Here is a 72,089-nt window from a genome sequence, read left to right as displayed (position 1 = left end):
CTCCAAAATCCTGACACATTCTCCGATTCCACAACCAGGAGAATCTTCTCCGGTTTTTCCTAGAATCAAAGGCCCCCACCAGTCAGAATCACCTCTGATTCCCCATCTGCACACCTTCTCCCTTCTCCTCTCTGCACAAACTGACTTCTCCTTCAGCACTCTGCCATCTTGGCTTCCTTCTTCCTTCTCCTCTAGCCAACATTAGCATAACAACTGCCCCTCCCAAGCAGGAAAGGAATCTGCAATTTGCAATCAACTGCCCTGCTCTGAGGGCAAGTACACACGTGGCTGTCCAGTGCCAGTTTTAACAATAAAAGTGAGTAAACTCAAAAAATACAAATTTTACAAACTCACTTGCCCAACATAGAGTTATTAAGAACTAATAAATAGATGTATTAAAAAGATTTTAAATAAAATGTTAGTAATAGTAATTATTTTATATGTTATATATATGCCTAAACCTAGTTTTCTTTAAAATATTTATTTTTGATTTTAGGAAGAGGATATGTATAGAGAAGGGAAAGGGGAGGAGCGGGAAGCAGCAATTCATAGTAGTTGTTTCTTGTATGTGCCTTGACCAGGCAAGTCCAGGGCCTCAAACCAGAGAACTTGGCATTCCAGGTCTATGTTTTTATCCACTGTGCCACCATACGTCAGGCCTGAATATACTTTTTTAAAGTCTGTTGGTATACTGAAACTTTAGAATTTTACTAAGTTAAATGATATAGACATTTTGAATATCTAGATATTTGGAAATTACACAAAAAAACTAAAACATTAATTAATCTAAGTTTACCTACTTTTGGCTTTTTATTAAAGAAAAGCTAAAAAATAAATTTGAATCTGGTAATAAATATGTATTTTACTTTATTTGAAGTGTGTCTCTTGAAAGTGTGAGTGTATTTACCAGTGAAAGACCTCTTTCTAGAGGTTACAAAATGTACTTATAAATTTTCAAATATAAAGAATGCTAATTGCTTGCTTTTTGGTCATCAGTAGAAATTAAAATTTCTAAGAGTTAGGAATTCTAATTGAGTTGGAAAAGAACTGTGTTTTTGTTCCTAGAAGTTGTGAAGTATAAAGTCATGTTTTTGAAGGAAATAGAAAATGGGTTATTCTAAAGTTGATTACTTCTGAATGAGTCAAGAGGTGGCCAACTAAAATAGACTAGGATAGTTGTAGAAGGTTTGTAAAGAGAAATCTTGAAGAAATATTACATAGGGTTAGGTTGAATAATACTGAAATAAATTTCATTAAGTCAATTAACTTAAATATTAAAAGTAAGCTAATACAGAATTGGTTTTGTTCTTTTTCATTCTCTTAAGGGGGAAGTGTTTTTTTTTGTTGTTGTTGTTGTTGTTATCATTGTTTTTGGTATTTGTGTAGAAAGCAAAGATTCTGTGGCTTATTAAAAATAGTTATGTGTCATTACTGAACACAGATTCATGATATGAAATGCCAGTAATTGTGACAGAGGTGCTTGTAGAAAGGAAAGAGGTTTATTCAAGTACTGGCTACCTTAGAATATGGAGGTCTCCTGTCCTCAAACCCATCTCAACAGCTCAGATGCCTTGGCCAAATTACATAAGAGATTGGAAGAATATGGAAGGAGGGAGGGAAAACATACAGTTTCTCTTGATTAAGGGCCTTTCTTATTTTCATGGCTGACTGGACTTCCGTGATTCTCTTGGCCTTGTAACTGGATCTAAAGTTAGCAAGTAATGCATAAACTGGAGTTATTGTTTTTCGGTGTCTACACATTCCTGTGGTCAGGCTGTCCATAGGGGAGAGGGTGTTGAGGGTTCATTCTTCTTGTTCTGAAGTTAACTGTTGATATGTGTCAGCTGAATGTCTGTGATTTATTGCCAGCATTAACATTCCTTATTCCGGGAGGGAAACAGGCTGTTGAACTGTAATGAGAACTCAAAAAGAGGTGAAAGAATAGAGTTGATTTTATACTTTTGATTTGTTACACAGAATACATAACTTTGATTACTAGATTGGTAATAATAAATCATAGTTATAATTAGAGTAACAAGCTGGGTTTAATAATTACTGATATTAACATAAGTAGTGTAAAGCCAGTATCCACAACCACCATCACAGGCGCCTGGCCCATGCAGGTTCGCAGTGGATTCGGACAGACGGTAATGAAACAACAGAGCCACGAACTGGTGGGTCATTATCGTTAATCCTAGCTTGCACCCGATGGGCAAGTAAAAATATACACTGGGCACCAAAACCCACTCATTCAGTGCTCACAAAGCTATGACTTATCCGAGTTTCCTAGAATCAAAGGTTTCTAGCTCACTAGCCTCATTCTCCTTTGTTCCCCATCTCCTTCCTTCTCCCTGCACAAACTCTGCATTAACTGGCTTCTCTTTCAGCACTCTGCCATCTTGGCTGCCTCTCCTCTCCTCCACGTGGCCTTACTCTGCTCTCCAACCTGCTCTCTCCTCTAATGCTAATCTCAGGAACTGAGAGAGAGCAAGCTCTTGGTCTGCCCCACTTTATAGTATAGAAATCCAAACCTTTAATCCAATATACAAAATAGGGAAGTCTCTAATACCACCCCACATCAAAAAGGGTGGGAAAGGCTTAGTCCTAAAACCAAGCCCCAGGCTACAAGGATCCTGCCTGCCCATAGCCCACCCCCAACACACATTAATATCACCTGGGTGATGGGTTTCCACTTGTGCAGCGCCACTTTTAACAAAGTGAGCATAATATATTTTATCTGTCCAACAAGTAGCTTTAGAGAAAATTTTTTATAAACTTCATTAGTATATTCATATTTTAATTCTAATTAATTTCTTGAATTCTGTGGCAAGTCAGACTATTATCAGTAATATAGCATATTCATTCCCCATTACAGCACGACTGAAGAGACCAAAACTCTACTACCCTAAAACTGCTTCTTGGATGATTGATTTTTTAGCTGTTTATTAAAAAACAAAGGACTCAGAACCTTTGACCCTTCCCCCTTTCCTGCCTAAGAGATTCAGACAGAAACCTGCTTCAACAAAGGGATGTTAAGATGTTCCCTTTAGCCTCATTTGAATTAGATATGGTAAACAGGAAGGCTTTAGTCAAGTGTCTGTTAGCCAGATACATGCTATGTTCAATTTTCCTGCTATGTGTGTCCCCTTCTTTTTCAACTACCTATAAATTGCCCATTTTCACTTCTGAATCTTCATACTTCATTACTTACTCCCCTTTTCTCCTTTGTTTAAAATGTCTTATATAATCAATGTTGCCTCATTGTTTTCAGAATTTTTATGGATTTATAACATCTATGTGAATTCCCTAATGTGCTTTATTTATAGATTATATTATGTTCTTTAGAATGTAATTTAGCATAGATAATTTAAATAAATGAATATTTGCAATAGTAGTTATGTTGCTACTTCTATTTCACATAAAATAAATGAGGCCCAGTGAGTTATATTACTTTTCAAAAGTAAGGCAAAATGTAGGTGTTAGGTATTGGAATCAGATGTTTTTAATTCAATTACTCATAGCTTTTTAAATCTGTGTTTCCCAGTCCTTTTGGACTCAAGAATCATTTTAAAAGTAGTACAAAATCATGAGAATCTCTTAGGAATTAAGTGATTACTCAATTTTTAAAAGTAAAAAAAAAAAGTAAATATCTCTTTAAAAAGTTTTGCTTAGTGTAGGGTGTTGGTCAAATGGGTTTGTGGATGTGATATATATGTTTGCTCGCTTGTGACTTATATTGGGTGTGGGGGACAGGCTGTGGGCAGGCCAGGTCGTTGTAGCCTGGGGTTTGGTTTTGGGACTAGGCTTTTCCCCACACCCTTGAATGATTGTATTATCTGGGTGGTGCACTCTCATGAGGAATCCAATTATGCCTTGGATGGGTGACTTTGTATCGGAGACTTCCTTGTTTGTATATTGGATTAGGGGATTTTGGTTTTCTACACTATAAAGTGGGACAGACCAGGAGCTTGGACACACAGTTCCTGCTATCACAATTGCAGGGGCTTCCCTGATCCCTTGCCCTTCATGGGAAGAGCTGGTTTTCTGCTTTTCCCTTGTCTTCTTTTGTGGTTTGCCTGTCTTGGTGAGACACCAATAAATAGGATGGCCCCCCGTCCTCTGACTCCGCCATTTCTTTATCGTCTGCCCGAATCCAATGGGAACCTGCATGTGAATGGCCACGATGGCGGCTCCTGGCCTTACATAGGGCCAGTAGGCATGGCCACCATCACAGCAGCCTGGCCCATGCAGGTTTGCATTAGATTCGGACAGATGGTAATGAGACAACGGAGCCAATAACTGGTGGGCCATCATCTTTAATCCTAGCTTGCACCTGCCGGGCAAGTAAAAACACACACTGGGCTCCAAAACCGACTCAATCAGTGTTCACAAAGCTACTGACTTATCCGAGTTTCCTAGAATCAAAGGTTTCTAACCTCACCAGTCTCATTCACCTCTATTCCCCATCTCCTCTCTCTGCACAAACTGCACAAACTGGCTTCTTCAGCATTCCTCCATCTTGGCTGCCTCTCCTCTCCTCCACGTGGCCTTACTCTGCTCTCCTTTCTCCACTCTCTCCTCTCATGCTAATCTCAGGAACCGAGAGAGAGCAACCTCTTGGTCTGCCCCACTTTATAGTGTAGAAACCAAAACTTTTAATCCAATATACAAACAAGGAAGTCTCTGATAGAAAGTCCCTTACCTGAGGCATAATGGGATTTCTCATGAGAGTACACTACCCCACATCAAAAAGGGTGGGAAAGGCTTAGTCCTAAAACCAAGCCCCAGGCTACAAGGATTCTGCCTGCCCACAGCCCGCCCCCAACACACATTAATACAATCACACCCATCCCAAGCAATCACCTGGGTGACGGGCTTCCACATGGGCAGCACCATCTTTAACAAAGTGAGCATAATATATTTTATCTGCCCAACACTTAGTATATGATAAAGAAATATGCTAAAGGTTAATTTAGATCAAACCTTTTATTATAAAGTTTATTTAAGCAAACTTTCTAAATATGATGCATTTAAAAACAAGTTTCACCTATTCCCATTTATCAGTGACTTATAACAACAATAATGTTGGTCAAATAAGTTTGTAAATATGATATATATGTTTGCTCACTTGTGACTTATATTGGGTGTGGGGGACAGGCTGTAAGCAGGCCAGGTCGTTGTAGCCTAAGGTTTGGTTTTGGGACTAAGCTTTTCCCCACACCCTTGACTGATTGTATGATCTGGGTGGTGCACTCTCATGAGGAATCCAATTATGCCTTGGATAAGTGGCTTTGTATCAGAGACTTCCTTGTTTGTATATTGGATTAAGGGATTTTGGTTTTCTACACTATAAAGTGGGACAGACCAGGAGCTTGGACACACAGTTCCTGCTATCACAATTGCAGGGGCTTCCCTGATCCCTGGCCCTCCATGGGAAGAGCTGGTTTTCTGCTTTTCCCTTGTCTTCTTTTGTGGTTTGCCTGTCTTGGTGAGACACCAATAAATAGGATGGCCCCCCATCCTCTGACTCCCCCATTTCTTTATCGTCTGCCCGAATCCAATGGGAACCTGCATGTGAATGGCCACGATGGCGGCTCCTGGCCTTACAAATAGGAAATTGTCTTCTAATGGCGATTCTTCTCTCATTTGAAATAGAAACTAGTTTTTAGCTGGTCATACAGCTTCTCAGATGGAACACCACAATTCTCAGCCTTTCTTGTGTCTATGTGTAGTCCTGTAACTAAGACAGTGTTTTTCAAAGGAAAGAACCATGTGTTTTCTTTGCCTTTGACTCATTCCTCTTAGTTGAATGAATATGTGATGGATAAACCTTTTGGATCATGAGGTGGAAGAATGGGGGAGCAGTGAGCTAGAAGAAAACTATGTCTCTGGTGACATTATAAAGCCACATCATCTTTGAACTGCCTACATTCTGTCTTCTTTTTCATGAAAGAAACATAACCTTCTATCTCATTTAGGCCACCATTGCTGCTTAATAAGAAAGTTGATGACCAATGGCCTATGCTGCCTAGTCTACAACTTTCATTAATCAAATAAATGCTTTATAATTGCACTTTTAGTCCACTAAATTTCCTTTTAAATTAAACCTCATGTGAGTGCATATTATTGGAAGAATAAACTCTCATCTATGCTGTAAGGAATATAGAGAACATAATGTTTAGCTTTCCGTTATCTGCAGTACAGCAAGGCACATTAGAAAGAGGTTGGGAAGAATGATGATTAAGCCAATTCACAATAGCTATCTGTTGAACAAATGAGTTTGTAAAATTTGTATCTTTTGAGTTTGCTTACTTTTATTGTTAGAAAATGGCGCTGGGGCCCTGGCCATTTGGCTCAGTGGTAGAGCGTCGGCCTGGCGTGCAGAAGTCTCGGGTTTGATTCCCGGCCAGGGCACACAGGAGAGGCGCCCATCTGCTTCTCCACCCCTCCCCCTCTCCTTCCTCTCTGTCTCTCTCTTCCCCTCCCGCAGCCAAGGCTCCATTGGAGCAAAGATGGCCCGGGCACTGGGGATGGCTCCTTGGCCTCTGCCCCAGGCGCTAGAGTGGCTCTGGTCGCGGCAAAGCTGCGCCCCGGAGGGGCAGAGCATCACCCCCCTGGTGGGCAGAGCGTCGCCCCCTGGTGGGCGTGCCGGGTGGATCCCAGTCGGGCGCATGCGGGAGTCTGTCTGACTGTCTCTCCCCATTTCCAGCTTCAGAAAAATACAAAAAAGAAAAAAGAAAATGGCGCTGGGCAGCCACTTGTGTGTTTACCCTTAGAGCAGGGCAGTTGATAGCAAATTGTGGATTGTATTCCTGCTTGGGAGGGGCCATTGTTTTGCTAATGTTTGCCTGAGGAGAGGTTTTTGTGCCAGAAAGTTTTGAAAAGAGAGAGAGGTGAAGAAAAGTGATGAGAAGGAAGTCATGTTTGCAGAGTGAGAGGAGGGAATGCAGATTGCTGAGAAAGAAGCCATTTTGGCAGGGAAAGAGAAGGTTTGCAGATGGGGAACCAGAGCTGAGGGGCTTTGCAAGCTTTGTTAAGACTAGTGGGGCCTTTGATTCTAGGAGAAACCGGAGAAGATTCTCCTGGTTGTGGAACCAGGTAATGTGTCAGTGGCTTTGGGAGCCCTGAGTGAAAGGGAAGTGTTTTCCCTGTGTGTTTGCTTGCCAGCCAGTGCAAGACTTTAATAAAGGAATGGCCCACCATTTTTTGGCTGCACTGTTTTTTTACCATCTGCCCGAATCTGATGTAAACCTGCATGTGCATAGCCATGATGGCCGTAACTGCTGGCCCTACACTATCATGAACAGTTTTCATTTGTATTAATTATGTAAATATAAATATTATTTCTTAAAAAAACTCATATTTGTGTTTAGGACTAAATATATATTAACAAAGAGAAAGAAAGTCAACTCTATTAATATACCAAAAATTGATGAAATTGTTTTATAATTTGATATTATTTATTCATTTGGCATTTTAAAAAAGTAATTTATCTTTATAGAATCATGTTTTATTTTCTAATTATAAAATTATAAGATTACAATAGGTTTTAAGCTATGTGACTATCATGTTAAAGAGGTAGTAGTCATTTATATTTTAATTTAATAAAATAGTGGGAAAGAATGTAATTTTCTTTTTCAATACATTTTCACTTTCTTTGTATTGATTCGGAATTGCTGGATACCTTTATGTTTCACATATAATTTTGACCAGATTACTGAATTTTTGTGTCTGATGAAAGTCATCTTGAATTACATGGATTATCATTTTTGGTTCTGATTAATTTGTATTTTAATATCAATGTTCTTTATGCATACAAATTAAATTTTATATGAATAAAAATCAAAATAATTTAAAATTATGTAGTGGTCAAAATTATCATGAATTTAGCAAGGTCCAGCCTGGTAGCACAGTGGACAGAATGATAGAGTTGACCTGGAACACTGAGGTTGCCATTTGGAAATGCTGGGCTTGCCCGGTCAAGGCACATACAGTAAGCAATCAATAAACAAAGAAAGAGAAGCAACTATGAATTGCCACTTCTCGCTCCACCACCCCTCCTCCCTCTGTAAAATTAATTTTAAAAATCTTTAAATAAGGAAAAATAAAATAAATTTGTATGGTCAATATGAGTGATTAAAAATTGAGTAACTCATGAGAATGTTTACCAATCTTCTATAACTACTGTACAAATTTACTCATTAATAGATTAAAAGGCCTTTTAAAATTTAAAGAAGCAGAAGGTATAGATGATCATTTTATATATACACCATTTAAAATTAAAATAAACACCTTTATTCTCTTTAGAAATGAAAATAGACACCTTTATCTCCTTTTATTATATGAATCTCTAGTATTCATTTTAGAATTGTGGAACTAAAAGAAAGTAGATTACAGCTCAAAGTTTATTTTCATTTCTGATTCAATTTTTAGTTACAGAAATATTTTTTGTTTTTTTTAAAATCAAAACAACAAATATATATTGCAAATAATATTGCTCATAAATAATAATCTTGTTTACTTTTCATTGTGCCTTGCTTTACTTAGGTATAATAATTTTAAAACCAGAAATGGGTAATTCATTCAAATCCCTTTTGAGAATATGAAAGATATGCATATATATAAATTATATAAGGTTTTTTTAATATAAATATATTACGAATACCTAAAATTGGTAACTAATTTATTGAAACAATGAGTTCAGCATAGTACTTGGCAACATTATATCTAAGCCAACTTCAAAGCTTTCTGACAGTATTGCTTTTGATATTTTAATCAATTTCGTGAATGAGGCCCACCTGGTTTCTTTATAAAGTCATCAAAATATTTGAGAGAGAGAGAGGAAACAGGAAATGGAGAGAGAGAGAGAGAGAGAGGAGAGAAACATCAGCTACCTGCTTCACTTAGTTGTTATGTGTAATTGCATACTATAGATTACTTCTTATATGTGCCCTTACTGGGGGTTGAACAGGAGACCTCTGGTGCATCAAATCCCGGCTTTATACACTGAGCCACTCAGCTGGGGCCTCAAAATATTTCTTATGGGTCAAATATTTATGAAGTGTCACTAAAGAACAAATATGTAGAGAATATGTTGTTTCAGAAAAGTTTCCCAGAGTCTTTAAACTATGTATATATTTTTGAAGATTGTACTCTCTAGAACAGGGGTCCCCAAACTGCGGCCCCCCGAGGCCATTTATCCAGCCCCCGCTGCACTTCTGGAAGGGGCACCTCTTTCATTGGTGGTCAGTGAGAGGAGCACAGTTCCCATTGAACTACTGGTCAGTTTGTTGATTTAAATTTACTTGTTCTTTATTTTAAATATTGTATTTGTTCCCGTTTTGTTTTTTTACTTTAAAATAAGATATGTGCAGTGTACGTAGGGATTTGTTCATAGTTTTTTTTTATAGTCCGGCCCTCCAATGGTCTGAGGGACAGTGAACTGGCCCCCTGTGTAAAAAGTTTGGGGACCCCGATCTAGAATATGGTCCAGATATAGTGGCAAAATACAATATTATTTTCTAAAAAGTATTATTTGCCAAGTAAGGAGATTTTTGTGTGTGTGTGTGTGTGTGTGTGTGTGTGTGTGTGGTTTTTTTTGTTTTTTTTTGTATTTTTCTGAAGCTGGAAACGGGGAGAGACAGTCAGACAGACTCCCACATGCGCCTGACCGGGATCCACCCGGCACGCCCACCAGGGACGAAGCTCTGCCCACCAGGGGGCGATGCTCTGCCCCTCCAGGGCGTCGCTCTGCCGTGACCAGAGCCACTCTAGCGCCTGGGGCAGAGGCCAAGGAGCCATCCCCAGAGCTCGGGCCATCTTTGCTCCAATGGAGCCTTGGCTGAAGGAGGGGCAGAGAGAGACAGAGAGGAAGGAGGGGGGGGGGTGGAGAAGCAAATGGGTGCTTCTCCTATGTGCCCTGGCCGGGAATCGAACCCGGGTCCCCCACACACCAGGCCGATGCTCTACCGCTGAGCCAACCGGCCAGGGCCAAGATTTTTTTTTTTTAATTAAGCATTTTGAGGAAAAGGCTACAGCTTTCTTTGTATAAGATACTGTAACTCACAACTGACATGTATTTTTTTCTCCTTTTAATTCCTAATGTATATTTTAGTTCACTGTGACATTTCATTTGTAACCCAAATTGTTTCTTGGAAGCATTTCTCCCAGAACAGCTCACCAACATCCTAAACTATAATTATCTTTAAAACAATGAAAAATACTTTATATTTTGGTAAGTGAATATAGTAACTACACCATTTTATGCATTTTTAGGATAAAGTGACTAAATTCCAAATTCTTAAATCAAATCATTAATATAATTTCACAAGGAATCTAAAATTGTTATCAGATAGAAAAAAGAAAATAGAATGTTGGAATATAAAGACTCCTAGTGAGTAGATATTAAAATTTAGAAAAAAATATAATCAAAGTTAGATAATAAACAAAAGCAATTATATTTAAGAAAAAATAGTTGATGGATTCTGAAAAACATGATAAAAACAGCATTTACTTATGTTTACAAACTATTGATATTATTGATATTGATTCCAGTGCTTTAAAATAAAACCTTTTATTTTTAACCAATATTAATGTAGATTATATAGAAAAATGTTTTAATGAGTTTAACAAGATATACAAAAGCTATTTAATTAAATTTATCACCATGAAGAAAATGAAGATGGTGAGAACATAAAACAATTATCTGCGTGCACCTTGTTAACACATTTCTAGAATTCTTTGAGAGCTTACTTGTTAATATTCTGTTTATAAAGCGTCTACCACTCATCTCTAAGAGTTTACCTTTCCTGAGTTAGGACTGCACTTTTTGCTGTTTTTCTGCTTAAAAACGTACTTATAAATTTATTTTACAACCTGATTATGAAATATTAAAGTCTCAAAGATATCATCATTAGAACATCATTTAATAACACTTACTAAAAGTAAGTTAAAATAGCACCAATTTGTAACTGAAAATTCACCCATGGCTTAGTTGAAACACTCAGTTGACATAAAAATAAATAACTTTGATTCCTAAATACTGCCTAATGATTTTGGAAAATGTTTATTTATTTGAGGAATCAAAGTAAGTACAACAAATTATGTGTAATATTGAGTAAAGAGGTCTGTACTTTTTTTGTCTGTATTTACTGTCACAACCTTTTTCTGGAAGGGCATGAGGGTGCTGAAGCATTCAACAGAGTTGTTACAAATATTTACAAAGACATTAGAAATAAAATGTAATATGTTCCCAATTAATTTGTAGCTTCAACTCCATCAGATAGAAACATTTCCTTAAACACAGTAGCTTATCATATCAAGAACTTCAATTATACCTCCTTCCTCAAAAGCAATAATAGTTCTCAGAGATTTCTCTTTTTTTTTTTTTTTTTTGTATTTTTCTGAAGCTGGAAATGGGGAGAGACAGTCAGACAGACTCCCGCATGCGCCCGACCGGGATCCACCCGGCACGCCCACCAGGGGCGATGTTCTGCCCACTAGGGGGCGATGCTCTGCCCCTCCGGGGCATCACTATGTCGCGACCAGAGCCACTCTAGCGCCTGGGGCAGAGGCCAAGGAGCCATCCCCAGCGCCCGGGCCATCTTTGCTCCAATGGAGCCTCGCTGCGGGAGGGGAAGAGAGGGACAGAGAGGAAGGAGAGGGGGAGGGGTGAAGAAGCAGATGGGCGCTTCTCCTGTGTGCCCTGGCCGGGAATCGAACCCGGGACTTCTGCACGCCAGGCCGACGCTCTACCATTGAGCCAACCACCCAGGGCGAGATTTCTCTTTCTTTGAGGCCTGAAAGGTTTGGGCCTGCAGCTAAAATAGTTTCCTCTGGGTAAGAAATAGTCATACAAACATTAACTTAGAGTCTGTAAATGTGGTTCTCTTCATAATTTAAGTATTACTTGATTCTATGTATAGAGCATAGCTCTTTGGTGCGAATTCATCTTTCAGTACTGTTTTTGAGTCTTTCTTATTTTGTGTGCACTTTAATCACTATCATTAGTTAGTTGTCATGTGCGAGCCATACACACGTATATATGTCCTTTATGTTCTGTACTGTTAATATCTGTGCTGGTATTTTAAATAGATGTAGTGGCATAAAATTAAGGAACAAAACTACATAGTTATTTCTAAGTAATTTTCAAAAGTTGAGCATATAAAGTTTTCCAGGTTAGAATCATATTAGCCCATACATCAATGTTCTACTTTGATTCTATTTTAATTTGAAGACTTTCTTTATATCTTTACTTTTCATGTCTCAACATGGCTCAGAGATTGTGATTGAAAAAATAAATTTGAACACCTATAATAATGTACTAAAAATCATTTAAAAAGAGCCAGAATCCAGGTAAGTTGCAGCCTGCTGTGAAGTAAATAAAAGCAGAAGACCAAATCCTGAGTGCTACTTTGCTCTTGATTTGCCAATGTGCATCTCAATATTTCAAACATTTCATTCATGACTAAACACAAGATATTTCGGGGAAAAGAGTTTCACATTGTTATCTCAATTATAGTGACATTTTCATCTTCAGAGTGCTAATACAGTCTCCTGGGTTTATATCAGTAATAATCGCTAAAGGTAATGCTAAGAAAAGCTGGATGGCTTAATTAATATTCTTTTAATGACTATTGCAAATTTAATTTAATCAACATCACTAGTACATAGATGGTGACTAAAAATTGCAAAAGGGAAAAATAAATTTAATTTAATTTTACTTACTATTAGTCTCTAGCCTTGGGCCCTGATGTCAATGTAAGGATTTCTTTTAAAAAATTATGTTATACCAAATCTTTCAATAATTGTGTGCAAGGTACATGCATGTGCCCAGGAAACCCAGAAGTATGATTTGTTCTTCTTAACAAATAATATGATTTGTGGAAAAAAGTTGACTGCATTTCAAATTCTTAAGTTTGATCAACATGAACTTCAACTGTGCACAGTTACATGGTCTAAAATATGTCATACAAAGATACAAATCTATGTTGCTCATAATACCTTTGCTCCTTAACTTTAATTTAAAATGCTTTAAGCCTTTCCAGGTGGCAGTGCAGTGGATAGAACATGGGCCTCGTATGCTGAGGATACAAGTTCGAAACTCTGTGGTTGCTGGCTTGAGTGCAGGTTCACCAGCTTGAGTGTAGGGTCACTGGCTTGAGTCTGGGATTATAGACATGATCCCATGGTCGTTGGCTTGAGCCCAAGATCACTGGCTTGAGCAAGGTGTCACTGGCTCAGCTGGAGACTCACAGTCAAGGCACATACGAGAAAGCAATGAACAACTAAAGTGCTGCAAAAAGTTGATACTTCTCATCTCTTTCCCTTCCTGTCTGTCTGTTCCTGTATGTCTCTCTCTTTCTCAAATAAATAAATAAATAAATAAATAAATAAATAAATAAATAAATAAATAAAATGCTTTAAATTGACTACTTGTTTCTAGTACATCATCTGAGTAGCTTAAATGTCACCATTCCATCCTAAAATCAAGTGAAAAAATTGAATGGAATGGAAAATAAACAAGTTTTCTTAGATGCATAAGGGCGGTATGGACACAGTGCAGATTACTCTCACTATGACTGGAGAGACTAACAGAAGAATACAGGAAGTCACAGTTTACAGAAACTCATAAGTGGAAACCACAAAGGGAACAAAAGCCAGAGAAACCTGAACTGTAACTGAAGACTCTCTGGGGGCTCAGTGTGATGAATTGGGGAGAACAAGTTACAGGGGGTTTCTATACTTTTGAGAGTTGTACCTCTAGGCGCTTTATAAGGTCCTCACAATGAATATCATGGAACGATCTTCCCTCCTGCCTCTGCCAAGGGAAGAGGAAAAGGAACCATTTTTAAATATACCAAAGTATTCTTTCTGTCCTTAATAAGGCCCACTCTCAAAAGAAACTTTTTTTTCCCCCCAGAGCTTATCTTACCTGAAAGGGAGGAAAATATTCAATGCCAACTGGCTCTAGCCTTCCTCATGTGGAAAGGGAAATACCCACCTTCAGCTCCCTCAGCCATCTTTCCCCCACTGTAAAGCCAGAAGGCAGGGTCAGGGCCACCATCACAGCCGCCCGGCCCATGCAGGTTCGCATTGGATTCGGACAGTCGGTAAAGAAACCATGGAGCCAAAAACTGGTGGGCCATAACCTTTAATCCTACCTTGCACCCGGCGGGCAAGTAAAAATACACACTGGGCTCCAAAACCCAGTCACACTCAGTGCTCACAAAGCCACTGACTTATCCGAGTTTCCTAGAATCAAAGGTTTCTAGCTCACCAACCTTATTCTCCTCAGTTCCCCATCTCCTTCCTTATCCCAGATACAAACTCTACACAGACTGGCATCTCACTCAGCACTCCGCCATCTTGGCTGCTTCTCCTGGCCTCCTCCACGTGGCCTCCTTTAGCTGCTGGCTCTACTCTCTCCGCTCTCTCATGCTAACCTCAGGAACCAAGAGCCAAGTCCCGTTCTGCCCTCATTTTATAGTGTAGCTTCACAACCTTTAATCCAATATACAAAATAGGGTAGTCTCTAATACAAAGTCACTTCTCTGAGGCATGATAGGATTGTACCGCCCTACAGCAAAAAGGGTGGGAAAGGCTTAATCCCAAAACCAAGCCCCAGGTTACAACGATCTCCAACACACATTAATATCACCTGGGCAACGGCCTCTTTAACAAAGTGAGCATAATACATTTTATCTGCCCAACACCCACCTAAGGGGGAAAATGTAGAATCACTGATGAAACTTACAGTCCAGGGCACAGGCTGACCAAAAGACTTTTAGCTAATTATAGAACTAGTTAATACTTGCTTTCCTCCTATACTTTACCACTACGTCACTAAAGGCCTATTTATTATAGTTCTTTTTACTTAGTACATCATGTCAGTCTTTCAACAAAAACTTATGAAGTATACAAAAAACATAAGGCAGTTTCAGGCATCTGAACAAGTATTAGAACTCAGCAAAATTTTAAACACTGTACAATACACACTTCCCAGTTATTTCAAAAACTAAATTTTAAATATTAGTATCTATCTATATATTAAAATATTATAAGACACATCAATTAATGACAATGCAGGGGTCTTATTTGGATATGAATGTGCACCAAGTATAATAAAAATGAAATAACCAGAAAATTTAGACATGAACTATTTGGTGATATCATAAAATTAATATTTGAATATGGGCTACATTTGAGTATATTTAATAAAGAATGATTATTAGGTGTAATAATGAAATTTTTGTTACATTTAAAAAAATAAAATAATACAGTCACTCTGAATTATGTGTGAAAATATACTGTAGTGGGAGAGGAGATACTAGCTGGAGGACTCTTGCAGAAGTTAAGACAAGCAGTGGCTTGAAATAGAATGATAGCAAGGAGTGTGATAAGTATTCAAGATATATTCTGAAAATAGAGTAATTATGTGGTGATGAGATAAATGTGGGAGATTAGTATCAAACATGACACTGTTTACAGCTTGAGCAACTGTAGATAAAAGGTATCATTTCCTGAGGCAGGAGAAAATGGTAGAAGAACAGATTTGGATTTCAAGAAGGATATATGGGTTGATACATAAATTGATATTTGGGTTTCTCACAGAATGGAAGTATTTTAACAACTTGTGCTCTGATTCCCCAAATCTGTTCTTCTACCATTTCTCCTGCCAAAATTACCAAAAATTTATTGTTACACAGTTGTTGAGGGTTAAGAATCCGAGAGTAGTTTACCTGAGACATTTAGGTTGACATTTTATAACTATTAGAGTCAATCTTCTGGCAAAAAAAAAAAAAAAAAAAATGTGGCTCTCTTGCCTGTAAAATATACTTATCCCTTCCGAAGACACTAAAAAGTCTCCTCTTATGACAGAATCAGGGGCTCTGGCTGGTTGGCTCAGTGGATAGAGTGTTGGCCCAGTGTATGGACTTCCCGGTTCGATTCCCGGTCAGGGCACACAAGAGAAGCAACCATCTGTTTCTCTCTTCCTCCTTCTCCCTTTTCTTCTCCTGCTCCCTCTCCCCCATCTCTCCATCTTCCTCTTCCCCAACCATGGCCCAGATGCTGAGGATAGCTCCTTGGTCCCAGCTTCGTTCCCAGGCACTTAAAATAGCTTGGTTGATTTGAGTATTGCCCCCTAGGGGTTGCCAGGTGAATCCTGCTCGGGGCACATGCAGGAGTCTGTCTTACTATCTCCCCTCTTCTCAGTATATATAAAAAAAGAAAGAATCCGTTTAAAGTCCACAAAATAGGTTTGTAGCTGAGTGGTTTTCTCATTCTGCTTCCCACCAGGAGAATTTGAATCAAAGGTCCTTTTACATTTTCTACAGTCTCTGACCATTTCAATTCAAATTGGCAATGTTTTTGTGAATACACTTATATTTGATACTTAGTGAGTCTCCCATAAATTTTGCTAGGGTTCATTTCATTAGACTAATGCCCTGTCCAAAAATATCTTCAAGATAAGTATTCTCTACTTTGGGCTTCTATTGAAATGAGTGAGAAACAATCCTGAAAATTACTGGGCACCCTACTGTTTCAGCAGATGTAAGAAGTAAACCCTTAATTTCATTAGAAGGCTTTTTATATGATTGAAGTATATACTGAAGCATTACGTTAGATGATTTTTTTAAGTCTTAACAAAGGATTTTATAGCCATATATGTGGCTTCATTTTTAGACCATATTTTCCTTGTATAAGAGCTTGAAAGTATCCTTTAGATTTGCTAAAACAAAGGTCATTGATGACCCTATAAAATAAATTTTGGTGGAATAATTAGAGAAAGGCAAATCAAAGTGAATTGAGAAGTGCATACTGTAAATGAGGAAGCTTGGAAAAGTATATATATATATATACTTTTTATATATATGTCAACCTAAATGCCTCAGGTAAGCTACTCTCGGATTCTTAACCCTCAACAACTGTGTAACAATAAATTTTTGGTAATTTTGGCAGGAGAAATGGTAGAAGAACAGATTTGGGGAAGCAGAGCACAAGTTGTTAAAATACTTCCATTCTGAGAGAAACCCAAATATATATAAAATCTTAGCTGTAATGTAAACAGGGAAATAAATTAGTAAATGAAGGGGAATATGCAATTAAGAAAGTTAAACAAAAATGTAAAGACATAAATAAGAATAGTATTTTCAAGGTGTAACTGCTCAGAAACTTTGTTTGATATGACCTTTCCTCCTTGCTTTCCTTTGATTCGAGCTGGCTTCACCCAGCACCTTGACTCATTTGTCTCTTTCTCCCTTGAATGTCCACTCCCTTAATCATTAAGCCCTCAGGATAATGAGGCCATTCTCAGCATTAAACAATCTTAGAAACTAAGCCTCAGGGTTACTGACCACAGAGATAGAGTTTCAATTAAGCTAAAGATACTATCTAATCCTCAATTGTGTTTCAGTTCTATCAATAGATCCAGAAAAGTTGCAAAACCAGATGAAGTAATGCCATGGCTGACATCTGAACCAGTTGCACTGATCAACTAACCCTGTAGCACTAACCAATCAGTAGAGACCACAACCCTGATGTTGGGCAGATAAAATGTATTATGCTCACTTTGTTAAAGAGGCCGTTGCCCAGGTGATATTTATGTGTGTTGAGGATCTTTGTAGCCTGGGGCTTGGTTTGGGGATTAAGCCTTGCCCACCCTTTTTGATGTGGGGCGGTGCAATCCAATCATGCCTCAGAAAAGTGATTTTGTATTAGAGACTACCCTATTTTGTATATTGGATTAAAGGTTGTGAAGCTACACTATAAAATGGGGGCGGAACGGGACTTGGCTCTTGGTTCCTGAGATTATCATTAGAAGAGAGAGCAGAGGAGAGCAGAGAAAGGCCACGTGGAGGAGGCCAGGAGAAGCAGCCAAGATGGCGGAGTGCTGAGTGAGATGCCAGTTTGTGTAGAGTTTGTATCTGGGATAAGGAAGGAGATGGGGAACTGAGGAGAATAAGTCTGGTGAGCTAGAAACCTTTGATTCTAGGAAACTCGGATAAGTCAGTGGCTTTGTGAGCACTGAATGAGTGGGTTTTGGAGCCCAGTGTGTATTTTTACTTGCCTGCCGGGTGCAAGCTAGGATTAAAGACTATGGCCCATCAGGTTTTGGCTCCGCTGTTTCTTTACCGACTGTCTGAATCCAATGCGAACCTGCATGGGCTGGGCTGCTCAGATGGTGGCCCTGGCCTTGGCTCCTGGCTTTACACCTGACCAGTGCCCTAACTCTCTTACCGTAATTAATGATATTTCTGCTATATAACCCATCCCTGGTGTAAAGCCAGTAGCCGTGGCCAGGGCCACTATCAAAGCAGCCTTCTGGCCTATGCAGGTTCGCATTGGATTCGAACAGTCGGTAAAGAAACAGCGGAGCCAAAAGCTGGTGGGCTATAGCCTTTAATCCTACCTTGCACCCGGCGGGCAAGTAAAAATACACACTGGGCTCCAAAACCCAGTCACACTCAGTGCTCACAAAGCCACTGACTTATCCGAGTTTCCTAGAATCAAAGGTTTCTAGCTCACCAGACTTATTCTCCTCAGTTCCCCATCTCCTTCCTTATCCTAAATACAAACTCTACACAAACTGGCATCTCACTCAGCACTCCACCATCTTGGCTGCTTCTCCTGGCCTCCTCCACGTGGCCTCCTCCCGCTGCTGGCTCTACTCCCTCCTCTGCTGAAAATCCCAGGAACCAAGAGCCAAACTCCCGCTCCGTTCCCATTTTATAGTGTAGAAATCCAAACCCTTAATCCAATATACATAATAGGGAAGTCTCTAATACAAAGTCACTTCTCTGAGGCATGATAGGATTGTACCACCTTACACCAAAAAGGCTTAATCCCAAAACCAAGCCCCAGGCTACAAGGATTCTGCCTGCCTTTAGCCCACCCCAACACACATTAATACCACCTGGGCAACGGCCTCTTTAACAAAGTGAGCATAATACATTTTATCTGCCCAACACCTGGAAAGCCACGGGGAGCCAGGTCTTTGAGCACAAGTTAACCTGTGACTCTAGGCTTAGCACAATTTTCTCAACTGATATATTATTATTTTCCAGACTGCAAACACTTGCTTGCACTTGATTGGATTTTGATGTGCACAGAAAAACAAACTCCTTTAGTTCAGTGACAATGTTGTTGTCTAGCATGAGGTGTTAGGCAGATAAAATATATTATACTCACTTTGTTAAAGATGGTGCTGCCCATGTGGAAGCCTGTCGCCCAGGTGATATTAGTTGCCCTTCTTGCTTGGGATGGACATGATTATATTAATGTGTGTTGGGGGCGGGCTATGGGCCAGGCTGCTGTGATGGTGGCCGTGTATACTGGCTTTACATTTGGTGTAGTCTGTAGCAGGATTCGGATTCGGTATAGAGCCACCACCACCTTTGAGTGGTAGAGTAGAGGACTGGCTGCTGTTATGGTTCCCCATGGCTGTCCTTTTGGGGACTGTTGGGCAGATAAAATATATTATGCTCACTTTGTTAAAGACGGCACTGCCCACGTGGAGGCCGTTGCCCAGGTGATATTAATGTGTGTTGAGAATCCTTGTAGCCTGGGGCTTGGTTTTGGGATTAAGCCTTTCCCACCCTTTTTGATGTGGGGTGGTACAATCCAATCATGCCTCAGATAAGTGACTTTGTATTAGAGACCTCCCTATTTTGTATATTGGATTAAGGCTTTGGATTTCTACACTATAAAATGGGGACGGAGCGGGAGCTTGCACTCTTGGTTCCTGGGATGACAAGCATGAGAGAGCAGAGGGAGCAGAGCAGAGAGCAGAAAGAGGTCATGTGGCCAGGAGAAGCAGCCAAGATGGCAGAGTGCTGAGTGAGATGCCAGTTTGTGCAGTTTGACGCTGGATAAGGAAGGAGATGGGGAACTGAGGAGAATAAGTCTGGTGAGCTAGAAACCTTTGATTCTAGGAAACTCGGATAAGTCAGTGGCTTTATGAGCACTGAATGTGAGTGGGTTTTGGAGCCCAGTGTATATTTTTACTTGCCTGCCGGGTGCAAGCTAGAATTAAAGATGACAGTCCATCAGTTTTTGGCTCCATTGTTTCTTTACCGACTGTCCGAATCCAATGCGAACCTGCATGGGCCAGGCTGCTGTGATGGTGGCCCTGGCCCTGGATACTGGCTTTACAGGGACCGTAGGCTGGCTGACTTTTACAGCCATGCGTGAGGAAACCAAGAGCTCTGTGGTAGAGGCTGTCCGGGACCTGCAAACTGAGCAGTGGAAGGAGCTGGAGCAAACGTGGGAGAAACAGATGCTGACCCTGGAGCTGGAGGAAGCGCTGGAGGAAGCGCTGGAGGAGGAGGCCGACCAGATTTAAGAGATTCACCTGGAAATGGAACAGCCACTAGAGGAGGAATCACAGGTTTGTGAGTTGCTGCTTGCCCTGGATGTTATGGAGAGCCAGCAGCAGCAGGAGGCCAGGGCCTGAGCTGCAAAGTCTGCGGAGCATAAGGCAGCGGCAGCCCGGGGCTCGAGCCCGGCAGCAGGAGCTGGTGTTTTCAGTTCCTCTCTGGAGGATGAGGAGAATCGGGCTGGAGTTGCAATCACAGTCTCCAGGCTGTGCTCTCTGGAGCAGAGATGGAAATGCTGACTGCCAGTGCCACGTGCTCCTCCTTGGGACAGTGTAAGATCTGCCAGGACAGCAGGGATGAGGGGGGTGGCTGATGCCCCGTGTGTGTGGACTGATTTCCTGAACTACAACCGGAGTGGGCACTGGCTCCTTTGTTGGATGGACTTACGGATTTTGGACAATGTGAAATACCCTGAGGGTGGTGGGGGTGACTTTACTGGAGGCCCTCCCCCTGCCCTGGGAAGCTTTTCCCATGGCTAGAAAGAAGGCCGAGGACATTTTGTGCTTTTGGCAAAATGCTCAGAGACTGGTGAAGTGTACCTTTGAAATTGTATGATTTGTCTTCTTCTTGTAATTTGTGTAATGTGCCTAATTTCCTTGCCCAGGGATGCCGGTGATATAGATTGTGGGTAGTAAAGTGAGCATAGGGGTGGATTGTTGGGCAGATAAAATATATTATGCTCACTTTGTTAAAGATGGCGCTGCCCACAGTGGAAGCCTGTCGCCCAGGTGATATTAATGTCTGTTGGGGGCGGGTTGTGGGCAGGCAGGATCCTTGTAGCCTGGGGCTTGGTTTTAGGACTAAGCCTTTCCCACCCTTTTTGATGTGGGGTGGTGCAATCCCATCATGCCTCAGATAAGTGACTTTGTATTAGAGACTACCCTATTTTGTATATTGGATTAAAGGTTTGGATTTCTGCACTATAAAGTAGGGCAGACCGGGAGCTTGCTCCCTCAGTTCCTGAGATTAGCATTAGAGGAGAGAGCAGAGAAAGGCCACGTGGAGGAGGCCAGGAGAAGCAGCCAAGATGGTGTAGTGCCTAGTGGCCTAGTGAGAAGCCACTTTGTGCAGAGTTTGTATAGAGAGAAGGAGATGGGAAACAGGTGAATGGAACTGGTGAGGTAGAAATCTTTGATTCTAGGAAACTCGGATAAGTCAGTAGCTTTCTGAGCACTGAATAAGTGGGTTTTGGAGCCCAGTGTGTGTTTTTACTTGCCCACTGGGTGCAAGCTAGGATTAAAGATGAAGGCCCACCAGTTTTTGGCTCCGTTGTTTCTTTACCGACTGTCCGAATCCAATGCGAACCTGCATGTAAATGGCCACAATGGTGGCTCCTGGCCTTACATGAGGCATCTTTTGCTTGTAAATTCAGGGACCCCTGACCCAGGGTTTTCCACTGTGCCCCCACAGAGCAGCTGCCTGACCTGGTGTGTCGAGGCAAAGGCTGAATGGCATTCCATGAACAGACACTCGCAAACTGTGGTGTTTTTGTTTGCAGTATGAGAAATTATCACTTGAAAAAAAGACAAGATTTGAAATTTATTTTGGTTTTGAAAATTAAAGACATCGTATGGTAAGGTTTCATGGGTAATAAATAACCTCAGGAAAATTTACCCTCTCCTAAGGTTGGGGAAGCCCACATGGGTACAGGGAGGGAAACGTTTCCTAATAATTCATAGCTACATTGTTTTGTTAGTTTTCCTCTTCCAGACTCAGTAAATCTTACTGGGAACAAAGAGGGAGAATGTATGTTTGTTAGTCTGCTTAGGGCTGTATTTATTACCTGTTGATTCTGTGTCTCATCTTGTGGGAAGGGGGCCAATGCTGACCTCATTTCAGCTGGCCTTGAAGGAGTGGGACACAGAAGATTGACCTGCTGTGACTGAAGGCAGTTGCTCATCTCATCTTAACCACACTGCTTGGCTTCCTCTTAAGGGATGAAACCCAAGGTCTGAGGCATAGAGGGAAGTCTGTACCACCCAACCCCTCCGACTGTCTTGTCTTCAGTGTCTAACTTGTTGCTGACTAAATTTTAGAAAAACATAAGGGTTGTTGTATTGTTAGATCTTGTAACTGTTTGTCCTATTTTTTTTTAAAGACAACTCTCTAATCCTAAGACTCATTTAAAATGGCTCAAACAGAAAATAAGCACTTATTTTTATTACTAAAGACCTTAGTAACATGGGTAATTTCATCTCTGTACTATAATGCAGCTTTCTGAGCTGTATCTTAAAGAACTAGAGTACATTTAGCTACATACTTATGAAAGAAAAAATTGTAAGATCTTACTAAAAGACAACTTAAATTTTTATGTTTTAAAAGCTCAGCTTGGTAACTCAGGTTGGAAGTTCTAAATTATGGCCAAAGAGAAATGTGAGCTAAACACCATTTATGGCTAGAATCCTAGCAAACTACTGTTATCCCTCAAGGAAATGATAATCTAAAATAACAATGGCTGTTATAAGAAATATGCCAATTAGAAAAAATAATATTGGGCTAGATAAAACAAACATTAACAAGGTTAAGCCAAAGGTTTTAGTACATCACTACTAAAAGCTGAATGAGACTAAATTGACATCCTGTTCCCCAACCCTAGATTAAAGGGCCCCAAATAATTCTGCTCTGTTTATTCCAGTGTGAAAAAATTTAGACAACTGAAAGAAAAGTTGACAATGAGAAACCTGACCAACAATCATTTGGGCAACAATCACATTAGTTAAACTAAATTAAAGATTAAGAACAGAGCCGGAGTCACTTGGCTTGACCTCTCACTCACAGCCCAGACTTTTATACTCAAGTGGGTAAAATGGGTAGGCACAGAAAAGAGAAGTTTTCAGGATTCCTTGATATAGGAATTCCTGGACTGTGGTACCAAAAAACCATTAGTGAAGCCCTGACTCAGACTACAATTAGATTAAAGAATATAAAAATGTTAAGTATTAGTAAGATTATGAAAATTGAAATGTTAAAATAATCTTCATGTTAAAGTGAATTAAATTAAATTGATTGCATCTCTTTTACCTGATTGTATTATGGAAACAGACATTGTGTCCCATAGGGAAACTTGGACATGAAAGCTGTCAGTTCTTTCTTTTGACTATCAGAGGGAAAAACTTGAGAAGGTCATTGTTTCCTGTGGGTCAATGGAATTGTTTAATAATGTCAGAAGTATTTACTCTTTGTGCCAGCTGATACCTGAGAAGATATTTAAAAATATTTAATAAATTTTTGATTACAAACTTGTCAAAATTGGAAACTAAAACCAGGGTTTAATTTAAAAAAATGTATACCCAGAGGGAAAGAAGAAAATGAAAGATTATGTAGTTATATTATAGTAGGCAGTTTATTATATATTAACAAAAGAGAAGGGAGCCAGATATCTGATTAAGTTAGCTTAACTATGAAGGAGAAATTTGAGTCACTCCAAGGAATAATTTGCACTGTTCCACTAAGAAGATTAACATTTGAGCGTGCAGGAAAGTCCAGCTTTTCAATTACCCCAGAGAATAACCAGCACTGCTTCACAGGATTCACAGGGGAAAGTCATGTATGAGCAGTAGAAGCCAAATAACAAAATAGAATTATGAAGCATGTGCACTAGGGACTAAGATGGTGACCATAAAGGGGAGGAGACTACTCTGCTAAAATCTTGGGGAAAAAAAGAAAACTTGATTAGATAAGGGCACAAAACCTTGGAAGATCAAGGGAAAGAATTGGACAGGGGATAGACACCAGCATATCTCCAAGAAAAGCCAGGAAAGAAGTTGGATAGTTTGAAAGACAGACTGTTCTTTGCCAAACCCAAGAAAATATGTGGAGGTTTAACAAAGACCCCAAGCCACTACTATAGCCTGCCCACTCTGCCTCTTTGAGGGCTATCTCTTTTTGCTCTAATAAATCTTGCCACTATCACTTAAAATTCTCCACATGTGTGTCCCAGAAATTCATTTCCCACAACACTGCAAAAGAATATCTAGTAACGGACAAGGAAGTCAAACTATGATGTCAATTAGGTTTCAAACCAAATTTTTAGGCCAGTTTATATCTTACAAATTTTTGTGAAACTAGATAATGTAGCTAGAAGCAATTCAGGCATACCAATCATTTTTTTATTTCAGTGAGAGAGACAGAGATAAATAGACAGAGATAAATAGACAGGGACAGACAGACAGGAAGGGAAAGAGATGAGAAGCACTAGGTAGTAATTATAGCACTTCAGTTGTTCATTGATTGCTTTCTTATATGTGCCTTGACCAGGGGGGCTCTAGCTGAGCCAGTGACCCCTTGCTCAAACCAGCGACCTTGAGCTTTGAGCCAGTGACCATGAGATTATGTTTATGATCCCGTGTTCAAGCCAGTTACCCTGCGCTCAATCCAACGAACTCAGAGTTTCAAACCTGGGTCCTCAGCATCCCAGGTCTACACTCTGTCCACTGCGCCACCACCTGGTCAGATGAGCACACCAATCTTTATTACTCCCAATTCTTAAGACTAAAGAAAAAAATGGGAGAAACTTTTGTTGTTGTTGTTTTATGAGCAAAAACTGTTTCAATGGCTCCAAGAATCCTTTACCAAGGACAAATATATATCTTAAGTGTTTTCTCTACAAACAGTTAAAAATATACTTGGCCATCTGAGCAGATCAATTTCGCTTATTCCAACTGTTCTTTTCTTAAGTAGTGAGTTTTACATTATGGTGCCTCTCTCATGGTGAACAGATCTCTGTATGTGTCTGTTTGTCTGTTCATATGTATTATGATGCTTCTTACGTCAGAATGGTTTTGTTAATGAAAAAAAGAAAAAGCAGCTCTATTAGATTAGCTTAAACAAACAAGCACTTATACAAGAATTCTCGAAAATCTAATGGAAAGTAACCCAAATGCTATTCAGAATTATATGGTTTGGGAAAATATTTAATATCAAAGCTGGTGTGAGTTACATAGACATATTTCTAAACTTACAAGCATTAAATAATACTTTTATTCTAACAGGTTTATTAGTTAAATAAGTTCATGTTATCTCTGTTACAAAACTTCTCAATAAGAAAAATATTTCATCCTGATCAGGCGGTGTTGCAATGGATAGAATGTCGGACTGCAACGCGGAGGACCCAGGTTCAAAACCCCGTTACCAGCTTGAGGGCGAGCTCATCTGGTTTGATCAAGGCTCACCAGCTTGAGCCCAAGGTCACAGGCTTGAGCAAGGGGTCACTGGCTCAGCTGGAGCCCCCCAGTCAAGGCACATATGAGAAAGCAACCAATGAACAAATAAGGTGCCACAACAAAGAACTGATGTTTCTCATCTCTCTCCCTTCCTGTCTGTCCTTACCTGTTCCTCTCTCTCTCTCTCTCACTCTCTCTCTCTCACTGTGTCTCTGTCCCTGTCACAACAAAAGAAAAATATTTTAGTATATTAAAATTTTTATAAGTAATTTAAACTTAATTATTAGAAGCGAGAAAATTCAATAAATATAAGTGGAATAAAAAGCTTCTTTTAGGCTAACTCGTTAGCAACTATTATACTTAGTTAACTGATTTTATAAAATTTTTTGGTAACTTCAAACTTTAAAGTTTTTCTAGCTAAATTAAAAAATTGATATCCATTGACTGTTTAGACCAGGGGTCTCAAACTCGCGGCCCACGGGCCACATGCGGCCCGCCGAACAATTTTGTGCGGCCCGTGGGCCGCGAGTTTGAGACCCCTGGTTTAGACCATTGCTAAATAAAATTTTGAAAAATTAATTACTGAACATAGGTTTATCTACATTCTACATAATATAGACAAACTAAAGATATTTGGGTTCATTAGTAAAAATGTCCATGCCATATAAAAAAAATTGTGCTGTCTGATGAGGCAGTGACTCGGTGGATGGAGTGTTGGCCTGGAACACGGAGGACTCAGATGTGAAACCCCAGAGTGACTGGCCTGAGCACAGGCTCATCTGGCTTGAATTTGGGCTATCTGACTTGAGCACGGGATCCCTGGCTTGAGCATTGGATCATAGACATGACCCTACGGTCACTGGCTTCAGTCCAAAGGTTGCTGGCTTGAAGCCCAAGGTCACTGGATTGAGTCCAAAGTCACTAGCTTGAGCAAGAGGTCACTGTGTCTACTAGAGCCCCCAGTCAAGGAACATGTAGAAAACTAAGGTGCCACAATGAAGAATTGATGGTTCTCATCTCTATCTCTTCCTACATGTCCGTCCCTGTCTGTCCCTCTTCGTCTCTCTCTATGTCTCCATCTTGATAAAAAAAAAATTGTGCCATGAAGAAATGTATTTTTAGAAATTATTAAATCGTTCATAACTGTGCCAATCTAAAGAATACTAATTGCTTTCTCTTTAGTTGTCATTAGAAATTAAGAATTCTAAGAGTTAAAATTTCTTTTTAAGATGGAAACAAATGGTATGTTTTTAGTAATAAATAGAAGGTTTAAGGTACAGAAATATATTAAAAAAATAAAAGAACGTTTGTTCTAAAATAAGGTTGTTTATTTCCAAATGAATAAGAAGAAATGATATAAGAGAGATTAAGAAAACTGTACAAGATCTGTGAAGAAAAATCTTGAGGAAATTTTGTAAGCTTAAGTGATTAAGCTGAATAAGATTAAAACTAAATTATGTAAGTAAATTTAAATATCAAAAGTAAGCTAATCCATAATAAAAGTTTGGTTCTTATTCACCCTATCATACAAGAAAAAAAAATTCTCGGTATTTATTTTATTCCGGATAATATGTTGTAGAAGGTTTTCTGCCTAGAAACCAAAGATTTTATATTTTATTAAAATCGTTTTCTAAAATCAAGGCCTTTATCAGGTCCTTGATTCCTTACGAATACAATCTTCTAAATCTTAGAGAAAGTTTTGCTAATCTGCATTACATTTGATATTTTTGTATTCTCACTTTAGGTAAATGCATAATTTAATATTATTTCATAGTGCTATATGGCTTTTGGTGTTAAGCATTTTTGACAAACTTCCTAGGGGTCTTATTTTAACAGGAAACCTATTCCTTAACGTAAAAATGGCTTTGGGTTGTTCTATCAGGCCCCAGGAACACCCAAACGATTTTTTTTACTCCTTGCATTGGGAAGGTTTTGAACTAATTAAGCCTATTTGACATGCTAAAATTGCTTAAGAAGCTTTCTCAACTAAGAAAATAGTTGTGTTGCATTTCAGTGTATATAATCTCATTATTAATAGATATTATATAAACATCTCCAGAAATCTTCAAAGTCCTGATACAATAGTCATTTATAATTCTTATTATCTTGAAACGTTATATGTTGGATACTTAAAGAAAATTTAATACTGTCCCTATCTGTCTCAAACTCTTTCCAGACATGGAAGAAGAAGCATATTTTCTGACACCTATTACGAGGCCAACATTAACACTAATACCAAAACATGACAAAGATAGCACATACACAAAATAATAGACCAATATTTCTGATGAAAACTGATGCAAAAAAATTCAAAACATAATACTAGCAAATCAAATACAACAATACATTACAAAAAAAATACATTATGACCAAGTTAGATTCATTCCAGGAGCATAAGAATGGTGTAATATATACAACTCTATCAATGTAATACACCACATTCACAAAATGAAGGATAAAAATCATATGATCATATCAATAGATGCAGAAAAAACATTTGACAGATGCAATATTCAGTTATTATTAAAACACCGATAACATGAGTATAGAAGGTAAGCACATCAACATAGTAGAGGCCATATATGACAAACTCTCAGCTAATATGCTCTACAGTGAAAAACTGAAAGATTTTCTTCTAAGATTAAGAACAAGACAAGAATGGCCACTGTCACCAATGTTATTAAAGATAGTACTGTCTTTTTTTTTTTTTTTTTTTTTTTTTGTATTTTTCTAAAGCTAGAAATGGGGAGAGACAGTCAGACAGACTCCCACATGCACCCGACCGGGATCCACCCGGCACGCCTACCAGGGGCGATGCTCTGCCCACCAGGGGGCGATGCTCTGCCCCTCCGGGGCATCACTCTGTTGTGACCAGAGCCACTCTAGCGCCTGGGGCAGAGGCTAAGGAGCCATCCCCAGCGCCCGGGCCATCTTTGCTCCAAGGGAGCCTCGGCTGCGGGAGGGGAAGAGAGAGACAGAGAGGAAGGAGAGGGGGAGGAGTGGAGAAGCAGATGGACGCTTCTCCTGTGTGCCCTGGCCGGGAATCGAACCCAGGACTTCTGCACACCAGGCCGATGCTCTACTACTGAGCCAACCGGCCAGGGCCAGTACTGTAAGTCTTAACAGAGTAATCGGATAAAAGAAAAAGAAGTCATCCGAATTAGAAATGAAGTATAATTTTCATTTTTTGCAGATGCTGTAATTCTTGATATAGAAAACCCTAGGAATGAGGACCTGGTCAGCATTAAACAATCTTAGAAACAAAGCTATGGATCTGTTGACCTCAGAGACAATGTTTCAATCAAACTAGAGATAACATCTAGGCCTCAGTTGCATTTTAGCTTCAGAACCAGAAGAGCAGTAAAACCAGATGAAGCAATATCATGGCTAACTTTAGAACCAGATGTAAAGATTAGCTAGACCCTTCGAAACAACAGATCAGTGAAAATCAAAGCCCTAAATCCCTTAGTCACCATGAATCATGATTTTTTTTTTTTTTTTTTTTTTTTTTTTTTTTTTTTTTGCTATTTAAACCATCTCCTGATGCCAACAGGATGCCTGATACTTGATCACTTACTTACTTGTGACTTTAGGCTTGGTGCCATTTCTTGAACTAAGCCCTTCCCTTCTAGGCTGCAGACTGCTGTTGGTGTTTGGTTGGGTTTTGATGCATGCGGGGAAATGAATCCTTTAAATCCAGTAACAAAAGGACTTCAAGGAAATTTTTCTGTTTAGGTTGCCAAGATAAATAAGGAGTTTCTAGAGTCAGGAACCTTCCTGCCAAGTTGGACAATGACAGTGCCCCAATAAAGAAGCTGCCAATGATCAGGAAACCACTAGAACAGGAAAGACTGTATAGTCATGAATTCACTGCAAATGTGGTGGGCTCTGAATCTGCTATGTGCTTACTATAACACACACCAAGATAATGAAAACCCTAAATCTCACTTACCTGTGGCGAACCAGAAAGCTAGTCCTGATACTGGAACCTCTGCTAACACTGCAGGAGAGAAACAAGATGCTCTTTCTTTCTAATTTCATGCATATGCTTTTGATAAGCCAAACATAATTATTGCCTAAACTCTAGCAACAAGGTATTTTGAAAGATACACTTTTCAGTTTCCCAACCTTTGTCATTATAAAAAGTGGAGGAATCAGTGTTTCATGCCAATTTATCATATTCACCACAATAACTATAGCATCTTGATTCTGGAACAAAAACATACAATACGAATGAAAGAATAAAATGACAGAAAGACATCCAAGAAGAAGCAATGTTTTTCTGGAGCTTGTTAAATGTTCTGGATTTTTGCAAAACAGTTAACATAATGTTAGCTTGAAATGATCATGGTGACATTTCAGTAAAAACAACAACAACAAAAAAAACACTAAAATATTACAAATCAAGTCTTTTGCACCTCCCCCCCCCCAATTAATAGTTAATTTATCAGCACTCTGGCTGCTAACGGCTTGCAATTTCATATCAGTTATAGTCTTTTTAATACTGCTGTAATATTTTAGGCTTTATCTAGTTAAATGTCTTTCCATATAAAATTTGAAAGGACAATAATTTATCCTGTACCTATCTTATGGTCCATATACTCTACTAGCTATAGTAAATACAAAGGAGCAATTTTTGCCTAGAGAAGTAAATTTATTTTTTAATAGACTTAATGAACCTAGGAGAAATATGTTATACATGTCATGGCACTCTGGTTCAATTCTGTAGGAGCCTTTTGAATTTTTATAGTTTCAAGTACAGTTAATGTAAGATGCTGTTAGCTCATAAGAATTTTGCAACTGTGTAGACCCAGGATTCAAACTTGTAAGTGTCTGCCTCTAATTTGCCCATACTTATGCCACTATATATTGCTAAAATTTAACTAGAAAAACGTTACCGAAGGAGAAGTACTAAATAATAAGATATTAGTTATAACTATGTTGTTTGGTTGCATGCTACAATGAATTTCATTTGCTGTTGATCCAATGTATTATAAATGTAATTAACTAAAGCAAATAAAGCCAATTTCATTTTCCCATGTAAAATTGAGTAAGTGCAACAATTACATAAACAGTGGTTAACTACAAATATAAACAAGTGCAGCATCATTTTTGTAGCCTACAGTAAGCATCAGCTGTGTCTATAATAAAGTCAAATATATGCTCCAAAATAATTGCCTACAATACTTATATTTTACATATAGGATATTAGGCCTTGATGATTCAATTATTGTTTAGAGAAATATACAAAAGTAATTTTATATTTAATGCAGCAAAAAATTAACATTTCTTCATTAAAGAGACTCCCTAGCCATATTTTTTATAAAAAAAAATGATATTGACTAAAATTGAATTCAAGAGAAATAAACAGCTAGAGTAAAAAATTGTCACCTTACAAAAGTTATTTTCTTCAAAATAAAGCCAGTTATATATTTTAATATATTTTGGACTCAGAATTCTTTCTTTACTTTAAATCTTCAAGATAAAATATATACTATAAACTTTTAAAGACTTTTTTGTGTAAAATCTTGTGTATTAAACCCTGTAATACCCTAGAAGATATTATATGCTCAAGCTTTATATGTTCACTAGATGGCAGCATTTGATAAACAGTAAAGTAATCACAAAGCTTCTGATCACACTGTATAAAGTGAAATAGCAATATTAATTCACATTCCTTCCCAGGCACAACTCAAAATTATTTCCTGTAACATAGACATGAGATTGTTTGACTTTTTTTTTACTTCATGCAATTGATCTCATTTCTTTTGCCAAATAGTGTGTTCATGTTAAATGTTTTCTTATGTAAGAGGGATGAAGTAATGCTACATTTTGTCTAAGGATTCTTTTGAAACTTATATAACGAAGTCAGCTATAGCTTCTGCTGATGGTTCAAGTGTGGCTTAAACAAGGAGTCACTGGATTGGTTGGAGTCCCTGGGTCAAGGCACATATGAGAAAACAATCAATGAACAACTATGGAGCTGCAACAAAGAATTGATGCTTCTCATTTCTCTCCCTTCCTGTCTTCCTGTCCCTCTCTCTGTCTCTCTGTCTCTGTCTCTCACTAAAGAAAAAAAATATTACTGCTGAATTTTAAAAATCAATGCTCTCACCAATTATATTCAAACAAAACCACACAAAGACTATTTGTACGATGTGTGTCTGCAGTATTTCCTTGCAACTGGTTCTCCTCACCATCATGCAAATGGCGAAGTTGTCACTGGGGCAGATTGTCAGTTTGTTGTGCTGGATTGGGGAGGCTCATTCAGCTTCACATTATCTGAAGGCACTGGATGGAAGAATCTAATGTCTTGAAATCTCAAGTTGTCATGGCTCCACTGGTGTCAGTGATGCAGAATTTGTAACAATCTTGCTTGTTCACTTCATAGAGACTTGAGTAATATTATTCTGGTGCAGTATCTCCAGGGCTGTATTGAAGTCCTTGGTTATGGCCCTCAAGTCCATGTTGTGGAAGCTTCTATGGCAGACATTTTGCTTTGGATTCTCTATTTTGGAATGTCTAACTTGGAGATAAAAGTCAAGTAGCTGTGGTCATCATAGTTAAAGATCATTGGGCAGCAGTCACAGCCAGCAGCTACAATGCTATTCTCTGAGACAAATGATACCCTTAGGAGGGAAAGAAACATTGTTTTCAGAGTTGAGACCTGTATGCCTTTTGTGGCATCGGCAGCAGCAGTGGTACTGTATTGGCTGACCCAGTCCAGGCAACTCCCACTGGCAGAGGAGTTGATGCTATGTCCTCACCCACCAGTGCCACTACTACCAACTCTGACATGAGCTAACTAAAAGGCATCTTGGTGTCCCAGGGCATACTGGTTGGTTTGTTCAAATACTATAATGTAGGCATAAAACACTGCATTTGAAATCATATGATCCTGCTTCCAACAAAACATTATTAAGATAACAGTCCAACCTGGAGACCTTGGAGCAAATTGTTTTTTTTAATGTGTTTGGTTACCTACCAATCATTTTCAGACTCTTAAGAAACAAACAAAAATGAGTCTTGCTTCACTTTGCACAGCAAATTTGTTCTCTAGTGGGCACCTCTTGACATAAGTGGTTGCATGATTAATTAATTCTCAGGATCATCAGGGTTGGCTTCCAGACACCATCTTTATGACCCAACATATAGGCTGGGTCTGCCTCACAAGTGACTGATGTCAGTCTTAGGAGATCAGTTGATACCTGTGATGTGTTCATTGTGTTCCTTGAGTTCATGATCTTTTATCAACTGGTTTCTATTATTCTTAGAGATATGGAATTTATGATTATTGTCACTAAGGACAACCTGTGTTAGGCATTATCCCTGTTCTAGGCATGACAGTTGATTGGCTCTAGTAAAAAATAATGTAGGGACATTATTCTTATTTTTTTAATTTTTATTGAATTTATTAGGATGACTTTGGTTAATAAAATTATATAGTTTTTAAGCATACAATTCTGTAACACATCATCTGTATACTCCATTGTGTGTTCACCACCCCAAGTCAAGTTTTCTACTGTCACTATTTATCCCCTCGTTACCCTCTCCTACTTCTCCCATTCCTTTTCTCTCTGGTAATCAACATATCGTTGCCTGTGTCAATGCTATTTATTTATTTATTTATTTATTTGTCGTGTGTGTGTGTGTGTGTGTGTGTGTGTGTGTGTGTGTGTGTGTAATCCTTTTATCTTTTTCACCCAGGCCCCCAAACCCCTTCACTCTGACAGCTGTCAATCTGTTCTCTGTATCTATGAGTCTGTTTCTATTTTGGTTGTAGTTTATCTTGTTCTTTAGATTCCATGTATCAAACAAATATTCTAAGAATTTATATGGAATCACAATAGACCCTGAATTACCACAGCAATCTTGATAAAGAAGAACAAAGATGGAGGAATCATGCTACCTGACATCAAACTATACTACAACGCCATAGTAATCAAATCAGCATGGTACTGGCATAAAAACAGATATATAATCAATAAAACAGAGATCCCAATAATAATCCACATTTTTATGGTTAATTTATACTTGACAAAGGAGGCAAGAACATACAATGGGGTAAAGACAATCTATTCAAAAAGTTGTGTTAGAAAAATTGGACAGATACCTGCAAAAACATAAAATTAAATCTCCTTCTTACACCATACACAAGAATAAACTCAAAATGAATTAAAGACTTAAATGTAAGGCTCAAAACCATAAAAATACTAGAATAAAACATAGGCAATAAAATGTCAGAAATTTTTTAGCAATACTTTTTCTGATGTATCTCCTTATACAAGGGAAACAAAACAAAATATGAATAAATGGGATTACATCAAACTAAAAACTTTTTGAATAGCAAAGGAAACCATTAACAAAATGAAAAAACAACCCACTAAATTTAAGAACATACAAGGTGGGAAAAAATTAGGTTTACAGTTGTGAGTACATGAAGCACAGAGTTTATTCTTGTATTATTATTTATTAATTATTTATTATTTTCCAAATGAACTAATATAACTTACCCCACTCTGTATTCACCAATGAAACATCTGATAATGGGTTAATATCAAAAATTTTATAAAATACTTATGCAAGTAAACACCAAAAATACAACAACAACAAAACACCCAACAACAATTAAACTAAAAAATGGACAATAGACCAAATTAGACACTTCTCCAAAGAGGACATGCATATGTCCAATAGACATATGAAAAGAAACAATGTCAGTAATCATTAGAGAAATAAAAATTAAAACCACAATGAGATATTACCCCACACTTGTCAGATGGCTATCATCAATAAAATCAACAAGTATCAAGTGTTGGGGAGGATGTGGATAAAAGGGAACCCGCATGCACTGTTGATGGGAATTCAGATTGGTGCATCCACTGTGGAAAACAATATGGAATTTGCTCCCAAATTAAAAATGGACCTGCTTTATGACCCGGTGACTCCCTTTCTGGGACTATATCTGAAGAAATCCAAAACACTAAATCAAAAGAATATATGATTCCTTACATTCATTGCAGCATTATTTATTATATAACCAAGATTTAAAAACAGCCCAAATATGAATCAGTTGAGTAGATTAAAAAAACTGGTGCATTTGCATAATATGATATTACTCAGATATAAGTAAAAAACATAATCTTACCTTTTGAAACAGCATGGGTGGACTCTGTTGTAACTGGAGCCATTCTAGTGCCTGAGGCGGAGGCCATGAAGCCATCCTCAGTGCCCAGGCTAACTTTGCTCCAATGAAGCCTTCTTTGGCTGTGGAAGGAAAAGAGACAGATAAAGAGAAAGGAGAAGGGGAAAGGTTGAGAAGCAAATGGGCGCTTCTCCTGTATGCCCTGGTCGGGAATCGAACCTGGGACTTTCACATGCCAGGCTAATAATGCTCTACCACTGAGCCAATAGGCAGGGTCATATGATAGTCTTATAAATACAGCAGGGCCTCAGGAGTTAAAAAGATGGCAAATTCTACTTTGGATGTAAAAAAGAACAGCGAGGCTTCTCAAAAAAGGTAATTCTGGTACTGAGTCATAAAAGGTAAAGAAGGTATTTGCCATTGAGGGAATGATGGGACAGAAGAACAAGGTCAAGCAGAAGGATTCCATGATAAAATACACACAAGCATGGTAAAATAAGAAAACTTTATATTAATACATGTATAAAGAATGATGGGAATTGAAAATCACCATTAGAACAGCACAATAATTATTGCAGAAAAATTCCATAGATAAATGTTAAATTAGTGGTTGAAACAATAAAGAGAAAGATTATTTGTAGAGACTCAAAGTATCTACTTCAAAATATTTATTAATTACTATGGTGGTTTTGTATATGTTAACAAATTCTTTGATGTTCTCCCTCCCAAGAGGTGCTTGGTTCTCTCTATCTTGAGTGTGGGGTGAGCGTAGGGACTTGCCTGTAATAATAGATTGTAGAAAAGAGCAACCTGGCAGGCATCACTGTAACCAAGTTATCAGGGTTAACATTACCAGTTATAAATTATGTTGATATCTAGCTCATGAAGTGAGTGTAATGATAATAACAATGACAATCCTGGGAGTTCTTGAAGTTTAAGGCATTATGCTGGTTGTTTTATGCAGGCTCACTCATTTTCTTATTACACTATCTCTTATTACACTACTCTCATTTGCCCTATTTTACAAATAGCAGAACTGAGGCACAGAGGATTTAAGGTATTTCCTCAGATCACACAGATGTTTCAAACTAACTAATGTAGACCATTATGGTATCTTTCTTCCTCTGCAGAGAATATGGTAGAGGTGATGTACAAATAGACTAACAATTCTAGGAAAGCTTAATGGAATGTGTGTAAGCAGAAGGCAGCACAAGTGGTTTTGTTCATCCTTTATTTTGATTCTGTGTCACAAAATAATCTTAGCTGTGCTCTCTCTTTTTTATGGGGTTCAAGGTTTGGTTACACGTTATTAGTTGCAAAGAATTCTCTAATATTTTGAGGTCACTAAAATGTATTTAACTACCACAATAGAGTTTCCACAGAAAACCAATTAAGTTCAGTATTCATGTGCCATATTGAGAAAGTATCTTCCACTCTTTATTTTTAAAGGAGTCTTCTATTTATTTACATGTGCATCTGTGATTATACATCATCTCAGAGGGGCTCATTTTTGTATGTATAATTTTACCTGTTATAATGATTGAAGTATGAGAAACATTGTTAGTTTAGAACTACTGTCTTTACAGACTGTAGAGACACTAATGTCCTTTTTTTTATTAAAACATAATTGAGAACATAAAGCATTTCTCAGCAGCCAATTTACATATAACAACTAATAAGAATACCAGCAATAATAATGAGACATAAACTGAAGGCAATACAGGCAAATGTAATGTTATCTCAGCGTGGGACTAATTACTCAATTTTTAAACTAATTTTAAGGATATTTTAGTAAATGATGGTTTTAATAAGTCTAATGTGCTTCCTTTTAATGTATAAAAAGGAATATCTGATGTAAAAAGGCTGAATATTTGTAAAAAAAATAGTATTGAGACATATGCTTGATGCTTTTGAAATAATTTATCTGTTAGAATATATTTTCTGGATTAAGTGATTTCTTTATTGTTGTTATATAAAAGAAGAATAACAACTTTTGTGCATTTAGGAATCTCCTTTCCATATTTTTTTAAAATCTCTTACCACAAAACAATTTCAATTAACTTCAAAGTCACAATTGATGAGTTTCTTCTCCCAAAAATATTATATTGGCAGAATTCATAATATCAGCTCTGATCAACCACTATATTGTTCAAACAAATCTAATATTTTTCCATTAATTTTTCACTGAATATATACACCAAATTTTACTATTCAATCACTGTATATGTACCTAGTGTTGTATCATATATATAGGTATACATGTATAGGTCAGAAGAAGAAAACATTTTTCCCCAAAATTTTAATTATTTTTTGGTTTAACCATCCATTGAAATCGACAGGTTATTTTTCTCTGTTTAATGTAAATTACTGCAGACAATACACACAGAAATTCTATAACAAAATATCATTTGATGTTACTATCATGTACTTTGACTGTAAACTCCACTTAATGAAACTTAAGAGGTGACATAAGTGATTAACAATATATGAAACTGATAAGGTGCTCAAAAACTATTAAAACTAATAATTTTAGTAAGCCTGTATAGTACAAAAATTATATACAAAAATCTGTTGCATTTATATACAATAACACAAACTATCAGGAAAAGAAATTAAGAAAAGAATCCCTTTCAAAATTGCATAAAAATTTAGGAATTAATTTAATCAAAGAGGCGAAGACCCGTACACTGAAAATTATAGAGTCATTGAAAAGAGAAACACAAAAAGAAAACAAATAAATAGAAAAATATTTCACACTTATAATTGGCAGAATTAATATTGTTAAAATGTCCATATTTTCTAACACAATCCACAGATTCAATGCAATTCCTATCAAAATTCCAATTGCATTTTTCACAGAAATAGAACAAACAAACCTACGATTTGTATGGAATGACAAATGATCCAAAATAGCCACAGCAACATTGAGAAAGAAGAACAAAGTAGAGATTTTGTACTCACTAATTTCAAACTATATTACAAAAGATCAAAATAGTATGGTATTGGCATAAAAATGGAAACATACCAATCAATGAAACATAATTAAAACCCATAAATAAGCCCATATATATATGGTCAATTAATTTATTAAAAAGGAGCCAAGGATACACAATGGAGAAAAGATAGTCTCTTCAATAAATGGTATTGGGAAAACTGGACAGTTACATGCCAAAGAAAAAAAGAACTGTACCAGCATTTTACCAAACACAAAAATGAACTCAAAATAGATTAAAGACTTAAATATAAAACCTGAAAACATAAAGTAGAAGAAAACATAAGTAGTAAGCTCTTGATATAGGCCTTGGTGATGATTTTTTAACTTGACATCAAAAACAAAAGTAACAAAAGTAAAAATAAGTGAGACTATATAAAACTAAAAAGCTTCTGCAGAGCAAAGGAAACCATCAACAAAACAGCAAAAACAAACAGCAACATGAACAAAACAACAACAAAAAAAGCAAGCTACCAAATGGGAAAAAATATTTTCAAATTTTGTATCCGATAAAGGGTTGAGATCAATCCAATTAGAAATTGGATTGTACAAATGGTCAATAGGCACATTGAAAAATGCTCAACATCACTAATTAGCAGGGAAATGCACATCAAAACCACAGTAAAATGCTACCTCAAACCTGTCAGAATGACTATTATTATTATTATTATTATTATTATTATTTTATTTTATTTTTTTACAGAGACAGAGAGTCAGAGAGAGGGATAGGGATGGAGAGAGATGAGAAGCATCAATCATCAGTTTTTCGTTGCAACACCTTAGTTGTTCATTGATTGCTTTCTCATATGTGCCTTGACTGCGGGCCTTCAGCAGACTGAGTAACCCCTTGCTGAAGCCAGCAACCTTGGGTCTAAGCTGATGAGCTTTGCTCAAACCAGATGAGCCCATGCTCAAGCTGGCGCGTCGGGGTCTCGAACCTGGGTCCTCCGCATCCTAGTCCAACGCTCTATCCACTGCGCCACTGCTTGGTCAGGCAGAATGACTATTATTAAAAAGACAAAAAGTAGCAAGTGTTAACAAGATCGTGGAAGACAATATATCCTCATAAACTATCAGGGAGAATGTAAATTTGTGCAGCTACTATAGAAAACACTATGAAAGCTTCTCAAAAAAATAAAAAAGTACCATATAACCCAGAAATCCACTTCTAAGTGTTTATTCAAAAAAAATGATAATTATTTGAAAAGATATATGCACCCCTAGCTTCATTTTAGCATTATTTACAATAACCAAGATGCCCAAATAACTTAAGTGTCTACCTATAGATAAATAAATAAAGAGGATGTGGTACATACATATAATGGAATACTACTCAGACATAAGAAAAAAATAAATAAAATCTTGCCATGTATGAAAACACAGACTTTGAGGGTATTATGTTAAGTCAGACCGAGAAAGGATATAGCATATTATTTCACTTATATATGAAATCTAAAAAACAAAACAAAACAGCCTGAGACCAGGCAGTGGCACAGTTGTTAGAGCATCAGACTAGGACATGGAAGACCCAGGTTCAAAACCGCAAGGTTGCCAGCTTGAGCAAGGGGTCACTCAGTCTGCTGTAGCCCCCCACCTTCCGGTCAAGGCACATATGAGAAAGCAATCAATAAAAAACAAGGTACCACAATGAAGAATTGATGCTTCTCATCTCTCTCCCTTCCTGTCTGTCTGTTCCTATATGTCCCTTTCTCTGTCTCTATCTCTGTCACAAAAAACGGCAAAAACAAAAAGCAAAACAAACAAACTAAACCAAACAAACACAATCTCACAGACACACAGAATGTAATGGTTGTTGACAAAGGGTAGGGATGTTGGGATGTGGGCTAATTAGGTGAAGGGGGTGACTGTCATATAAGTCAGGAGATATAATGTCCAGTATGGTGACTTAAGTCAATAATATTATATTACAAATTTAAAAGTTGTTTATCTTAAATGTTCTCCTTGTAAGAAGTTTATAACTTTGTATGGTGACAGACGGTAAATAGATTTAGTGTGGTAGTCATTTCACAATATATTCACATGTCCAGTCATTATAGTATTAATCTGAAACTAATATAATTATGTGTATCAATTAAAAATAGTAAAAAAAGGTATTCAACTGCACTATACCACTATTGAGTACAATAATAACTTACTAGAATAATAAATTTAAACATGTAGAATAATTTACCTATGAGTGACTACCACTATGGCTCTCTCTTTATATGGTAATGAAAGCAGTTTTTTTTCTTAGATTTCTTTTTTATTGATTTTAATGGGGTGACATTAATAAATCGGGGTACATATGTTCAGAGAAAACATCTCCAGATTATCTTGTCATTCAATTATGTCGCATACCCGTCACCCAAAGTCAAATTGTCCTCCGTCACCTTCTATCTGGTTTTCTTTGTGCTCCTCCCTCCCCCTCTCCCTCCCCCTCCTCCCTCCCCCCACCCTGTAACCACCACACTCTTGTTCATGTCTCTAAGTCTCATTTTTATGTCCCACCTATGTATGGAATCATGCAGTTCTTAGTTTTTTCTGATGACATCGGATCATTTACAACAAAATGGATGGATCTTGATAACATTATACGGAGTGAAATAAGTAAATGAAAGCAGTTTTGACAGAAGCATATTTCAGCTTTTGGATTTTGGCCCAGAGAGTGAAGTTAGGGTACTTGTTGCATAGGTGACATAAATTCATAGAGGGCTCTGGAATCCCAACATGAGACATGAGCTTAAAGCAGTGGTTCTCAAACTTTTTGAAGTCAGGGCGCATTTAAAATTCTACAAATAATTGTAGGCACACTATATACAAATTTCTAAGAAACATGTTATAGTAATTAAGTCAAATATTGAAGAAAAAAATATAAAGTTCAAATGTGCTTTTATGGTAATTAAACAAAATAAATATGACAAAATTAAATTTATTCTGACATTAAAAAACATTTTTATGTTACATTATTTGAGTTATGCTTTTTAGAATTCGTAAAAAAGAGGGGTTAAAAATTTAAAAAACAACAAAAACGTTATCTTTTTATATATATGGATACATTCTTAGTAAGATTTAATAAATTTGGCAGGTCCTGGAGTGAATGTGTTGTTTTTTCATTCTTGTGTTTATGAGAAACATGAGCCTGATGTGTCCTAGCGATTTCTTCAATGTTTGGGCATTTATTTGAAGGTAAACTCTTCATTTCCTTGTAAATACATTGAAGAATTCCTCTCTTTTTACTCTTAATTGTGTTGAGGGTAGAAAATACTGATTCACATAAATAGAATGTTGAAAATTATAGTAAGCCTGACCTGTGGTGGCGCAGTGGATAAAGCGTTGACTTGGAAATGCTGAGGTTGCCGGTTCGAAACCCTGGGCTTGCCTGGTCAAGGCACATATGGGAGTTGATGCTTCCAGCTCCTCCCCCCCTTCTCTCTGTCTCTCCTCTCTCTCTCTCTCTGTCTCTCCCTCTCCTCTCTCTAAAAAATAAAAATTTAGTAAAATATTCAAAGCTTTTTTAGATATTGCACATATTCTTCTTTTACAGAAATCCAAAAGGCCTCAAGAGATAATTACTTATGTTTAATCATCAATCCATGATCAGTGGATATAGCTGCCAATTCTTCTTCTTCTGTTAATGTTTAACCAAAATCACTTGAAGCTTCCATGAATGGGTTTCTAATCAAATCGTATTGTTCAGTGTTAAGTGATGGAAAATGCTATAAATTAAATTTTGCCCATCAGCCTTCAAGTCCTATTTTATTTACACTTAACTTTTGCTCACTTCCAGAATCAGATTCTCCAATATCACGCTTCTTTTTGAGAAATCTATCCATTTTATTTGGGTGTATTTATCTAAAAATAATATAATGATGTGTTAACAAAAAGAGTGGTACAGTATTTTCATAATGAAATGGTATAATAGAGTAACTATATTTATTTTTATATCTGGGCACATGCCACAAACCAGCACAGCTAGTAATTCTGGGTCCTGAGTAGGAACGGTGCAGAATTAAAAAAATATGCAGAATTAAGAAAATATGGGGTCAGGAGTGCCCTGTAATTGCTGCTGGCAAGACCAAAGTGTGCCCAAAAACCACATCTTGCTTTATTTATAGGGCAAAATGGGCCATTAGCAAATCAATGAGATCTTTGATCATGTATCCAAGGCAATGCAAGTATTTTACCAAGTATAGAAACCCCCACCATACATATCATAACACCAAACAAAGGATAGAAGAAACTTGCCTCCAGTTTTTCTGGGGAACATGGGAGTAGTGTAAACAATCCAGCACCACAGCTTAACAGCCATTTGCAACTAATCAGGCAAGTGAGGTGGGAGGTTGGGCAGACTGTCAGTTTACAGCCAATTCCCCACACCACTGTCCCCCAAATCTCTAAACTCCAAAAACCCTGTTGGTTTTTTGGTCCCCAACAGGCAAATATTTCTCTGGAATACCATAGGGTGCACCTGGAAATCTTCTAGGATGCAGCAGTGTGCCCTGGCGCACACTTTGAGAACCACTGGCTTAAGGTAACCTCTTTGCAGCTCAACAGTCCATAACTGATTGGTCACTGTGGTAGGCAGAATAATACTTTCCTCCAGAAAAAATTTACACACTTATCTATGGAACCTGTGAATACATGGTATTGTATGTCATAAAGGATTTTGCAGATATGATTAGGGTTTTGGATCTTAAAATACAGATATGAGATTATCCTGGATTATCTGGGTAGGCCCAATGAAATCACATGAAAATTTAAAAATGAAAGAGGAAGAAGAGTAAAAGGCATAGCGAAAGGAGAAACCAGACGATTTTGATTATTGCTGGTTTTAAAGATAAGTCAAGGAATATTAATGACCTCTAGAAACTGGGAATGGACCTTCGTTGATAGCTAACAAGAAAGGAAGACCTTAGTTCTAATTTTATCAACAACCTGAATGAGCAAAGAAACAGACTCTCCCTTAGAACCTCCAGGAAAAGAAAAAGGCAGCTTTGCTAATACCTTGAGTTTAGCCTCTTAAATGTATGTCAGACTTCTGATTTACAGAACTGTGAAATAGTAAATGGGTGTAACATAAGCCACTAAATTTGTGGCAACATGTTATAACAACAGTAGAAAACCAATAGACTTTTTGCTGCTTGAATGTAATCATAACTCTAAAAATCTGTTTATGGCACAGGAATATTCATTGTGCAATAGTGTTTAATAGAATATTCCTAGGTTCTCTCAGCTTTCTTCAATAATTTTAAAAATCTCGCCTGACCAGGCGGTGGCAAAATGGATAGAGCATCAGACTGGGATGCCGAGGACCGAGGTTCAAGACCCCCGAGGTCGCCAGCTTGAGTGTGGGCTTATCTGGCTTGAGCAAAGCATACCAGCTTGCACCCAAGGTCGCTAGCTCTAGCAAGGGGTTACTCGGTCTGCTGCAGCCCCACAGTCAAGGCACATATGAGAAAGCAATCAATGAACAACTAAGGTGTCGCAACGAAAAACTAATGATTGATGCTTCTCATCTCTCTCTGTTCCTGTCTCTCTGTCCCTATCTATCCCTCTCTCTGACTCTGTCTCTGTAAATAATAATAATAATTTTTAAAAAATTAAGAATCTCAGTTCTGCCAAACTAGCTGAGTCTATTATATTCTTTCTCAAATATTAGCAAAGATTCCACTGATGGAGAGAGCAAACTACACAGTTAAAAAGAGAAGAGATGCTCTGCAACCAGCTGTGTATCACTGTATATCAATTTTAAATTGAAAACCTTAAAATTTTATTATATGAAATTCCACTAGGAAAATTAAATAATTTAAAGTAAAAAAAATTAAAGAAAAAGAAACTTTCTAATGGACATTAAAATAGAGCTCAGTTTGACAATTCAATACTGATTTCATTGTTACTTTAATGGGTATAGTTTTTGTTCAAACCATTCAAATATCTCCAAATATGTATAACACAGTGTTAAAGTTTACAGCTAACTTGGCTTCACACTGCAGTTTATTTGAAATAAGTGAAAAACTTGTTTGAGCATTTGGTTAAAGTCATTAAAGTACATGGAGTTGACATCTGTCGAAAAGGTAAGTGCATTTTTATTAAGGAAATGGCATTCAGTCATAGTAAATAGTAACTGTCAAGCAGGCAAATGTAAGAGATTGCTTAAGGCACAAATATAGATATTGTTTAGTAGTATGCCAATAGTTTTAATATTTCCAACTCATAGGGAAAGAGATTTAAGTCAATGACAAAGGTTATGAAAAACATTTCAGGTGGGAAGAAACACATTTTCACAGACTTAATGCAAAGTTAAAGTTTTCAAGCAAGACTTTTTTTCTAGCTTCAACCTGTCACATGTGGTAAATAAATATTTTCATGAAAATATGAAGTGATAAAGTTTCTCACTGGCAATATTTCTATCAATTCTTTATTTGAACAGAAACTATTTTAATACAACCTATGTTACTAAGACCGCACCAGGCCAAAGAAAAAAAAATAACATAATTTATGCAGTACAGCAATGACAACATTTACCAAAAAATGAGCATTTCTCTGTATTTCCTTCTTGAACCATTTATTCTTCCTATCCTTCCACATGCACTTTAACTCATTAGCCAAACCAGGCTGGGGTACAACAGAGAGTGTCTTTAATATGATGGGTCTTTCTACTTTGTGGCCATCACCATTTTTCTTCTTTCCTGGTCAGGCTCCCTCTGAGGATATCTTTGGTCACTGATGATAAAAATTAGGAGGCTGTTCAGCCACAGATGCCCAATGAAATCATGGTTGCTGCTTTTCTGTACTAGGATCACAAGGAGATCATAGGAAAGGTATCACACAGGCTACTAAAAATCTAGCTCTAATCTCAGGTTTACCATAATGCTTCTCTAACTGTTCCACCAAAATACCCCTAAACACAGATGATAATCATAATAATAATCATCATCATAATAAAACACTCTAAGGCAGTCTACCACAATACACATTTTTAAGAAGAATCTTTGGGTTGTAACAATGTATACAAATGTTAAAATTTATTCATTATTGACCTTGGTTTCTTTTAATATAAACTAATGACTTCACAATTAAATAAATTTGATGACCTAGGATAATACAAGAAATATGAGACTATAAAGAAATAAAATTGTCTTTTTAGGTTTCTAAATTGACCAACTAATTTCCAAGTTTGAGGGGGTGAAGATGGGGTTAACCAGCAGATTTTCCTTTATCATCTTTTTTTTATCTTTTTAGGTAGCATAATGATACTAAAAAGGTAAAATAGAGATAAAATCTAGTCCCTGGTTACAACATGCAATGAGTTCAGCCAGGTACAAACTTAAAAGGGGCGGAGTCCTCCGCAAGACAAGGACTCTCTGAACTTTTGCAAGTTCAGAGCGTTTCCCCCAAACACTCTCGGGTTTGATAATTCAGTGGACAGGGTAATAAAAGTCACTGGAAGTGGTTATACTCAGAAGTTACTACACAAAAAGCATACAAATTAAAATCAACCAAGTAAAGAGATATACCAGGCAGAGTCCAGGTAAGGGTCAAATGAGGAGCTTCTAGATAGTCATCTGCCAATTGAGTTGTAGAAGGCATTACCTCCTTCTGGTCAACAATGTGTGACAACCCACCAGTGAAGCTCCTACGAGCCTTTGAAATACAGTTTTTACTGTGGCTCCATCACAGACTGCCCACATAGCTGGTCTTTATTCTCCAGCCTCTAGAGATTGGGTTAATATCTTAGTCAGCAGTTTCTTGATGTATCAGGACAATGCTCTAACCAACTGAGTTAGTCAACAGTTTCTCTGGAAGTCCAAACTGAGACTGTGTGACAAGGCCTCTATCATAAGTTACAGTGAAAACCTGTCCAGTGGCCACAGAGCAAAGGTGAATAAAGCCATTTGTATCACACAGGATGTTTCAAGAGCCTAGAGATCACTTCACAGAGTCCAAGGGCAAAGGCCAGACTGCTTTTGGGGTAAGGTTCATTCTTCACATATCTTAACAAATGTTTTCCATTTAGATAAACTATGGTTAAAAATCACATTTCTTGACCCTGGCTGGTTGGCTCAGCGGTAGAGCGTCGGCCTGGCGTGCGGGGGACCCGGGTTCGATTCCAGGCCAGGGCACATAGGAGAAGCGCCCATTTGCTTCTCCACCCCCCCTCCTTCCTCTCTGTCTCTCTCTTCCCCTCCCGCAGCCGAGGCTCCATTGGAGCAAAGATGGCCCAGGCGCTGGAGATGGCTCCTTGGCCTCTGCCCCAGGCGCTAGAGTGGCTCTGGTCACGGCAGAGTGACGCCCCGGAGGGGCAGAGCATCGCCCCCTGGTGGGCAGAGCATCGCCCCTGGTGGGCGTGCTGGGTGGATCCCGGTCGGGCGCATGCGGGAGTCTGTCTGACTGTCTCTCCCCGTTTCCAGCTTCAGAAAAATACAAAAAAAAAATCACATTTCTTAAATATAACTATACAATAAAATTCATATATGTCATAGAAATTTGGTCCTCCAATTTCAATAATGAAAAGAGCTTCAATTTTCTCTTTATAGAAGAATCTCTAAAGACTACATACAGAAAAACATGTAACTCAAAAAAAATTCATAAAAATAAAACCTTATACTAGGACTTTCCAAACTATTCAGTGCAAGCCATAAAATCAGATTTTCACTATTTACTGAAAATCCTGATATGTATGGTGGTATTTCAATTTTGGTTACTTTTTCAAGTAGTTTTCTCACCTTGTTCCAGTACTTGAAAAATGTAAATTATTCATGACAGAACAGACCCAAAGCAAATAAGAAAAAAAATAAAGAAACAGAAATAGTCATATGAAGCCATCTTGTTTACAGAAGTTTCAGACACTGTTGTAGCAGAAGGAAAGATTAGCTTTGGGTATCATAATTTGATTTCGGCTGTTATCGCTGTTATGTAAAGGTCTGTGTAAGAATAAAACAGAGACAATGCCCCTATGATTTAGATGTTTTCCTCCTTAACTGTGTTTTTTTCTCTATGAATAAACTTTGGATTATATATGAAAGTCAACAATTTAGAATGATATTCTTGTTTTCTTTTCTTCCTCTCTGTTAAACAATTCTTAAACATTACTTACATATTGAGGAAAACTGGGGGAAAATCTAAGTGTTTTGCTGCATAGATAACTATTGGACTGTCTTTATTTACTATACTAATTAGGTAGTCTTGTTTTGGAGAGACTAGTGGCAGTTATTCAGGCAGGGAGCTGCCCTATACCAGCCTAAGCCTAAAGGAAAGGGTTAACAGAATCCAAATAACCATGTGGAAACGTCATCCTGACAGGAGCTTTGACCTTGATCTAGAGCTGCAGCAAAATCACAAGAATATTTTTCTACCTTCTGAATACTGTGCTGTCTACGGCCATACCACCCTGAACGCGCCCGATCTCATCTGAATACTGTGCTTCCCATTGACTGAACCCACTAGAAACAAGACTGAAAGGAAACCCGTTAATATAATCCAAATAGATGAGCCATATGGGCCACAGAACAGGAAGAGGAAAGTTGAGAGTGGAGCCAAAAGGGCAAATACATATGTTTGAAAATTAAGTCCTGGGAGAATCCAATGCTTAGAAGTCAAGGAAACTAGGATGGAAGTTTAAAGAAGACTGAGAAGGATTAACCAATGATTGCCAAAACAACAAAAAAACAAACAAACAAAAAACAAGAGAGTGTGACATCCTAGAAGAAAATAAAGGTGTTTTAAATAGTTGGGAAGTAAAATTTTCAACTGTATCACATGCTGATGTGTCAAACATATGAAGATTGAAAATTGACTGCTGGGTTTGACAAAAGAGATGACATTGGCCACTTTGAAAAGAGCAGTGTAGAAAAAATAATGAAGACCTAAATGAGAACAAACAGAGGCTATTTATTCAGAGATTTCTTTCTTTCTTTTTTTTTTTTTTTTTTTTTTTTTTTAAAGAAACAGAGTCAGAGAAAGGGACAGATAGGAACAGACAGGCAGGAATAGAGATTCTTCATTGCGGTTCCTTAGTTGTTCATTGACTGCTTTCTCATATATGACTTGACCAGGGGGCTACAGCAGAGTGAGTGACCCCTTGCTCAAGCCAGTGACCTTGGGCTTCAAGCCAGCGACATTTAGGCTCAAGCCAGGGACCCCTGGGGTCATGTCTATGAACCCATGCTTAAGCCAGTGACCCCATGCTCAAGCTGGTGAGCCTGCACTCAAGCCAGCAACCTCGGGGTTTCAAACATGGGTCCTCTGCATCCCACTCTGATGCACTTTTCACCATGCCACCGCTTGGCCAGGCTTCAGATATTTCTAGAGCAAGGAGATCAGACACCATCATTTGCATTTGGAGATATTGAAAGCTTGCAAAAGAGTTGGAAAACTTTATAGTGAAAACAAACAAACAAACAAACAAAAAACAACAGGAGAGGCTATAATATGGCTTTAATTGGAGATTGTGAGAGTGCCAAAAATGAAAGTGGATTAGCTAGAAGGACATCCTGTGTGACTGGTTTGAGGGTCATATTTGATTTTCCCTGGTTGGCTTGATTTGGAAAGGTGGACAGAAATTAGTCAAGCTGGTATTCATTGGACAAGTCCTGACTCTTTTGTGCCAATTGTTGCAAAATTTGTTTTTTGGCTTTCTGAATTGGTTCCTACAGATGGTGAGGGCTTAAGTTCTGTTGTCATATATTATCTGGCCAGTGTCCATTTGAATCATCAGTCTCTAAGGAGTTTCAGTAAACAAGGGAGGCAAACGAGTGATGTGAGTGGTGTATCAGTGAGAGTACAGTTAGAAAACAAAATTGTTCTAGGTTTTCAAACTAAAGAAGTTCAATTTAAGGGATTGGTGATAGATATGGTGAGAAAACTAATGGCAAACATTAAGGCAACCTAGAGATAACAACCAGAGGTAGTTAGAGATAACAAACAGAGGTAGTTATTCCCATCCCTAGAATTAAAGGAGTAATAGAAGGCAGTGGTGTTACCAGAGATCAGAAGCCAGTCTAGTCCAGCAGCGGTGAAAACCACCATAGGAGCCATCTAAGAAGCTAAAGAAGGAAGTCTGTGTGATGGGGCCAGGAGCCATGGGGGAAACAGAGCTGATACAGAGGAACCTGCTTGAGAAAGGAAAAAGTGAAGGAAAATATATTATCTTCTCCTTTCTTCTCATTCTCCACTCTCCTACAAATGTCTTTCATTGGTGAACGCCAGCAAGAAGGAAACTGACAGGGAGCATGGGAAATGTAGCTTACAAGTATCAGCCCCCTTCTAGTTTACATCAGAGTAAGGAAAGGATGAAAAGTAACAGTTCAAACAAGCATATGATTGACCTACATGGGTTCAAGAGAATGAGCTATGTCTGTGAATTGTTGGTTTTCTAGGACTAACCCTCATGCTATAAGCATTTAAAACTGCTAGATGGTTTATTTTCCAAAAATATATTTAAATAATGAAAGCATTATCAACAGAGGAAAAAAAATGCCAGATTTGGGAGAAATCTCGAATTTAGAGATAAAAGCAGAGCACAGGCAAAACAAATGTACTTTCGCTCTGAGGCAATTTGTCAAAATAGAAAAACGTAGAAGGCCCTGAGGGCAAAGTGGACAAGAGTCAGGGCTCAAAGCCACCCAGAGCCTCTTGAAGGACATGTGGGATGTTTCTAGGTTTTTCATTAAAAACAAATGACTGTACAACTCTAGAAATATTCTAAAAACCATTCTATTGTATACTTCTAATGGGTGAACTATATGATAGATAAATTATATCTCATAAAGTTGTTACAAATATAATGAGACTGAGAAACATTCTCTATGAAAAACTGAGAATGGTTGCCACTGATAGTAGATCCTCAGATAAGGATATTCTACAACAGGGGTCGGGAACCTATGGCTCGCGAGCCAGATGTGGGTCTTTTGATGGCTGCATCTGTCTTGCATACAAATCTTTAATAAAAAAATAATAACGTTAAAAATATAAAACATTCTCATGTATTACAATCCATTCATTTCCTACTGCTCATGTTCATGGTTGCGGGTGGCTGGAGCCAATCACAGCTGTCCTCCAGGACAACACCAAATTTTTATTGGATAATGCGTAATGTACATGGGTTGTTGTATGGCTCTCATGGAATTACATTTTAAAATATGTGGCATTCATGGCTCTCTCAGCCAAAAAGTTTCCCGACCCCTGTTCTACAACATTCCAAAAGGAGGAGAGTCATCACAGATGGAAACTCTAGCCAAATAAAACGATAAGTATGTAGGTAAACCTTAACAGATAGTGGCTCTTTAAACAGTAGCATCAATAATAATGATGCCTTTTGAGGAAAAAAAAAGACAAAATAAGGTCCTGGCCAGCTGGCTCAGTGGATAGAGCATCAGCCTAGCATGCGGATGTCCAGGGTGGATCCCCAGTCAGGGCACACATGAGAAACGACCATCTGCTTCTCATTTCCTCCCTCCTCACCTTCTCTCTCTCTTCCCCTGTCGAGGCCAGTGGCCTAGTTGGTCCGATCGTTGACCTCAGGTGCTGAGGATAGGTCAGTAGATTCACACATCAGCCCCAGATGGAAGTTGCTAGGTGGATTCTAGTCGGGGCGCATGTGGGAGTCTGTCTTTCCATCTCCCTTCCCTTCACTTTAGAAAAAAAAAAGAGAGACAAGATAGAATTAAAATGCATGGCCCCCAAAAAGGACAGCACATAAAATGGTGAGAAATCCAGAGAACAGCAACAGTTGACATTTGTTACTGTCCATAGGGTTGCAAGTGCAAGACAAGAAAATAGTGTTGCCGAGAGCTAAACTTGGAAGAAGGTTTCCAGTGAGAGTTGTGGTCATGGGGAGACACAACTGCTGCCAGAAACTAAGCACTAAACCAGAGAGAGGACAGAATAAAAAGAAATCTTTCTCAATCTGTATTCTGAGCTCTTGCTTATGCCTTCATTGGACAAACCCAAAGAAATAAAAAATATCGAAAGAAACAATAAAGAGAATGTAAAGGCAACCCACAGTAGAAAAAGAAATTTCCAACAAGTTTAATCAGCAAAGAACTAATATGCTGAATATAAAATGAACCTTGAAAACCACTAGGAAAAAGGCAGACAATGCTATAAGGGAAAAAATGGACAAGCAACTTGATTAAGCATTTCACAGAAGAGAAAATAAAAAATAGTAATTACTTACACATGTAAAGGTATTCAATTAAAATTAAAACTCTGGGAATATCAAGAGTTATTAAAAATCTAGAACCAGCCTGACCTGTGGTGGCGCAGTGGGATGGAGCATCGATCTGGAACACTGAGGTCACCAGTTCAAAACCCTGGGCTTGCCTGGTCAAGGCACATATGGGAGTTGATGTTTTCTGCTCTTCCCCCTTCTCTCTCTCTTCCTCTTTCCCTCTCTCCTCTCCTTTCTGAAAATTGAATAAATAAAGTTAAAAAAAATCTAGAACCATAAGAATTTTGATGCACTGCTAGTACAACTATTTGTCCTCAAACTTATGCATGTATGATGCACCTAGATAAATGCACAAAAATGTACATTGCTGCGTTGGACCTAATATCTCCCAATTAGGAATAGTACAGATACGTATCAACAGTAGTACCAGTGAACATACTGTTGAAATACTTAATTCATGGAATATTTTAAAACTTTATAGCAGTAAAAATGAATGAACTACATCTATGCAATAACACAAATGAAACTTAGAGATATTGACTGAAAGAAACAAGTCACAATAATATACAGTGTAATTAGGTTCATTAATTTCTAAAAATTTTGGCCAATATAATAATGGTATATTGTTTAGTGATGCAAAAATAAGTGAAAATGCATTAAAAAGAAACACAAAAATGATTATCACACAAGATTGTGGGTAATTCATTAGTTATGACAGGAAAGAAGGTAAAGAGTATACTGGAATACTTGCAGGGAAGTCCACGGATGTGATAGTGACAAACATAGAATCTACAGCCAAAATGTATACTATTGCATGATATAAAACACAGTTCGCTGACTTTGGGAAATTTTTCTGATTTCTCTGTGTCTCTCAGGCTCCCCATCTATAAAATAGGGAAAATAACAGTAGTTATATAACAGAAAGCACACAGAAAATGCTAAGCCAAAAGAAGTACTCTATAAATGACAATTATAAATATTGATTTTTAGGTTCCTCACTTATTCAATATTCATTCAGCATCTACTATGTGCTAGAAACTCTGTAAGACATAATGTTTATCTTCAAGGGCTTACAATGTATCAGAGGAGGTGGTCATATAGGCAACAATTTTATCGAGAGTTTATTATGTGACAACACATTCTAAATGCTTTATGAAAGACTGCAACTGAATGTAGAGTTTGGTGTAATTACCAACCCTTTAAACCCTCATCAAATGTTCAATTTAATCCGTATAACAAATGTAGTTTTCTTGCCTGACGAGGTGGTGGTACAGTGGATAGACTGTCAGCCTGGGACATTGAGGACCCAGGTTTGAAACCCTGAGGTCGCTGTCTTGAAGCCCACAGTCGCTGGCTTGAGCTCCAGGTCTCTGGCTTGAGTAAGGGGTCACTAGCTTGGCTGGAATGCCCTGGTCAAGGTACATACGAGAAAGCAATCAATGAACAACTAAGGTGCCACAATGAAGAGTTGATCCTTCTTATCTCTCTCCCTTGCTCTCTGTCTGTCCCTGCCTGTCTTTCTCTCTGGCTTGCTAAAAACAGAACAAAACAAAAGAAAAACAAAAACACAAATGTAGTTTTCTTTTTTTAAGATCTATCTACATACCACTATCTCATACATTATTAATAATTTTCTAGACATGAGGGGAATTAGTATAGGATCCACTCTGCTTTTACTGTGATGGCCAGGAAAGATGTTTACCTCACTTGTTTTCCAGGTATATCAGCTTGTTCTGATATCTCTTCTTGCCTGAGTGACTAAATTTGGATAATACCTAAGGACTGACAGGAAGGAAGATGTCGAGATTGACTTCCCCAGACCTTTGGAACAAGTGAAATTGGCCTTGTTGGAAATGTTCTCATTTACCTCCTAGATCCTGAAGTCCAAGGGAGGCATTTTTCACAATAGGATATTTTAGGTCTTTCAAAGCATTCTTCCCTACTTTGTGCTTGCCAATAAAAAGGAGGTCTACTTTTGTTTTTTGGTTTTTTAATTAAAGTTATTGATGTATCATTGGTTAATAACATATAAGTGTCAGGTGTACAACTTTGTAGTACAACAGCTGTATATTGCATTGTATGTTCACCACCCAAAGTTTAATCTCCTTCCATCACTATATATTTGATCCCTTTTACCTTTTATTATTCCTACTTTTTTCCCTTTGGTAACCACTATACTGTTTTAGTTTTCTATGAGTTTTTTGTTTGTTTGTTTGTTGTTTTCTGTTTTATATTTGACACGAGTGAAATATAATTCTTGATCTTGTGTCACTTAGCAGGATACTCTTGGATACTCTCCAGATCCATCCATGTTATCGCAAATGGCAATTTTTCATCTTTTTTTTTTTTTTATCACTGAGTAGTATTTTATTGTTTATATGTATCACATCTCCTTTATCCAATCATCTGTCAAAGGACACTTATGTTGTTTTCATGTCTTGGTCATTGTGAATCGTGCTATAATGGACATAGTGGTTCATAAATATTTACAAATAAGTGTTTTTAAACATCTGGGTAGATTCTCAGAAGAAGGATTGCTAGGTCATATGGTAGTCTTATTCTTAATTTTTTGAGGAACCTTCATACTATTTTTGGTAGTGACTGTTCCAGTTTATATTCCCACTAGCACTGAATGACGGTTCCTATTGATCCACAACCTTTCCAACACTTGTTATTTTTCTCTTATTAATAATAGGTATGCCAACAGATGTGAGGTGGTATAGATATGCAACTCTCAAATTGTAAAGATTGAATTTCATAAGAAGGAAAGGGGATTGCCTTTATAATGAACTGTCCAGTTTTGCCAACATCATGTATTGAAAGGCTGTCTTTTTCCCATTATATGTACTTAACTCCCTTGTAAATTAGTGCACCAGATATGTGTGCATGTATTCTGACATTCTAATTCTATACCACTGTTTAATGTGTCTTGTTTTATTCCAGTCTATACTGTTTGATTAATATAGCTCTATAGTATAGTTTAAAATAAGGGAACATGATACTTCCAACTTTTTTCTTTGTTCTCAAGATTGCTTTGGCTATTTGGGGATTTTGTGATTCCATACAAATATTAGAATTATTTGTTTTAGTTCTGTTGAAAATGTAATTTAAGTTTCGATAAAGGTTGATTCAATCTGTGGATAGTTTTAGGTATTATGGAAACTTTAACAGTATTAATTATTCTGGTCCATAAGCACAAAATATATTTCCATTTAACTTATTTTTCTCAATTTATTTTGTCAATGTCTTACAGTTTTCCATGTTCAGTTCTTTTACTTATCTCTTTCTCCTTCTGGGATCCCTTTAATGCGATGTTATTCCATTTGATATTGTCCCATAGGTTCCTTAAACCAGTGGTCCCCAACCCCTGGGCCGCAGACCTGTACTGATCTGTGTGCCATTTGGTACCAGTCCGCAGAGAAAGAATAAATAACTTACATTATTTCCGTATTATTTATATTTAAGTCTGAATGATGTTTTATTTTTTAAAAATGACCAGATTCATTCTGTTACATCAGTCTAAGACTCACTCTTGATGCTTGTCTCGGTCACGTGATACATTTATCCGTCCCACCCTAAAGGCCAGTTCATGAAAATATTTTCTGACATTAAAGCGATCCGTGGCCCAAAAGAGGTTGGGGACCACTGCCTTAAACAATGTTCACTTTCCAAAATTCTTTTTTTTTTTTTGCTGTTCTGTTTGGATGAATTTCACTTCCCAGTTTTCCAGGTCATTGATGCATTCTTCTACTTTATCTCTGCTATTGAAACCCTTTGGTGTATTTTTAAGTTCAGTTAAGGTATACTTCGGCTCTATGAATTCTGCTTAGTACTTTCTTATATATTCTCTTTGTTGAAGTTGTCACTGTGTTTATCCATTCCTCTCCGTGGTCCGGTGCACATTTTTATGATTACTTTTAAGAATTTATCTGGCAAATTACTTATTTCAATTTCATTAAAGTTTTTTTTAGTGTGTTTTTTTTAATTGTTTGAGACATTCCTGTGGTTCCTCACTTTTCTTGTCTTTCTGTATTTACTTCTATGTGTTAGGTGAAATAGTGGTCTTGTGCAGGTGATGAACCTTATTGTTTGACCTTGCCTTAGCTCTTTGTTGTTTCTGGGTCCTTTGTGATTGCTCATGCAGTTGGACTTATTGTTGATAGGTCCCATTTCTTAGGTTGTAGCAAGTTATGTCCATGTCCAAAGGGAGATATTTCAATCAATAACTAGTTACACTCAAATTTGTAGCTGAAATCTTAAGCAACAGCTTTTAAAGTCTGCAAATATATACAGTCCTCTGGGACCACAATAACCTCCATACCAAACAATTTAGGGATGTTCCAGATAAGATTTTTCCCTTTAATTTTCTATTTAAATTTATTGTGTTTACATAGACCCCAGCGTTCCCCCAAATGCCTTTCCTCCTCTGCTGTATTACCCTTAACATGACCCCTCCTCCCCTCCCCACAGCGCCATCCCCTCTTCCCTCCAGGATTTGCTATTCTGCTCTATACAACATTGTGTTGTGTGTAAATAATTTCAACAATCTCTTTCCCTTATCTGATCCCATCCTCTCATCCCCTTTCCCTCTGTCTGCTTTCCCTCTGGTCCCTTTAATCCCACCTCTGTTTCTATTCTGTTCCTCAGTTCACATTGTTCATTGGATTCCTCAAATGAGTGAGGTTATATGATATTTTTCTTTCTCTGTCAGGCTTGTTTCACTTAACATAATAGTTTCCAGGTCCATTCATATTGTTGCAAAAGGTAAGATGTCCTTCTTTTTTTATGACCCCATAGTATTCCGTTGTGTATATGGACCAGTGCTTTTTAATCCACTAATACACTGACAGACACTTGGGCTATTTCCAGATCTTGGATATTGTACACAATGCTGCCATAAACATAAGAGTGCATTTCTTCTTTTGAATCAGTGATATGGTGTTCTTGGGATATATTCCTAAAAGTGGGATGGTTGGGTCAAAAGGCAGTTACGTTTTTAATTTTTTTGAGGAATCACCATACTGTTTTCCACAGTGGCTGTACCATTCTGCGCTCCCACCAGCAGTCCTCACCAACACTTACTATGTGTTGTTTTGTGACTGTGCGCCATTCTGACTGGTGTGAGGTGACATCTCATTGTCGTTTTAATTTGCATTTCTCTATTGATTAGTGATGTTGAGCATTTTCTCATATACCTATTGGCCATCTGTATGTTCTCTTTGGAGAAGTGTCTATTAATTTCTTGAGCCTATTTTTTTATTGGATTGTCTCCCTGGTGTTGAGTTTTACAAGTTTTTATACATTTTGGTTATTAACCCCTTATCAGACTTACTGTCAAATATGTTCTCCCATTGTGTGGTTTCTCTTTTTATTTTGTTCATATTTTCTTTAGCTATGCAAAAGCTTTTTAGTTTGATATAGTCCATTTGTTTATCCTGTTCTTTATCACTTGCCAGGGGAGATAAATCAGCAAATATATTGCTGCGAGACATGTCAGTGAGCTTACTGCTTGTGTTTTCTTCTAAGATGCTTATGGTTTTATGAGTTACATTTAAGTCTTCTATCCATTTTGAGTTTATTTTTGTGAATAGTGTAAGTTGGTGGTCTAGTTTCATTTTTTTGAAGGAAGCTGTTCAATTTTCCCAACACCATTTGTTAAAGAGACTGTCTTTACTCCATTGTATGCTATTACCTCCTTTGTCAATATCAATTGTCCATAAAGGTACAGGTTTATTTCTGGGTCATTCATTCTGTTCCATTGATCTATATCCCTGTTCTTATGCCAGTACCAGGCTATTTTGAGTACAATGGCCTTGTAGTATAACTTGATATCAGGAAGTGTGATACCACCCACTTTATTCGTCTTTTTCAAGATTGCTGAGGCTATTCGTGTTCTTTTTTAGTTCCATATGAATTTTTGGAATATTTGTTTTATATCTTTGAAATATGTCACTGATATTTTAATAGAAATTGCATTGAATTTATAAATGGCTTTGGGTAATATAGACATTTTAATGATGTTTATTCTTCCTAGTCATGAACATGATATATGCTTCCACTTGTTTGTATCTTCCTTGATTTCTTTTATCAGTGTTTTATAATTTTCCAAGTACAAGTCTTCATAGTTGGTGTATAATAATGCATATGATTTCTGATATTAATTTTATATCTTGACATCTTGCTCAATTCATTTATCAGGCCCAGTAGTTTTTTGAATGAGACTTTAGGGTTTTCTATGTATAGTGTCATATCATCAGCAAATAATGATAGCTTTACAACTTCTTTTCCAATTTGGATGCCTTTTATTTCTTCTTCTTGTCTGATTGCTTTGGCTAGGACTTCCAGAATTATGTTGATAAGAGTGATGAAGGGGGGCACCCCTGCCTTCTCCCTGATTTTAAGTAGATTGCATCCATTGAGTATGATATTGGCTGTGGGTTTTTCATAGATGGCCTTTATCATGTTGAGGTATGTTTTCTGTATTCCCACTTTGCTGAGAGTTTTGAACATAAATGGGTTCTGATTTTATCAAATGCTTTTTCTGCATCTATTGATATTATCATGTGGTTTTTCTCCTTCGTTTTGTTTTTGTGATGAATCACTTTGATTGATTTGTGAATATTATTCCAGCCTTGCCTCCCCAGAAATAAATCCCACTTGATAATGATGCATTATTTTTTTCATGTATTGTTGGATCAGGTTTACTAATATTTTGTTGAGAATTTTAGCATCTAAATTCATCGGGGATATTGGCCCATAGTTTTCTTTCTTTGTATTGTCTTTGCCTGGTTTTGGAATCAAAATTATGCTCGCCTCATAAAAGGAGTTTGGAAGTCTTCCCTCCTCAGGAATTTTTTGAAATAGCTTGAGAAGAATAAGAGTTAGTTCTTCTTTGACTATTTTGTAGAAATCGCCCGTGAAGCCATCTGGCCCAGGGCTTTTGTTTGTTGGGAGTTTTTTTTATAACTGTTTCAATCTCATTTGTTGTAATCAGTCTGTTTCTGTTTTCTGATTCTTCCAGATTGATTTTTGAAACAATATGTGTTTCAAGGAATTTTTCTATTTTACCTATGTTGTCTAATTTTTTGGTATACAGTTCTTCATAGTATTTTCTTACAATCCTTTTTATTTCTGCTGTTTCAGTTGTTATTTCTCCACTCTCATTTCTAATTTTATTTCAGTTCTCTCTCTCTCTCTCTCTCTCTTTGGTGAGTCTGGCTAAGGGTTTATTGATCTTGTTTACCTTTTCAAAGAACCAGCAATAGGTTTCATTGATCCTTTGTATTGTTTTTTTAGCCTCTATGTCACTTATTTCCACTCTGATCTTTATTATTTCTTTCCTTCTCTTCCTCTAGGCTTTACTTGCTGTTCTTTTTCTAATTCTTTTAGTTGCAGGGTTAAGTTGTTTGAGCTTTTTCTAGCTTCTTAAGGTATGCCTGTAATGCTATGAATCTCCCTTTCAAGACTGCTTTTGCTGTGTCCCATAAATTTTGAGTTGTGGTACGTTCATTTTTATTTGTTTCAAGCAAATTTTTTATTTCTTCCTTGATCTCATTGTTGACCCATTAGTTATTTAATAACATGATGTTTAGTTTCCAAGTGTTTGAGTGTTTTTCAGTTTTTCTACTGTAGTTGATTTCTAGTTTTATGCAATTGTGATCAGAGAAGATGCTTGAAATGATTTCATTTTTCTTAAATATTTGAGAATCATTTTATTCCCTAACATGTGGTCTGTTCTAGAGAATGTACCATGAGCACTTAAAAAGAATGTATATTCTGCTGCTTTAGGGTGAAAGGTTCTGAAGATATCTATTAAATCCAGTTGATCTAGTGTGTCCCTTCAGTCTGCTCTTTCTTTGTGAATTTTCTTTCTTGAGGATCTATTAAGTGATGTTAATGAGGCATTGAGATCCCCTACTATTATAGTATTGTTGTTAATCTCGCCCTTTATGTCCATCAAAGTCTGCTTTATATATTTTGGTGCTCCTATATTAGGTGCATAAATATTTATAATGGTTTTCTCTTCCTGTTGGATTGCTCGCTTTATCATTATGTAGTAACCTTCTTTATCCCTTACTATAGTCTTTATTTTAAAATGTATTTTGTCAGATATAAGTATTGCTACCCCAGCTTTTTTAAAATTTTCTTTAGCATGAATTTTTTTTTCCATCCTTTTACTTTCTGTCTATGTGTATCTTTTGTTTTGACGCGGGTCTCTTGTAGACAGCATATGTACAGGTTCTCTTTTCTTATCCATACAGCTACCCTATGTCTTTTGGTTGGAGCATCTAATCTATTTACATTTAGGGTTATTATTTACATGTAGTTGCTTATTGCCATTTTATTCTTTAAATGTACATTCCTCTTTTACTAGATCCCCCCCCCCGCTTTGTTCTGTTTATAGCAGGCCGCTTAATGTTTCTTGCAGCATTGGTTTGGTAGTAATGAATTCCTTGAGGGTTTTTTTTCCCTCTGGGAAGCTTTTTATTTCTCCTTCCATTTTAAACAATAGCCTTGCTGGATAAAGAAGTCTTTGTTGTAGGCTATTGTTATGCATTACTTTGTATATTTCTTGCTGTTCCCTTCTGTCCTCAAGTGTTTCTGTTGCACCTTAGGATGTCATCCTTATGGGGCTCCTTTGTAGGTGATTGACTACTTTTCTCTTGGAGTTTTTAGTATTCTCTCTTTATCTCTTAGCTTTGGTATTTTTATTATGATGTGTCTTGCTTAGGTCTCTTTGGGTGCTTTTTTAATGGAGTTCTCTGTGATTCTTGAACCTGTGTGACTCTTTCCTGCATCAATATAGGGAAATTTTCAGCTATGATTTCTTCAATCAGGTTCTCTATCACTTGTTCTTTCTCTTCTCCTTCAGAAACCCTTTTTATGCAGATATTGTTTCTCTTCATGTTGTCACAGAGCTCTCCTAGAGTTTCCTCAGGCTTTTTAATCTTTTTTTGCTGTTCTGCTTCCATGCTTTCACTTATCTTGTCCTCTAAATCACTGATTTGATCCTCTGCTTCATCCAGCCTGGTTTTATTACCTTCTAGTGTAGTCTTCATTTCTGATACTGTGTTTGTCATTTCTGTCTGGTTCTTTTTTATTATTTCAGTGTCCTTTTTGATGCTTACAATTTTTTTATTTAGGTGCTCATTAAATCCATCCATTGTAACTTTGAGATCCTCAATCATTCTAACAATCATTATTTTAAACTCTGCGTCCAGTAATTTGATTACTTCCATTTCATCCAGTTCTTTATCTGGAGATTTTTCTTGTTGATTCATATGGCTTCCATTCCTCTGTCTTCCCATTGTTTCCGTGTGTGGTTTGCAGACATGTTAGAGTTGTGAGTCTGAAGTTGGTTTATTTAATTTGACTTCTCCTCTAGGCCTTTATTCCCCAGATAAGTTTTTAAACTCCTTTCTGGAAGGTGCTGGTAATTTGTAGTAAGGCCAAGAGGGAATGCAAAGATGGCATCCCCTGGCCTTATTTCCTAAGAACTCCTCTGTAGCATTAACATTTGTGGTAAATCTTAAAACTTCCCCTCAAGCTGAAGCTCCAGAGGAAATAAATAGGCCTTTTCACAAGTAGTTTAGATGTATATTTTAGTCTGTTGCCTGTACTGTGCCTTGGGGGTAGTAGCTTGCCCAGAAATGTTTCTTTGTTTGTTTCAGATTGATGAGTTCCAGCAATGTGGAATGATGTTCAAGGGGTGCTCCCTTTGTGAACTACATATGCTTGCTCTCTTCAGTGGTATAACTGGGAATTCTAGTTCTAGGGCTAGCTTGACAGTTTCAGCAAGGGTATGGGGGAGGCCAGAGTCAGGGCAAATCCATTAACTACAGCAAGGCTATGGAGAAGCTTGAAACCCAGTCAAGTCTGTCACCTTCAGCAGGGCCATGAGGGAGCCCAGAGGTGGGACTAGACCCCCAGCTACACTGGGGCTATAGGAGAGCAATGGGGAAGGTCAACACTGCCAGTGTTAACAAGGTAGACTAAGTGCAGAAATGGCACCCATCAGCTCCTATGTCAACATAGAAAATCCCAACAAACCCCTCTATCTCCTGCAGATGCTTTCAAATTAGTTGGTGAATCACCTTCCCACATTGTCTAGACTCTCTTCAAATAGTTTCTTTTGGTGTTTTTCCTGGATGAGTGAGTCTGTGCATGAACCCTTTAAGGACAGACTTTCTGTTCTCTACAGACTTCTGGGTCTCTTGGATGTAAGCTGTGTTAGTTTTCAAAAATAAACGTTTTGTAACCTTTTCTTTCCAGAACAGATCTCAGGAGTTCAGGAGCCTCAGTTGTGAGGTCCTTCCCAATTGTGAGCCACTGTACTGGATGTAGGGTTTTTGGCACGACTTCACCTTTGCTTCTCCTACCAGCTAGAGTTCATATCTTTTACCAAAGAAAATAATGCATATGTAATTTATATTTAGTTTGTCTGTGGAAAGTGAATTCAGGATTTTCTTATACCTTCCCCCTTAATTCCATCCCAAAGTATTTCTTATACAAAGTATTTTCAGACCCATATGTATCTACCAATGTTTCTTTGCCTCCTGCTTTGATTATAGAACAAAATTGTTGCTTTCTGTGAACTGTTGAAGAGCAATTGAATTTGAATCAGAAACAAAAATGTCTGCATAATGGAAAAATATTTAGATAATGTTACTTCAATAAAGCAGCTTTGAGGATGCTTTGTATAGCAAAAAAACATATCTATTGAAGTCTATTCCAAACTAAAAACCCCCCTTCTGAGAACATTTCAATGAAGATGTAAATTCCAGGTATTAGATTACTAATTATTTGGATATTTTTAATCTCTCAACAATTAGCTCTGATTCCTTGAGAGGAAATGTAAAGCAAATAACTGCAGCCACTATCAAAGCTGCCTGGCCAACACAGGTTTGAGGTTTGATTCAAACATACAGTAAGGAATCAACAGAGCCAAAAACTGGTATTCCATTTTCCTTTAATCCTAGCTCGCACCCAGCAGGTGAGAAAATACACACAGCAGGAAACAGTTTCCTTTCCATTCAGGGCTCCCAAAGTCACTGACTCATCTGAGTTTTCCTAGAATCAAAGGCTTCCACCTCACCAGTGTTATTCACCTCTGTTCTCTATCTCCTTCTCCTCCACAAACTGGCTTTTCCTTCCCCCATTCTGCCATTTTGGCTGCCTCCTCCATGTGGCTTCCCTGCCCTGCCTCCATGGGCTATTATTTCCTACAAGAATGTGATCACTCTCTCTCCAAAATGGCCTCCTAGCTCCTCCTTTTAAAACCTTTTGGTGCAAAAGCCCTCCCCCAACACACATTAGCATAACCACACTTCTTCCCAAGCATGAAGGCAATTAATATTATCACCTAGGTGACAGCCATCCATGTGGGCAGCACCATCTTTAACAATAAGGGTGAGAAAGAATAACTTTATCTGCCCAATAGGAACCAAATTTTTTGAATCACATCCCTGTTATATATGCTAGTCATATAGTCTATGATATATATAGCCTGATATATAGGCTAGTAAAATTTTATTGTTTCTATATCTCCCTACCCAGAGAGTTCCTTACAAATTTCCTCTTGCTCTGGTAGCTTCTATGTTTATACTCAATAAAGTTGTGATAATTTGCCTAGAGGTGCTGAAACTGAAGTTACAGGATAAGATTGACAAAGAACACTAGACATTGTCATTTATTTGCTAAAATAACATTGGTAATAACTGCACTAGTTGAATAGTAGTGACAGAATCTGTCCCCTTTACTGTGTTGGTTGTGTTTTGAGAATGCCATCACTATGGTAACAATTTGGACATCCTGGTAATATAAAACCAGGCTAGAAAACAGTAATTATATGGGAGCCAAGGATATTAGAGTAACTTTCTTCCCCTTATAATCTACTAATCTTTACATATGTACTAAGATATGTGCTGAAAGAGTCAAGCAGCAAAACTGCCATTTTTGAGATTTTTGCCAGGTACTGTAAAATCCTTTCCATGTATTTACTCATTCAATATATCCCATGTATAGTTTTTATTACCATTTATAGATAATTGTAAAGATCACCAATGGCTCTGGATCACTTTTGAATAACATTTTTAAAATAAATATAATGTTAAGATGCATATTATCACTGTATTTTATTAATGTCTATTTTTTACATCATCCTCTGCATATACAAAAGTACATTGTACTACATATACTATGTTAACATCATGCTTATCTATATATTACAATGTCCTATCTATTAATTCCTGCTTCCCCATTCTCACTTTTGCCAGTTCTAAAGGGATTTAACTTGATGCTTCTGCTTTGTACAAGTCCTGAGGCATTACTGACCTGGTCTCAAACTATACTGGGAAACCATTCCTTTAGTTTTACTGTTTTAAACCACCCAGTAGGTAGTATATGCAAAATTCCCCCATGGGAAATACTGTGTCCACTAAATTGTTCTGTGTCCTGGATGAGTTTTTTCCTACTCTCTACAACTAATTTGGATGTGTTTATTGATTATTAATTTTGATTAATGTAGGTAGCAAATTAAACTTTTTTTCCCCCTTTTGGAAAATAATTTCCAGTCTTAAATTCAAGTAAGCTTGGCTTTAGTGTGCCTGAATGCCTTGTGTTTAGTTCTTGTCAGCCTTCTTGTTCAGAGGCTAGTTGGTTTAATTTAGTAACTGAGTAACTGTCTGGTGAGGTGGTTTTAAATATGTATACTAATTCTTTGACAACTTTTTTAGAGTAGAAGCCTAATTTTCTTTCTCTGTGTTCAGACTTAAGGATTTGATGCTAATTAATAAACTAAAGCATAAAAGATTGTGTGGCTTCAGAGACTAGATCATAAAAGGCACTTTGACGTCCTTCTCTCTTGGTTCACTCAATATGGGCTGAGCCAGCTATTATGTCACAAGAAGAGGTCGATATATGCAAGAACTGGGTCAGGTAATAAACAATCATATAAGCCATGCTGGAAACCAATCCACCTTTCCCAGTCAAGTCTTCAAATGACTACAGTCCAGTTTAATCTTGAATGAAATCTTTTAAGACACTCAGCCAGAACCATCCAGTTCAGTCATTTCTGGACTCCTAATCGATAGAAACTGTGAAAAAGTAAATCTTTGTTTTCTTAGGCTGCTATGTATTGTAGTTATTTGTTATACAGAAATAGATGATTAATACAACTGGAATTCCATTCTAAATAAGATGGACATGACAACTCAGAACCTAAATTTTAACATTTATCTGACTATAAGTATCATTACTTCCTGTTATTCTACCCTATTTACTTAATTGGATCTCTTTAGATATTATTGCTGACCTGATAAAGTTCAAATTCTCCAGAGTTTTGGCAAATTTGTCCAGACTAATCTGTCTATTTACTTGTACTCTGTTTCTGCTTAGGTCTATTTTTTCCCTCATATCTTAAATTAAAATCAATATGAGTCATGACACTATGTATTTTGCTTATATTTGCATTGTGCAACACACATTAATGATAACTTATTATATTTCAATTACTATACTAATCACTAATAATTAAAGCCAATTCCTGAATTAATAGTTTATAGTCTATGGCACAGATTGTTGGATCCCTCCACTCCCCTTACTTTTTCTTCCTTTGTAATAGAACTCAATATTTTTTCTGAACATATGAGACCCCATATAATGACTATATTTCCTAGCTTCTCTCTAGGCTGCATATGTCTAGATGACTAAACTCTTTCTAATGAGATGTGAGAGAAAGGAATTTTTCCATGTCATTCCAGAAATAAGGTGTGCCCCTTACTTCCTTACCTTCTTGCTGGCTGGAATGTATTAATTGTAGAAGGTTTTGGATTTCCCATTTTGGAATATAAGGTGGAAGCCTTGGGTAGAAAATAGTGACAAAAGTTCTTTCCTTTGTTACTGGACAGGGACCCAGCCCAGAGTGGGTTTGCCTCAGGATGGTCTGTAGTGTGTGGGTTCTTGATTTTGTTCAGGAAAGATTTTACAACACGAGTCCAGGTGATTTTGTGGGTACGTTTATTAAAGCTGGAAACAGTGCAACAAAGGAAGGGCTTAGGGTGGAAGAAACAACAGGAGACAGCCTAGGTGGGGCTCTGCTTTGGATCCTTATAAACATAAGAAAAAAGTGAGCCAAGGCTAGATGCTGGACTGCTCTTAGCTCACAGGGACGTGAAAAAGAGAAAAAGGGAGCTTGGAAACGAGTTTTGAGGGTAAGTCCAGGATGAACTGCTGCTGCCTGCTACTCCCCTGGTTGCAATCTTGTGGAGACCCTTAGAGTTTAAGAGAAAAGAAATAAAATTATTATGCCCAAGAAGGAGCATGAGTATGCTATAGAGCCAGCTGATGCTGGCTCTTTCTTTGAGGATTTTTATCTTTCTTCTTTGGGCAAGAGTCTTATAGAATGGTTTCAGCAGAACATTCATCAGCTTTCTAGGTATGTTTGTAATATGCCGATATATCAAAATGAGAATATAGAGGAATTTGGGATTGTTCTTTTGTCGGCTTTACTGTCTTAATTTTATCTTGGGTCTGTCTGGGTCTAATCAGCTTTTTGTTCTTTGTTCCCCTAATTTCATGCATCCTTGGGTATGGTTAGTACAAATAGCATTAATTGGGTCTCAGTCTTCTCTCTCCCTGAACAGAATGATTTAAGTTACTTATTCTCTGATCAGAGAGGAGAGGTATAAACCACTTGTTCTCAAGTGTCCTTGGTTAGAGAAGATAAAGTCTTATAATTCATTCGCTGCCTGCAAATTGGCCAAATTGTTTGGCCTTGTTTAGTTGTGCCAATTTCCTGTTTTACTTGCCCAGGAATTTTCTTTGCTTCTTATTCTGCCTCACCTTGACCAAACTGTATTCAAGTTCCTCTGAGATTCTTTTAAATTAAAATTTAACTTTTTTATTTTAATTTTCATCTCTCCATTGTCCTATTTTAGCAAGAATCTTAAGTGAAATTTACCCAGAATATCCTACCTACAATACCTTATCATTTTCTGTCTAATTGGGTTTCTTGTTTTCCATCATCTTCTCAATGTTGTCTGATCTCATTAGCCTGCCTTCAGCAAGAACCCTGTTAGGTTGGTTTAACCAGAATTCCCTTTACCCCTGATATTTATTTTTACTAATTTTTCATCCACTACTGTTTCCACCTTGTTTCTTGGTTATACATTTTACTTGCTCCTGTTGTATTAGGAATTGACCACAATCTTTTTCTCCTCACTGCAAAACTCTACTGCAGTAGTCCCTATACCTATTGTAATACTCTCCTCTACCTCCAATTCCTGTAGAACAGTCTTCTTGACTTTCTTTATGAAGTTTCATGAGTAATTTTATCTTTAAAGGTAACAAGTTAGAAGGAATAGAGTCACTACATTAGTTCTGGACTGTTTATGCTGTACAGAATAAAGAAATAAACTGCCTTGTTTAAGTTATCTAATAAATGCATAGCCTGATGGGACTGCCATGTAAACAAATAATTTTTGCACAATATCTTATAAAAAGATAAGTATAAAGTCTTATAAGAACACAGCAGAGGGACAAATAACTCTTCTTGATGGAGTAGGAATCAAGCACCAAAGAGGCTTTTAAGACATTATATCTGATCTCTCAGTTTGTCTGGAGCTTGATGACCTTGATTATTTCACCACTCAATAATACAGACTATTACCTCCAAAGTTTTTATCCTCCAAGTTGTGTATGACCATCATTTCTTTAACTTCTTTGATAATACAACTGATCATTTTTAATAATTATCTTATTCTCTTTAAAAATTTCTGATGTAAGAATTATTAGAAAATTTCAACAATATACACAATCAAGTTTCTATCACACATGAAGCAGCAATAAAAAGCAAAGTTGTGTGATTAACTTGTTCAATATAACATCAAAATCCTTATGGTACCTGACCTGTGGTGGCGCAGTGGATAAAGCATTGATCTAGAACACTGAGATCGCTGGTTCAGGACCCTGGTCAAGGCAAATATGGGAGTTGATGCTTCCTGCTCCTCTTTCCTTCTCTCTCTCCCTCTCTCTCTTTATTTCCTCTTTAATAAATCACCCCCCCAAAAAATAAATCACCTCATTAAAATTAATAAATATTTATAAAAAAATGAATAAATAAAAATAATTTAAAATTTTTAAGTATTTAAATTATGTCAATGGCATGTTTCTATATGATCTCTTAATTATGTATATTTACATATGTTACATACATGTAATTGGAGATTTTAAACGTGTATTATACATGTGCATGTATGTGTATATATGCACAACTTTATGAATATCTAACATATACTTCATATATATATAATTAGACTCTATTGCAATTTTTTATGGTATAAATGGATAGAACATCTAACTATGAAAATGAAATATTGTTTTCAAAAAGATAAATTACATATAATGTATTTATCTCTTTTATATAAAATATAAGATTTATAATTTATAATAAATAATTTATAAGTATTATAGATTTATATATCATATATACCAGATTATGTGTACTTTATGTAATTTGCCTAGATAAAAATAGAATATTTCAGTTTTATAGCTAGATATTCTACCAATGTATACTGTAAAAAGTTGCAATAAGGTCTCCAATTATTCTTTCTTCCTTTCCTATAAGAAGATTGCATGTTCTTACTGTTATGTGATTTGCATCACCCTCTATGGGAGAAATCTATTTTCTTACACAATGGCACTTAACAGTTGGACTTGCTTTTAAAAGAATGAGAAAAAAATGTAAGTTTTACTGCATCTGAGAAGAAGCTTCAGAAGCTATTGAGAAGGGTGAACACACAATACAGTGTGCAGAGATGTGTTGTAGAATTGGGCATCAGAAGCCTGTATGACATAGACAAAAGTGAGAAATGAGGGAAGGCTTTGGAGAGGATAGTGGGAGGTAAAAGGGGCTAAATATATGGTAATGGGAAGATGTGTATTTGAAACTTGTGTCCGTGTTTGTTTGTTTGTATTTTGTATTTTTCTGAAGTTAGAAGTGGAGAGGCAGTCAGACTCCTGCATGTGCCTGACTGGGATACACCTGGCATGCCCACCAGGGGGCGATTCTCTGTCCATCTGGGGCATTGCTCCGTTGCAGCCGGAGCCATTCTAGTGCCTGAGGCAGAGGCTATGGAACTGTCCTCAGTGCCAGGGCCAACTTTGCTCCAATGGAGCCTTGGCTACAGGAGGGGAAGAGATAGAGAGGAAGAAGAGGTGGAAGGTTGGAGAAGCAGATGGATACTTCTCCTGTGTGCTCTGACCAGGAATTGAACCAGGGACTACCACACGCCAGGCCGATGCTCTACTGATGAGTCAACCAGCCAGGGCTGAAATTTGTGTGTTTTTATGGACCAATGTCATCCCATTAAATTTACTCTCTAAATAAAAAAGTGAAAAAATGTGAGGTGTATTACATCTAAGAAGAAGCTTTAAGAGTACTGAGAAGGATGAATACACAATAGAGTATACAAAGATGTGTTGTAGAATTGGGTAACTGAAACCCATATAAGTATGTTAACCAGTGTCACTTCAATAAAAAAAGAGTTACTGAGAATTCTGACTATTCTTTCCCTTTGGCTTGAGAACAACATATCATGAATATGGACTTCTTCAGCTTCAATGATGAATGAAAAATCATAAAAATTAGAGCCAAATTGGACCTACAAAAAACATTTAAATTAAGTGTGAAGTAAACATTTGATTTTTAAGTCAGCAAGATTTTGAGATCATTTATTACTACAACAAAATTAACACATATACCAAAATATATCTTGTTTCCAAAAAATACAAATAAGAATTTTTTAAAGAAAAAATTTCAAAAAAAAGCAGAAAAGTTATTCCCAAGAAAGTGCTACAGAACAATTATAGAAACACTGAAGTGCTGAGCTTGTGCTCTTGTTTCAAGCAGACAACTCCCTTTCATGAACAATACCTCAACTGCTAGTTGAAGTACTCTGGACACAAAAAGACTTCTATTGAAACCCCTGCACTGATAGACTTGGCCAGACTTTAATGTGGCTTCTAGTAGCCTTAGGCTATATCCATGAAATGATTGAACCCTTCTTTTGAGTTCTCACCTAGAAAAGCTAAATGCTGTCAAAAGAGTTTGTTCCAGTCAACACCTAATGATTGGTCTTTGACTTCCCCTTAGACCATTTATTACAAAGGGCTTAAAATTGTGAATCCTTTCTTTGCCCTTTAGATATATCTTCTAAACTCAGGAGTACCTTTCTTAAGGACCTAAAAGCCATTCTTTTGAAATGTAATCATCAGGAAGGATAGAGCCTTTGTCTCCTGGTCTCTATGGGAGGATAGAACCCTAATTTAGGTAACTGCTAGCTAGCAAGCACAGCAGGCCTAATTCCATTTACTTAGATTAGACCAATCACTTCCTTGACTACTTGAGCTCTGCTCCTCAGGTCTTTATTCTTTTAAAGCATCCAACCACCTTCAAATACATAAGAATGGAGTTCAGCTCTACCCTTTACTATCAGCAGTTACTGAATAAAATTTTTCACCACTTTAATGACTGGCTTTGTTTTATTTTTATTTTCAACAGAATACATTTGTATCAACTTTAAAGGGTAAGTTATGATTCCTACATCAAAGCATATGTTGTAACATTTGCATCTATATAGAATTCTACTTACCATATAATAATAATAATAATAATAATAATAATAGTAATAAATAACATTTGCTGTGTCTATTTACATTTACATTTACTGCAAACTTTGAAACTGTACACTTTTTAAGATTTATTTATATCTTAATGGTGTATGGGCCTGAAGTCAGCATCTGTTAGATTCTCCTGGCATCCTCATTGTTGCAAGAATGACACTGCAACAAGAAGCATGAAATCCTATGTGTAAGCTTTCAAACAGAGAAAGGAGGTGCACAAAGGGAGGTTTTCACATATCTTTGTCTTTTTTAACTAAGTAGCAAGCAAAATATTTTCTGTAAAATTGGAAAGAAGCTTCTCTCATACCACATTGGCTAAAAGTAAGTAACATTTCTAACTCTAAGGGGCTAGGTCCACCTTCCTTGAAATGAGGTACTTCTGACAACACTTGAACAAAATCATAGCTCTTCTGAAAGGAAGGAGGAGGGTGGACATGGCTTTTGGATAAAAAATAAATAGTGTTTTCCATAAATACTAAACTGTACTTTTCACTTAATTATTTTTCTTCCCATCTTTCTTGAACTCAAGTCTAATCTTAGGGAAGAGTAAGTGTGTTATATAAATAAGTAAATAGAAACAAAATGAATTGATATAGATAAGAAGTTGCAGCTTGACCTGTGGTGGCACAGTGGGTGGGGCGTTGACCTGGAGTACTGGGGTCGCTGGTTTGAGGCCTGGGGCTTGCTTGGTCATGGCACATAAAAGAAGCAACTAATACGAGTTGATGCTTCCTGCTCATCCTTCCTTTTCTCTCTCTCTTCTCTCTAAATAAAAAAAAAAAATCTTAAAAAAATAAGCTGCAAAAAGGCTTTTGAAAAAATACAACACAATTTTATGTTTAAGACTCTCAACAAAATGGGTATAGAAGGAAAATATCTCAACATGATAAAGGCCATATATGATAAACCATCAGCTAACATCATACTAAATGGCACAAAACTGAAGGCTTTCCCCCTTATATCAGGAACAAGACAGGGTTGTCCACTCTCTCCACTCTTATTTAATGTGGTACTAGAGGTTCTTGCCACAGCAATCAGACAAGACAAAGAAATAAAAGGCATCCATATCGGAAAAGAAGAAGTAAAGTTATCACTTTTTGCAGATGATATGATCCTATACATCGAAAACCCCAAAGAATCCACAAAAATACTTCTAGAAAAAATAAGCCAATACAGTAAGGTCGCAGGATACAAAATCAACATACAGAAGTCAACAGCCTTTCTATATGCCAACAATGAAACATTTGAGAATGAACTCAAAAGAATAATCCCCTTCACGATTGCAACAAAAAAAATAAAATACCTAGGAATAAACATAACAAAGGATGTAAAAGACTTATACAATGAAAACTATAAACCATTGTTAAGGGAAATCGAAAAAGACATTATGAGATGGAAGAATATTCCTTGTTCTTGGTTAGGTAGAATAAATATAATTAAGATGGCCATATTACCCAAAGCTATATACAAATTTAATGCAATTCCCATCAAAATTCCAATGACATTTTTTAAAGAAATGGAGCAAAAAATTATCAGATTTATATGGAACTATAAAAAGCCCCGAATAGCCAAAGCAATTCTAAAGAAAAAGAACGAAGCTGGGGGCATTACAATACCTGACTTCAAACTCTATTATAGGGCCACGACAATCAAAACAGCATGGTATTGGCATAAAAATAGACACTCGGACCAATGGAACAGAATAGAAAGCCCAGAAATAAAATCACATATAAATAGTCAAATAATTTTTGACAAAGGGGCCAACAACACACAATGGAGAAAAGAAAGCCTCTTCAACAAATGGTGCTGGGAAAACTGGAAAGCCACATGCAAAAGAATGAAGCTGGACTACAGTTTGTCCCCCTGTACTAAAATTAACTCAAAATGGATCAAAGATCTAAACATAAGACCTGAAACAATAAAGTACATAGAAGAAGACATAGGTACCAAACTCATGGACCTGGGCTTTAAAGAGCATTTTATGAATTTGACTCCACAGGCAAGAGAAGTGAAAGCAAAAATTAATGAATGGGACTACATCAGACTAAGAAGTTTTTGTTCAGCAAGAGAAATTGATAACAAGATAAACAGACAGCCAACTAATTGGGAAATGATATTTTTAAGCACCTGCTCAGATAAGGGCCTAATATCCAAAATATACAAAGAACTCATAAAACTCAACGACAAACAAACAAACAATCCAATAAAAAAATGGGAAGAGGATATGAACAGACACTTCTCCCAGGAAGAAATACAAATGGCCAACAGATATATGAAAAGATGCTCATCTTCTTTAGTTATTAGAGAAATGCAAATCAAAACTGCAATGAGATACCACCTCACACCTGTTAGATTAGCTATTATTAACAAGACAGGTAATAGCAAATGTTGGAGAGGTTGTGGAGAAAAAGGAACCCTCATCCACTGTTGGTGGGAATGTAAAGTAGTACAACCATTATGGAAGAAAGTATGGTGGTTCCTCAAAAAACTGAAAATAGAACTACCTTATGACCCAGCAATCCCTCTACTGGGTATATACCCCAAAAACTCAGAAACATTG

The 72,089-nt window shown here is 37.2% G+C and overlaps 1 pseudogene; it reads right to left on the bottom strand.

Moving 5' to 3' along the window:
• Positions 1 to 31,813: 31,813 nt before the first annotated feature.
• On the bottom strand, positions 31,814 to 32,922 carry LOC136386088 (actin-related protein 2/3 complex subunit 1A pseudogene; annotated as a pseudogene).
• Between the last annotated feature and the right edge of the window lie 39,167 nt (positions 32,923 to 72,089).

The sequence above is a fragment of the Saccopteryx leptura genome, chromosome X, assembly GCF_036850995.1.
Source record: "Saccopteryx leptura isolate mSacLep1 chromosome X, mSacLep1_pri_phased_curated, whole genome shotgun sequence".
Classification (NCBI taxonomy): domain Eukaryota; kingdom Metazoa; phylum Chordata; class Mammalia; order Chiroptera; family Emballonuridae; genus Saccopteryx; species Saccopteryx leptura.
Note: the sequence above shows the minus strand (reverse complement) of the source record. Positions and strands in the feature narration are given on the sequence as shown.